At 38.3% G+C, this 72,089-nt stretch overlaps 1 protein-coding gene across 1 annotated transcript; it reads left to right on the top strand.

Moving 5' to 3' along the window:
* Nucleotides 1–29,497: 29,497 nt before the first annotated feature.
* Nucleotides 29,498–61,562, top strand: LOC111152292 (potassium calcium-activated channel subfamily M regulatory beta subunit 2). The gene is made up of 4 exons (XM_022510772.1): nucleotides 29,498–29,622; nucleotides 44,792–44,962; nucleotides 47,365–47,560; nucleotides 61,278–61,562. The coding sequence occupies exons 1-4, from the start codon at nucleotides 29,567–29,569 to the stop codon at nucleotides 61,560–61,562; spliced, it is 708 nt and encodes a 235-aa protein (XP_022366480.1). The 5' UTR covers nucleotides 29,498–29,566.
* Nucleotides 61,563–72,089: the final 10,527 nt, after the last annotated feature.

Below are 72,089 nucleotides of genomic sequence, written 5' to 3'. Positions count from 1 at the left end.
AAGCAGATGGGACTCTTAGAATGGTAATTCAAAACCTCCCTGGACACATGATCTTGAGCTGAACACAAAAAGATCAGAAGGATTTGAGCCAAGTGCTGGGAGCAAAGCATTCTAGGAAGAGAGAACAGTATGTGCAAAGGCCCTGAGGAGAATTACCATGTCCAGTGTGGGTGAATGGAGAAGAATAGGACATAATAATGTCAGTGAGAGCACACAGGGCCCACCAAGAGCTCAAATATCAAGAGTAAAGGAAATCCATTAGCAGATTTAGAGCAAGGAAAGATTCAGTCTAATTTCCCCCTTTAAAATATCTCTCTAACTGCTATAAGGTGTCAACAATAAGGGAGAAATCAAGGAAGTAGAGACATCACAAATGAGGCTACTACTGAAGTGCAGATAGGAGAAATGTTGGGAGCTTAAACCAGGGATGTAATAGTAGTAACAAAGAAAATAAAACTGGTTTGAAAGATATATTGGAGATACAAACAACAAAGTATGGAGATTATCTGGATGTGGGAAATCATGGTGAAGTAGAGAAAGCAATCAAAAGTTACTCTTAAATTTATGACTTGAGAAACTAGAGTCTGGAGTGCAGGAAGTAAGTCTGAAGGTACAAATTTGGGAGTCACTTAGCCATAGATGATATTTAAAGTGATGGAACTTGATGAGGCCATCTAGGAAGCCTAGACAAAGAAGAAAAGTAACTTCAACACTTGGAGAACAGATAGAGACTGAGAAACCACTCAAGGAGACTGAGAAGAAACAATTAGAAAGATGGAAGGAAAAACCAAGACAGTATCATGGAACCCAGAAGGGGAGAGTTGCTCAGGAAATAAGTAGTTGACTATAGTGAATGCAGACAAGAGTTCAGGTAAATTTATAATAAAGGTCTGTCCATTGGTTGTGGCACTTTAGAAATCATTATTGACCTTGACAAGAGGTTTTGGTGAGATATGGGGATTAACATTCTATTGGAATGTATGAAGATTAAATAGAGAATGAGGAAGAGAAGATAGTAGGTGTACCCAACGTATTCAAAATTTTTACTGTAGGGGCGCCTGGGTGGCTCAGTGGGTTAAGCCGCTGCCTTCGGCTCAGGTCATGATCCCAGAGTCCTGGGATCGAGTCCCGCGTCGGGCTCGCTGCTCAGCAGGGAACCTGCTTCCCTTCCTCTCTCTCTGCCTGCCTCTCTGCCTACTTGTGATCTCTCTCTGTCAAATAAATAAATAAAATCTTTAAAAAAAAATTTTACTGTAAAGATAAGCAGAAAAACAAGGAGGTAATGAATGGGAAATGCAGGATCAAGGAAAATTTTTTTAACATGGAATATTCTAGCATCCTGCAAATTGGATGATCATAATCACTAAATCAATAAAGAGGAGTGCAACTGAAGGGAAGAAAACTGTGCAGAAATAGAAGAGAACAGGATCCTAAGTTGAGAATCCTAAAGGAAAGATCTTGGATGGGTACATGGAGAGGGCATCCCATGAAGAAAAACAGGAAAGGTGAAAACTGATACTAGCAGATGTGCAGTAGTTCCCCCCCCCCATCCACAGTTTTATTTCTGCCGTTTCAGTTACCCATTGTCCACCATAGTCCAGAGGTAGATGATCCTCCTCCTGACATATTGTCAGAAAGTCAACAGTAGCCTAAACCTATGTCCCAATGCCTATGTCATTCATCTCACTTCATCTAATCACATGCATTTTACCATTTCACATCATCACAAGAAAAGTGATGTATAGGAAGATATTTTGAGAGAGAGAAAGAGCACATTTACATAACTTTTACTATAGTATTTTGTTATAATTATTATAATTGTTCCATTTTATTAGTTTTTGTTGATAATCTCTTACTGTGACTAATTTATAAGTTAAACTTTATCATAGGCATGAGTGTACAGGTATAGCTCTTTTTATTGCATTTCACAATGCTGTTTTTTTTGTTTTTTTTTGTTTTGTTTTTTTTTTTTACAAATGGAAGGTTCATGGCAACCTTGCATTGAGCAAGTGCATTGGCACCATTTTCCCAACAGCATTTGCTCACTTTGTTTCTCTGCATTGCATTTTGGTAATTCTCACAATATTTCAATTTTTTTTCATTATTATCATATTTCTTATGGTGTTCTGTGATCAGGGATTGTGACTCACTGAGAGCTTGGATGATCATTAGCATTTTTCAGCAATAAAGTACTTTTTAATTAAGGTATTTACTTTTTTAACATAATACTATTACATACTTAATAGACATTATATACAGTATAGTGTAAACATAACTTAATATACAGTATAGTGTAAGGTATTTACTTTTTTAACATAATACTATTGCATACTTAATAGACATTATATACAGTATAGTGTAAACATAACTTTTATGTACACTGGGAAATCAGGAAATTCATTTGACTTGCTTTATTGTGGTATTCATTCTATGGTGGAGGTCTAGAAGCAGACTCGCAATATTTCTGAAGTATGCTTATCTAAGAAAAAACCTAGTATATCTGGGATCAGTACTACCCATGGTTTCAGGCATCCACTCGGGGTGCTCTGACATATCCCCCACAGAAGAGGGGGGACTATCATATAGATCTGTGGTGCTAATGGCAAGGTCATCAGTTAGGGAATAGGAAACTGTGGGATGTTTGACAGGAAAGATGAAGAGATGAATTAATTCTTTCAAAGAGAGAGAGAGAGAACTCACTAGAGAACCGTAGCTGATGGCTGAATGCCATTTGAAATTTACAGTCATTATTTAATGTAAAACCAGTAAGTCAGGCTTTGTGATTTTCTTCAGTTAAAAAAAAAAAAAAGTGTGGCTACCACTGTATGGGAACAGTGAAGATGGGTAGTTGTTTTTACTCAAGGCTGAGGTTTAGTCCAACAAAAACAATGACAGAAAAGTAAGGCAAGGAAGTTAAGAGTGTCTGCAAGGGAGGGATGTAGTGAAAGACCATGAAATCAATTTAGGTAATGATAGAAGTAAAAAGAGGAGGTGATAAGTTAATGGATAATGAGAAGAAGCAGTGGCATTGGGTTAGGGGACTCAATGAGATAAAAATTTGGAGCAGAGAGAATCTTGGAATAAACAAACTTTGAAACAGAATAGGATGTTTAAAATCAAGATTCCTGAGATGATCCAGTTACTGGTGACAATAAAATTTAGGGTGCGACTGTGGGAGTCAGTGTCTGAGGTGGAGAAGAAGGTTAGATTATATCTTTTGATCTTATAAAGCTCATTTTCTTCTAAAGGAATCTTGTTATTTCTTGTAAAAGAATCAAGCCAAAAATGCCACTGTGGAGTGGTGGGACAAATCTTAAATTTGGAAATAGAAAACTGGGTCATGTCCTACTCCCACCATTTTCCAGTGGCATGACTTTGAAAATACCTTAGTGCCTCAGTTTCATCATTTGAAGAATGGGACTGATAATATCTAAGTCAAGACTCACAAAGTTATTATCACTTCTAAACAGACTGACATTTTAAACTAGGAAACCACTTTAGAATGCAAGTGGATTTGGATTATTTTATAGGAAAGGAAACCAAGGCTCAGGGAAATTAAATGATCAAGGTTAGACATTAAATGAAGAAGCTAGAATTAAACTCCCATGATTTGATTCACAGTCCAGTGTTCTGTCATACCATTTGCCATTTTGTCAAACACAAAATCTAACTCCCATTTGTTAAAAACAAATGCTTTTGCATATTTTGATCTTTATGCAAATAAACACATTATAACAAGAAGCATGGTGGTATACTGAGTAATAAACTGATTTTTCATAAATCGTTACCCAAAAAACAGATGTCCTTAATACCCTACCATTACAACATATCACCTCCTGGGGTCAAAGAGTGAGAATCAGAACAACTAATTATTTTGAGCATTGATGGCCAATGTAGACTATCATAAGACTGATGTGAATAAGGAGAGTTTGTCTGGGTTTGTATTACCCAGAGTGATATGCGATAACTGAACCAGTATAAGTAAACAATAATACTTCATGAGACCCTATGAAAACCAATCAATGAGAATAATGAACTAAATTTAGAGCAGCAAGAAAAAGAAATAGTATATTGTTTTTCATGTCTGAAATGAATAATGTAGTACAGCAATCCTGACAGTGTGAGTACATCCAGCTAAAATTGTACCCTCCTGTTCACAAAAATGGTGGTTATGCTCTCTTGTAAAGTAGGCACCAAAGAAATAATCATCCCAGAATGTGAGACTGGACATGGACTCCTGGAGTCCACTCTTTCTTTCCTAAAGTGCACTGTTATGGCTTCTACACCCCACATGTGCTAGAGAAAGAAGCCTGCCACCTGCCAACCACTCTAGCCCTCTCCTTAAGAGAGGACGAGAGAAGAGACTTGTTACAGCCTTGCTCATTTTCTGTTTTATAAAATAAAACCACCTCCCATTTCTTGTTGACTTTTTATTCTACCTTTTATTTATTTTTCTAAAGGGAGCATGAGAGGAGATAAGAAAAGAACGTTTTCTTTAGTAAACATGATTTAGCTTGCCTCCTGCACAACCTGTCACCAACTCTCCTCTTACAGCACCACCTACTTCCTCTTCAGCACATGCCAGTCAGGATTCTAGATCAATTCTGCTAGAATCTGTTTGGCTGTGTGTTTATGTGTGTGTGTATATATGCGAGTATGTGTGTGCATTTGGGGTAGGGGGAGTCTATCCTTTCTGGTTTTGTACAAAGCAAAGCTTTTATTAACCCCTTGTCTGCTCTCCAGTCCCCAGAACTCCTCAAAAATTATATTTTAGACCTTCTCCTTATTTATCATACCCTCAAGCTTATCTCTGCTCCCTTCACATTCAATTAAATGCCCTTTTTCCTACTTCTATTAAGAAGATGGCAATTGTAAAACAAAAACTATCCTGTCTTTCCTACTCCAAATATTCTATTCTATACTCAGCCTTCCTCTTCACCTTCTCCCTGCTTTATTCTTTTTTTTTTTAAAGATTTTTATTTATTTATTTGACAGACAGAGATCACAAGTAGGCAGAGAGGCAGGCTGAGGGGTGGGAGGAAGCAGGATCCCGCTGAGCAGAGAGTCCCGATGCAGGGCTCGATCCCAGGACCCTGGGATCATGACCTGAACCAAAGGCAGAAGCTTTAACCCACTGAGCCACCCAGGCGCTCCATCTCCCTCCTTTATTCTTGATCTAAGACTTTCTTTTTTCTCCAACACACCATCCCTGCAATACAGCTGTGGTTTTTCTTCCTTTCCACATTTACTTCTGTACATCTCCATTCCTCTCTGCCTCTCCAAATTTCACTGAAACATAAAAATTCATCTCCAGTCCCACTTGATATGTAAAATCTTCCCTTACCTCCCCAGAAAGGTATCTCCCTCTTCCAGATTTCTATGAAAAATATCTTTTATGCAAGTGAGTTGGTAATTAATTTCACCACCTTGTGACAACTACACTATTATCTTGAGTTGCTTTATTTTCATATTTTCTTATTTTTGTTATTTTATTTTCATATTTTGTTATCTTATTTCTACCATGTCTCTTCATGTGTTGTAAACAGAAACACAAACCAAAATCTTAAAAAGCAATTATTTATGTATAAGTCTTGAATAAATGCCAAAAGTAGGAACCAATACTTCAAGATATCCTCTTCATCCATCTATAACCCTTGTGAGTAGAACTAGGGATTAGGTTTTATTTTCAGATTTAGGATGAAGCGCCAGTTATGACTGTTGTTCCCCCATTCACCCTCTCCCTCACCTTAACCCACAAAATCTCAGTCTAGACCCACCTGACATCTACAGCCCAATGCCTGAAGTTGTGTACAGGTTTGTGCCTCATTAGTGCTGAGATAGAGAGCTCCTTATCCACGCACACACAACACACACACACACACACACACACACACACACACACACACTCTACATTGGGCCAATCCATTAGACAGGACTTTTGTCCAGACCCAGTCTCCTTTGATCTAATCATTTGCACCACCAGGGGTTGCTGTGTCAATGTTCAATTTGACTGGCTCCTGATAAATCTCTTTTTCCCAGAGATGATCTTCCTCCATTATTCACTCCATGCAGATAAGAATTTAAGTATAGCTCCCCTCAGAACAATTTATTCAAAGATTCTTTCAGCAACACTTTATTAAGCACCTGCTCTCCCTTGGACCTCAGACCTTGATGCCTGAACCATTTTCCTCCCCAGTAGTGCAGCAGTCTCTCTCTTAAAGCCAGTTTCCCCCAATCACTGTACTGTCTTGCTTGAGATTTTTCTGCCTAACCCTATACTTCCTGGACCCTATTTCCATGTGTGGGGTGTGTGTGTGTGTGTGTGTGTGTGTGTGTGTGTGCGTGCTGGGGAGGGTATGGAATGATTCCCACTCAATATCAATCATTTCTCAGACACCAGCAGGATATCCTACAACTCAACTCAATTCTGACACTATCTACCTGGAGACAGCATCAGATTCCAGAGGTTAAGGGTTCAGTCCTACAAGATTGCTGTCTGCCTCCACCATGTCAATCATAAGCTCCAGGTTGTTACTTGTGTTTTTCACCTACTGGCTATAAATCAGAGGTTTCTGAAGCCTTTCCCCCTTGGATTCAATTAATTTGCTAGAGTGGCTAGAATACAGAACTCAAGGAAATATTTTGCTTACTAGTTTACCCATTTATTGTAAAAGGATGTAACTCAGGAACACCAAATGGAAGAGATGCATAGGGCAAAGTGTGGAGAAAGGGCTCAGAGCTCCCATGCCCTCCCCAGATCTCTGTGTGTTCACCAACCCAAAAGCTCTCCTAACCCTGTCCTTGTGGGCTTTGGGGAAGGCTGCATTCCATAGGCAGGATTGATTAAATCATTGGCCATTGGTGATTGATGGAAGCTGCAACCCTCTCCCAACCTCCCCAGAGTTTGGGGATGCAAAACTTCCAACCCTCTAACCCACGTCTAGTCTCCTGGCAAAGAGCCCCCAACCAAAGGTGCTTTCCATAAGTCACCTCCTTAACATAACAAAAGACACCTCTGCTGCTTTCCTTGGGAAATTCCAAGGGTTTTAGGAGCTCTGTGCCAGAAACAGGAAGAAGACCAAATATGTACTTCATATTATAAATCACAATATCAAGCAAGACTAGTCAGAAAACCGAATGAAAAGCACTGTGGGAGGCATGAATTTTAAAAGGTCAGGAAGCATTGGTCTCAGGATCCCTGCTTTGCCATTTCACTTCTCTGGAGGTGCCCTCCCTTTATTGGAGACAGTCAATGAGCATTTACTTTTCAGACTGCAGATCTGCATTTTCTCCTCATTTATCCCACTGACTCGTGTTGTAATTCCCTTCACATAAACAAAGAGAATAATAAAAGAGCCCCATGTCTAGCTTACACAGCAAATAAAAAACTAAACCAGACTCATCAATTCAGTGTTTCTTATTTTCACACATTTCTCTTATTTTTGCACAAGTGAAGCCTGAAAGTGAAGGATGCCCAGTGATGTACTAACATTGAACAGCAACGTGACAGCAAATTGCTAACTTACCCAGAGGGGACTGTCTAATGTTCAAAGTAAAACAAACCCCCAAACACCAACCCCTCCCCAGGAAAGAAACTATTACATTTACAGATCTGGGAACATTAAAGAGCCCAGCAGGATGATACTGAAAGGTAACCTGCCACTCGCAATGCAGACTCCTTCAGTTTTCAAAATGCGCCTTCCTTAATTGACCTCATTGATTTAGCTTTTCATCCCTGATATGTACAGTCTCTAATTTACCTTGAATTCACTGGAACCATTCAATTTTTTTAACCATTATATTCCCATTACATATATACCATGTATATGCATTTTCAAGTCCTCTAAGAGTACAGAATGCTTGTATTGCTTAATGAAAGTACATTTTATCATGTCTTGTGGTTTTGCCCTTTCATGGCCAGTTCTTGCACCAGGTCAGGGTGAAATAGGAAACAGTGCCTTCCTGCTGGAGTGGGATAGACATAGGGTCTGACCCAGTCTGACCCCTGAAAAAGAGTACAGTCAATGCAAGGCATTAGACTCTCCATGCAGCATAAATAACTACAGAGACAAATCCAACCAGCGGGCTGTCTCAAAAGGTGAATAGAGTATAGGAAGTGAAAATCCAGAGTCAGCAATGATATTCAGAAGTCCAAGCAGGAAGACAGGAAGTACAGAAACCCTTGATTTGGTAAAAATGTTGATTCTCTCCAAATTCACCCAAAAAATCAATGCAATTCCAATCCAAATCCTAAGATTTTTAAAACGGAATTTGACAGGCTATATCTAAAATTCATCTGGAAGAATTAATGCTAAAGAATAGCCAAGAAATTTTTGGTAGAAGAAAAAATGATGGACTAGTTCTCTCCTGTATTAAAATGCACTGTGGGGGCACCTGGGTAGCTCAGTGGGTTAAGCCTCTGCCTTCGGTTCAGGTCATGGTCCCAGAGTCCTGGGATCGAGCCCCACATCAGGCTCTCTGCTCTGCAGGGAGCCTGCTTCCTCCTCTTCTTTCTGCCTGTCTCTCTGCCTACTTGTGATCTCTGTCTGTCAAATAAATAAATGAAATCTTTTTAAAAAAATAAAAAAAATAAAATGCACTGTGAAGCTATAGTAATCAAATTTTGTTGATGCCAGAATAAGAAAATTATATCAATGAACCAGAGTACAATTTAGAAACAGATCAATGCATTATAGAGGGATTCAGTCTCTGGTAAAGTTACCCTTTAACTGAAAAAGATATGTTCCAGTAGGTTTCTATAACTCAGTTGGTGGGTTATACATTTATTGTCCAAATCAAGACAATTCAAGAGTAAAAAAGTACCAATGGGATGCTGAAAAAGCAGGCAAAAATTGGACTGTCCTATGCAAATCCAGACCTATGGTTAGATAGCTATAAATAGGGTTGTCCTTACATAATTGTTAATAGCTCTGTGTTTCCTCTCCAAAGTGTTCCAGTTTTGGTACTAAATTCTATGGTTACTCTGGTAATAGGGTCATGGTCACAAGGCAGATAGGTATTCAAGAACCAAGCTCCAGGCTCTGAGAGAGGCTGTAGCAAGAAGAAGGCAGGTCCCCCACTCTCAGACAAAATCAGAGGATAATACTTAGGTTACATCTATAGGAATTTAAGGATAGCAATCAAGGCAGAAATATAGTTTTTTTTTTTTATTTTATTTTTAAATTTTATTTTTTATAAACATATAATATATTTTTATCCCCAGGGATACAGGTCTGTGAATTGCCAGGTTTACACACTTCACAGCACTCACCATAGCACATACCCTCCCCAATGTCCATAATCCCACCCCCCCTTTCCCAAGCCCCTCCCCCCATCAACCCTCAGTTTGTTTTGTGAGATTAAGAGTCACTTATGGTTTGGCTCCCTCCCAATCCCATCTTGTTTCATTTACTCTTCTCCTACCCCCTTAACCCCCCATGTTGCATCTCCTCTCCCTCATATCAGGGAGATCATATGATAGTTGTCTTTCTCTGATTGACTTATTTCGCTAAGCATGATACCCTCTAGTTCCATCCACGTCGTCGCAAATGGCAAGATTTCATTTCTTTTGATGGCTGCATAGTATTCCATTGTGTATATATACCACATCTTCTTTATCCATTCGTCTGTTGATGGACATCTAGGTTCTTTCCATAGTTTGGCTATTGTAGACATTGCTGCTATAAACATTCGGGTGCACGTGCCCCTTTGGATCACTACGTTTGTATCTTTAGGGTAAATACCCAGCAGTGCAATTGCTGGGTCATAGGGTAGTTCTATTTTCAACATTTTGAGGAACCTCCATGCTGTTTTCCAGAGTGGTTGCACCAGCTTGCATTCCCACCAACAGTGTAGGAGGGTTCCCCTTTCTCCGCATCCTCGCCAGCATCTGTCATTTCCTGACTTGTTAATTTTAGCCATTCAAGGCAGAAATATAGTTTTAATGACTGAGAAATATAAGAGACAGGAGCATCAGGGTTATCTTGACACCGAATGCCCAAGTCTGATCAAGAAGGACTGCCTCAAGTCAGTATGGCCAGAAGGTGGAGACCCAAGTATGACATTGGGCAGGGCCAGGCAGGGCCATGCAGGGCCTAGCACAGTTTTCACCTAATTACTTTTATTAATTTACAAGTGTCACAAAATTTCAGTGACATTTTTGAGATAGAATGACCATTATTTTTACCAACATAAAAAAAAAAAAAACCCATCATAAAAAATGGCTCTCGGTATAAAAGCTCCAGAGGTTAAAATAAGATAAAACATGCAAAAACAATCTGAGGGTTTTGAAGGGGCGGGGGATGGGAGGTTGGGGGAACCAGGTGGTGGGTATTGGAGAGGGCACGGATTGCATGGAGCACTGGGTGTGGTGCAAAAACGATGAATACTGTTACGCTGAAAAGAAACTTTAAAAATTAAAAATAAAAAAATAATAAAATAAAAAAAGTTTAAAAATTTTTTAAAAAATGATGCAGAAGGCTGCCAAGAATTCCAGTAGTGTCCACACACATTTTATTATCACTGACCTTATATAAAATAGTCATTGCTATTTTATAAAGCCATGCATTATCTTTTACATGAATTACATGCATTATCTCATTTAACCACAACCACCACTCCAGGTAGGTTTTATTTGCCTCATCTAACAGAGGTGTCTGAGGCTTCCAGGAAAAATACCTCATACTTTTGTTAAGTGTCAGAGTCAGAACCCAATTCTGTTTGGCTCGTAGCTTTTATGTCTTGTTGGTTCCAGGATTACTGCTCCAGTGAATGAATAGAAATGCCTATAAACATCGGGTAAATCCAATAGACACTTACTCTTGGGAAAAACAATTGCACAAAATCTAGTCAGAGATTTTAAACACATACATGCTTATTAAATTATAATTATGTTTGTGGATAATTATCTGTGTTTACCTGGCAACAGCAAAATTGCATATTAATCTCAGAATCATCCTCGCCTCCCCTTTTTCTCACACATCCTACCATCAACTCTAGCAAATCCTGTCAGGCTCTACCTTCACAATATATTCAAGACCCCCACTGCTACCACAGCACTCCAGAAGTCCATCCTCCTCTGCCTTGACTAGTTCTACAACCTCAAAAAATGATTCCTTCCATGCTTCAACCCTTGCCCTCAACAAGTAGGCACAATGACTTCAGGGAAATCTACATTGATCATGCCCTTCCAATGTTCAAAGTCCTGGACTGCCCATGTCACTCTAGGAAAAAGATAGTCCCTGACCTAGCCTCCAGCCCTACGCAGACCTGGCTGCCTGCCTCCTAAGTCTCTAACTCACCTCTGGCCATTGCCACCCAACTGCTCGGCTGCAACCACACTGGCCTTCTTGCTGTTCCTCAAAAACAAGAGGCACATGGTCACCTCAGCATCTTTACCCTTGCTACTCTCCTGCCTTGCATGTGAAATTTCTTACGTCCATACCACTGGCTCAATCCTTTACTTCTTTACCAAGATGTGAGTTTATCAGTGAGGCTTCCCTGACTGCTGTATATAAATGATCAACCCCTCCTCCCGCAGCTCACCCTCCTTACCCTGGGTAACATTCCCCAAGACACTCATCACCAATTGACATGATAAATGTACAGTCCCCCTTATTTTTCATCTCTTTATCCCCATTTGAATATGTTAGGTGAAACCATATGGAATTGCCATTTGAGTAGGTCAAAAATGGCCAAATATCCACCATTTTATATGGTTTAATTTAGTAGCGTTATGAGGGTCGGTTTTATCCTTTGTTAAGTTTCCTGTGCAGGTAACAATGACTTGAGTCATTGTGCTCAATAAATACATGTTGAAAAAGTGACTTGTTTGAGGCAAGTTTTAAAGAACTAGAGCCTGTCAGGTGTCTTACATAACGGGTAGCAATCACTCTCTGTCTTGGCTCGGTTTGGTCCTCCATCACCATCTCCTGAACCCTTTCAGATATTTAGCCCGACCCCAACAACCCCTGGTGGTTTCTTCAGATCTCAAAGCCAGGGGCACCATACTACTTGCCTCCATCACTTCCAAGACTTCAAAGCTCTGAGCTCTGTTGACAGTTTCAGAAGAAGAAAATATCCATTACTTTTTGCTGCTGATATCCCTTACAACTTCCTTTCTCGCAAAGAGAAACCTGGCATAGGCCAGGGCAACTCACAGCCCTAGGCAGGCTTCCAGATCATCCAGTCATGACTGCTCTTTTGATTTCAGAACAGGAAAAGGAGAAAAGACCAAAGGCCTCCCCTTTCTGCTTCCTTTGCTCAAGGCTAAAAGATTCCTGGTATCCAATCTTAACCCTTGCTAAACACATTCTATTTCCTGTTCATTATTCTCTGGCAAGTTACTCCTCTTTTACTGCTTTCTTACTAATCAAAATATGACCTTTATATATTTGCATAACGATTACTGCTTTTTAGCAATAAATGCTTAATAATCTCAGACCAGCTTGTTCCCCTTCTTAAATCCAAGTCCAGAATAATCAAATAGGTTTTACTCCTTAGTTCAGACAAATGTATTTTTAACACAACTGGACACTCTTATACTCAGAACATTATCTTTACTGAAATGTAGTGAGGAGAATGTGAGCGTTAGAAATGACAACATATGCGTGTTCATCACCCTATCCTCCTCACCCTCCCCACTAACCCATACTCCAGACCAATTTTTTCCCTTTGGGACTCTTCCCTTTACCAGGCACATTCCTCTGAAAGTTTACGATACATTATCTTCTCTTACTGAAATGATTGCCAAACTGCATGAGGTAAGGAGTTCTCCATTTGCCAGTCATCATTTATAAACAAAAAGTCATTATAATTTCATTTCAGCCATAGAGCTGAAAATATTTGGTTTGCCCCTCTTCAAAAATATTAACTCAGGGTTTTTTAAGACAGGATTTTCTGCTTCAGTTACAATCCTAGTCTTCAGTGTACACCTTTCTTCAGACTAGATCTTGGAAAGATAGAGGGTAAAAGAAATAAGGATGAGCAAGATAAAAGAAAGAGATCTACAGAGCATTTACTACCTCTCTCTAGTCCATGCAGCCCACTAGCTCTAACAGAATACCACAGATTGAATGGCTTATAAGCAACAGAAATGGATTTCTCACAGTTCTGGAGCCTGGCAAGACCAAGAACAAGGTGACAGCAGGATCCATGTCTGGTGGAAATGCACTTCCTTATTCATAGATGGGTCATGTTGTCACTGTGTTCTCACATGGCAGAGGGTCAAGGGAGCTCTTTGGAGTCACTTTTATAAGGGCAGTAATCCCATTCATGAGGGCTCCACCTTATGAACTAATCAGCTTCCAAAGGCCCCACCTCCTAATATCATCACCTTGGGGGTTAGGAATTATAAACATCCGGTCCATTACAGTGCCATAGGGCCCTCTGTTCCCTAGATCCTTTTGCTTCCATCTCAGTCTTGAGGAATTGGTTAGATCTGAAGGGGTTGAGCAATAAAACACTTAGAGTTCTGTGAGTCATCATTCATATACCAGGATAAGTGCTGGCACATGGGGCCAGAACTGTGTCACAGACACTGGAGAAAGCATGCACAGAGAGGACCCAGCTCTGGACTGGAAAGGACACACATGTAATAGACTTGCCAAGAATTACTTATAGAAGTACAGGAACTTCTTTTTCTCCACTCAAACTTAGAACAACTTTACCATCTTTCTCTTCCCTACTCTCAAAGCAGATAGTAGGGACAACCACTCAAAACTCTACCAACATTTTAGATGTCATTTGAAAACCTAGGGCAGTTTTAAAGGTCAAAATTGTGTCCTCTCTGTCTAACACCTCAGTATTTTCCTTGTCTCTTTGACCTTAATTTTGAGTAGAAGCTCTTCTGTAAGGTAGCAAAAGATTTCAACTTCCAGAGGCTAATAGGCCTCCCAGAACCGTCCTCATACAAATGCAGGTATGAAATTGCTTTCTTATCCAGGCTCACTTTTCTCTATTTCATGTAGTATTCGCAGCCTGATTCCAAAAAATGCATTAAAGTTCATCTTTGATACTCTGGAGCAAGAATTAATATTTGATTCCCACAAGAACAAATGGGCTGGGGCACCTGAGTGGCTCAGTGGGTTAAAGCCTTTGCCTTCGGCTCGGGTCATGATCCCAGGGTCCTGGGATCGAGCCCCACATCAAGCCCCGCATCCGGCTCTCTGCTCAGCAGGGAGCCTGCTTCCCCCACCTCCTCTGCCTGCCTTCTCTGCCTACTTGTGATTTCTGTCTGTCAAATAAATAAAATCTTTAAAAAAAAAATGGACTATTAAAAATGGTCAGCAGTTCAATTAATATTTGTGGTGAATTCACCACGTTCCCTGTTGTGCTTAAGCATTTGATTCCTTTTAAGAATTCTCTTATTTCTGATAACGGCCAAAAACAGAGAATTAATCCCTCACACCCTGTATGGTATCTGACCTGGTACATTTCTAACAAATATTTCATAAATGAATATATTATTAAATGAGAAGCTCACAAAAAAATGTTTAAAAGATAAAAAAAAGAACAGCTTTTTTTAGAGAGGAAATTGAAGAATGACCTAACATTTGTATTCTAGACAAAGCAGACTCTTAACTCTTATCTTCCTGAGACCTAAATTTCCTGGTTTTTTACACTAAAATATTAGATTCTTACAACAAGAATTCATTTTCTTGAGAGAGAACCACTTACAATCATCAGACATGCCATTTATACCAAATGGTCACCCTGTTAGAGTATTCGGGAAACATTTTGAAGTGATGAATATGGCTCTTGTCAAACATCATTCTTTATGTAAAAGTAAATTCATTTACAACTGACAAGGCAATAAAGAAAGGCTTTTGCTTGAGTTTTGACACAGGAAGACATCAAGGGCAGCTCTGAGACTTCATCCTCTGGGGCTCCCAAGAACAAAAGCCAAACTATAGCACACTGACTACATCTGGGCCTCCCATCTGATTTCCTGCACATATCCACTGCCCGCAGCCCTCTCTCCTGGATGTTTTGACTGGCATTTTCTTTATCCTTCCTGATCACCCCTTGCCCTCCACCAAACCCCATCCACCTGACCCCTGCCCCCAAAGCACCACTCCTTTTACTACATTGCCTGCTGTGATAAATGATGCCACCATCTACATAGTTCTCAAAGGAAACCTGAAAATCCTTTTTAAATCTTCTTCCCATCACAATGTCTCCCTTTAATTCACTCACTCACCTTATAACCTTCCAAAAACTGCCTGGATCTCTTCATCCTTTACCATCTCCACTTCCTCTGGATCTTGCCTGGATTATTGTCCTCATTATCATCTAATTCCCTGCTTATCATTTCATCCTGCTCTAATTGATCCTCAATACTAGCTTTATAGTAATGTTTCAAATATGTAAATATGATCATGTGGCTTTAAACTTTGTTCAAATATATGTGAGAGATACCAAAATAAAAAATGCAAAAAGGGATTCCATCATCTTAAATGCAAAGTAGGACTCCATCACCTTCAATATAAGGACCTCTGTATGGCCTTTGCAAGGCAGGTGTGGGATTTCAGGATCTGTTTCTTGACTTAATCCCCTGTATGTATCACAGTCAATCGTAGCAGCCAAAAGTATGAATGTGGTCTCTCAAGATACATACATAGAAGGAGGTGATAGTTTTACCATTCTCAACAGTAATCAGATGACATTAGAAGTACTATATTCAGAAAAATACAATTGTGCCATGTTTAAGGGTGTAGATTTTGAATGTAATCATCTAGAGTTCATTTTATAGCTCTCTACTTACTCGCTCTGTCACTTTGGGCAGGTTATTTAAAGTCTCTGTGCCTCGGGGTGCCTGGGTGGCTCAGTGGGTTAAGCCTCTGCCTTTGGCTCAGGTTGTGATCTCAGGGCCCTGGGATCGAGCCCAGCATCGGGCTCTCTGCTCTGTGGGGAGCCTGCTTCCCCCTCTCTCTCTGCCTACCTCTCTGCCTACTTGTGATCTCTCTCTCTCTGACAAATAAAACTTTAATGTCTCTATGCTTCTGTTTCTTCATCAGTAAGAGAAGAATAATAAAAGTACCTATCTTATAAAGGTTCTGTGGCAACTAAATTCAAAAATATATAGCACTATTAAATAATAAATTTTAGTATCATTCTGCTCATGATACTTAGGAAAGACATTAACCAATGGGGTATGGTCTGAGTAGGGGACTAAAATAAAAAAAGAAATTGAGATCATGTTATGTGAAAAACAGTTGTATAACATTCAGTTTATAATGAAGTATTGTTAGGATATTACAGTTGAATGAAACATCTGGAAAGTAATCCAGCCTGTAGAACCTAGAGCAATAGGGGAACTCTAGGAAGGCATATTCCAACTCAAATTATAGAAACACTTTCCAGCAAATATAAATGTCTGACAATGGGTTGGGAGGGAGGGGGGAGATTGTCTCCAAAGAAAGTAGATTCCTCACCACTGGAGTCTTTTAGAACATTCTCCTCATTTAGAGCATTCCAAAGGATTGAAACATCATACCCAAAGGAGAAGAATGACCTCTAAGGATCTTATGAGTCTCAGATGACGAAGGGCTTACCATGTCAGTTAACAGTGAATAGGTATTTATAGTAATTGATTCTTTTAGGTAAATTCCATAAAGCATAAATATTTATGTCACTAACACTAGTTTATGTTGGTTTGTCATTTGGTTTCCCTCGACAAACTTGTTTATCCAGTGTGAAGTCTAGATCTATGATGTACCACAGCATCTGAAACAATCTCTCTGGTCTAATAATTCATAATGGCCTATTATAGCCAAATGTACTCAAGTGGCAGCTATACTTGGCTACTGCAGCTGCATTTCTTTTTGTTTCTTACAGAATTCCATTCCTTGAAAGAAACAATGACCATCTTTTTCCTCTATAATTTGTTTGGAGTGTTTATTTTCATTCTTTGACGTGTTTTGAAAACAATGTGGCAAACATGAGTTTGAGAAGAGCTTTATTTTCATCTTATTTATCAGTTTATATAAAGTGAGAATCGTTGGGAAAAAGAAATTGGTCATCTTTTGACCTTGACATAACTGAAGCTTTGAGATAAATCTATTAAAAAGAACTACCTGATTGAGTTCCTTCCATATGCCAGTAATAATTCCATTTTAAAAATAAGGAAACAGGGGCGCCTGGGTGGCTCAGTGGGTTAAAGCCTCTGCCTTTGGCTCAGGTCATGATCCTTTGTTCCAGGCTGACACCCTGCCTCCTAGAGCCAAGCTTGTCTCAAATCTTGGAAGGACTGGAGGCCAGTGTGTCATTCTCCATGGCCCTGAACCACATTTCTCTCTTGGGAACACATTAAGGCCAGTCTTTGAATCTGAATATAATCCTTGGTGTTTGTATTTGCACTTCATTCTTTGACTTGGATTTGTCTGCTGACTTTGTTAGCCAGTTAGAACATTCCCTCCTGTAGCTCTAGCACTCTTGACCCCAACTCCTGCCACCAGTTGCTGGACTCTACCTTACCACCACCACCACTTGGCATTCAACTGGGATACCAAGACACACTGCACTGTGATTGGTTATGAAGGCCTCTGCATTAAAACTGTTACATAACTAAGGGCCTATGCTGCAGCCTGACCTGAAGAACTTGGTAATGCCCATGGAGTAAAGTGCATGGGAATGGGTGTCATGAAGGCTTATACTTAGCGAAAGGAAAGTGCAATGATGAATCCCAACAAGTATCAACTCCTCCCAGACTTGGTTTTCATAGCTCTTCCCCCTCTCCAGCTACACAACATCAACCCTCCACTTTGAGAAGTTCCAACCCCCACATACTATGTCACCTCAATGAGCTTATTTGATCACCCTTCCCAGAAATTCTGCCTAATACTCTACCCTTCTTATCCTATCAATTCCCCCTCTTCTAGGAAACCTTCCCTAAATTTCACACGTATCATCCTCCCCTCCTTAAAGTAGAGCACTTAGAGCCTGTGAAATGTTCCTTGGGTTTACCTACAGATAATAAAGAGCCATGGAGGGATGTTAAGCAAGGGAGTAACCTGACTAAAAGCATGCTTAGGAAAACTATTTGAGAGGAACTGGACTGTAATAAAGATTAAAAAAAGAAGAGAACATGACCTTTTCTTTTGCAATCTATAAATCAGAATCCAAATAAAATTCACACATTGTAATTATTAAATAATGTTTTTTAAGTCTCATTTAATCTACAGGTTCCTTCTCTATCCTATCTTAGCAATTATTTATTAAAGACTCCAGGCTGACTGTCCTCAAAGTCTCAATTTCACTGATTCCATCTCCACTATATTTTATAACATGTTCTTCTGTCCTCTTCGTTTTCCACAAATTGTTCATTGGCTCCAAAGTTTTGATCAGATTCAAGTTTGGGATTTTTTGACAAGACTAATTCATAATTGATATTGTGACTGGCTCTCTTTTTTGATGGTAACAGTCACTGATGATCAAAGTCTAGGAACTTTGGCTGCTTAAGAGTTGAGAAAGTATGATAGTTTAATTCTAATATCCCATCCTCTTTAATTAGGTGAAATACTTCTAAAAAGAGAAACTACTATTTGGTTTTCCAGTGCTTTAGTTAATATTGAAAATGAAGGATAAATGATCGAGTCTTTCCCTATACTTACCCATTTTCAAATTAATAAATTTGTTTCCTAGCATCTTCTATTGGTAATCAGTTTCTTTCTAATAATACTGTGAAATCACAAATTAAATATATTTGTTATATTTCCAACCATTTCATTTTTATTCGACTGATAGATTGTTTTTCTTTGCATCTTTAAATCAGTTCCTAAATCTTTTTCAAATGGTCCTGATAGTCTTTGACAATACCTTGCTACTTGGTATGATTCCTCTTGTGTAGCACCTTCCCTAGATCTGGAATTAGTAAGGAAACTTCATCCCTTTTTTAGGGACAAGGCTGACATTTTCACCAGCAATCTTGGCCTACTCTGAACACCAATTACATCCCTGCACCTCACTCCAGCCCTACAGCTCTAAGTGACTTGAGAAGGAAATGAGGGTCTGGCTGGTCCTCATAAAGGGGAGGACAGATAGGTTTAGGCTCAAAGATGGCTGAAGGTCAGAAATATCTGTGACAATTTGGTAATATGGTAATTTGGTAATATGTGACAATATGGTAATAATAACAAAATAATGGTATTACAATCTGAAGTAGCTATTTTGATGTAGCCATATCAAAATATCCTGCTGTAAGCAGCTAACAAGGTAGGAGGCTATTTGACAGCATGATAGACACTGGAATCAAATTGATCTGGATGTGAATCCCAGATCTTCCGTTTAAAAAGTTGTATGAACTTCAGATTGTTTAATCTCTCTATGCCTCAGCTTCCTCTTCCATAAAATAGGGTAGTTGTCAATGTGGTGCATATAAAACACAGGACTTATCACGGGGCAAGTACTCAATAAATGAAAATAATGATTCTTCTTGATGATATATTATTGTTGCAAAAATTGATGTAGTGACAGAGGGTAGGTTTAAAATAGTTTAAAACACTAGCCACAAGCCACAGGTACCTATTGAGCATTTCAAATGTGGTTAGTCTACATTGCCATGTGTTACAAGTATAATATATGTGCTGAATCTTGAAGTCTTAGTTTTTTTCAAAAAGGTATAAATTATTCTATCAATAATTTTTATTCTTATTACATGTTGATAATATATGGGGTATATTTGGTTAAATAAAATTTATTATTATAATTAATCTCTATTGTTTCCTTTTATTCTTTTCATTGTGACTTTTAGAAAACTTAAAATCACATAAATGGTTCATATTATACTTTTATTGGACAGTGGTTCTCTAGAGATAGTAAAAAATTATATACAAAAATTTGGATACTGAGTGGATGAGGCATGAGGGACTGGAAAATCATTCTTTCATTCATCCCTGTATATTTAACATCTTCTAATATGAAACAACTTTTAATCGATGCTTCTTAATGGATTGGTGTCCATTTTTTCAAGAAACCAACCATACCCATTTGCTGTTTTTCTCTATTTGAGAAGAAACAGTTCTTCTGGTTGGACAAGGGAACCAAATCAGTTCCCTTCGGAGGAGAGATTTACATTGATTAGTACCTATCATGTGCCAGACCCTTGACATGTCTTCTCACTTAATACTGAAACAATTTTTGGAGGTATGACAGCCTTTATTTTTACAGATAAGGAAATTGAGATTCAGAGAGGTTAATTAACTTATCCCATGTCACAGAGCAAGGAAGAAATGAAAGTGAGAGGTAAAGGTGTGTCCCATGCGCCTCTTTCCAATTTGGGTGGTCATTAAGGGATAAATGTATGGGTTAAAGAATAACTAGGATTCTAATTTATTTTTTCTTTTTTTTTTTAAGATTTTATTTATTTATTTGACAGACAGAGATAATAAGTAGGCAGAGAGGCAGGCAGAGAGAAAGAGGAGAAGGAGGCTCCCTGCTGAGCAGAGAGCCCGATATGGGGCTTGATCCCAGGACCCTGAGATCATGACCTGAGCCGAAGGCAGAGGCTTTAACCCACTGAGCCATCCAGGTGCCCCAGGATTCTAATTTCTGACCCTCCCTCATCTCCTGGGTTTTTAGTCCCTAATGTGGAACCCAAAAATTATATAGGCTACAAAATGCAGGAGATGGGAGATCTTTAAGCAAACTATCCCAAGGTATTTATATTATAATATCCTCAGTAACTGAATTATCACATTTGGCATTTTTCCAGACAATAGTAAAAACATAGATTTAAAAAGGACTGTATATCTAATTTCATATTTCTCAAGAGTATTCACCATAAAATCCAAGTACTTTAAATGGGTTTTTCTTCAACTTGTAGGCATCAAAAAGGATTCGTGTTTCTGCTGCTGTTTTGTTTTTTTTTTTTTTTTTCCTTGTATCTTTAAGTACAGTTCCTTCCACTGGATCAAAGTGGGATTTGGAATTTAAAAAATATTTTCCTTTGCCTGCTTAGTGCCTTTGCATTGTGAAAAACCACTTTTGTAATTACACACATATGCCTTTTACCTGCAGTCTTAAAAAGTTTAACTATCTAAGTAAACCTAAAACCACCAAGCCTCAGTATTAGCATATGCCCTAGAATATTTCTGATGGCTCCTCCAGCTAATATTCAAGATTTCTTGGAATTCTGCTTCAAATCCCTTCATTAGGATAATGGCCTTAATTTGGCATATTAGGTATATTAGGATATATAAATAAACATTTATTTACATACACATAAATAGCTACACATAAATAATTAGCTGCCAGTAATGTCAGGTTCATTATTTTAATTAATCCTCACAACAGATTTTGAGGATTACATCACATTTCTGCTTCATAGATAAGGAAATTGAGACTCAGAGAAGTTAACCAGCTTGTATTCAATGTACTCGTGATAGCAAAAGGGCAGAAATGGAGCTTGAATTCAAGTTTTCTCTGCTTTCAAAGCTCATGGTTTATATTTCGTTTAGCAATTAAAGATAAGGATAAATCAAAGGAATGGTCCTGTTGGCAAAAAGAAAGAGCTGGGTTACTCAATTTGGGGCTGAGAGTAGCAAGTTCAGCTGGTTTCCTCTAGAGTAGAATTTTACATGTATTATCAGTAGTCAGTTCAGAGAGCCTACTGGGAGAGGCCATAGACAAATTAGGTTCATTCAGTGACCAACACAGCTGGACCTATGAACCACATATTTTTGCCCCCCAAAATATCTCTCTTACCAATCTGCTACAGCATCTAAAATTTCAACTATCATAGCTCCCCCTTGGGATAGAGTGGTGGTTTAACACTTGGTTTAGAAAAGGGCTATATAGGGAGGCAGCCTAGGAAATGAAAGAAATTATGTAGAAGAGTCTGTTGGAATCCTAACATCAAAACAAGATTTTTTCTCTAGATGTCCAGCTCTACAGAAATGCCTGGGTCTACAGAAAACCTTTTCAAGGATCAATGGGGGGCTTTCCTTTTGTCTTCTTCCTAGGCACTTAATCTCTCTTCCTTCCACTTTACTAGATTTCCCATGAGATTTACTGAAGACTTCATTTAAGAAATTAACAGAATGTAAAATAAAAAGAAATTGTATCTTACCAAAGACAAATTAGAAGTCAAGCCATAAGAACAGACCTTGGCTGCCATTTCCAAAGCCAGATGAAATAAAATTTCTCAGATGAAAGGAACCTTAGACTCATCTCTTTCAATTCCCTCATGTTATATATGAGGAATTGGAGGGTGGGAGGCAAAGGGGCTCTCAAAAAAGAGGTTAAGAGAGCATGGGTTTCGGGGTTAGACAGGCTTGGATTGAAAATCAGACATCATCACTTAATAACTCTGTGACTTGAGCCTATTTACTCACTTTTTTGAATATAGCTTTCCTCTTTTGGTAAATATTGAGAGCCCTCATATGGGTTACAGAATTAAATGAAACAATGCATACAAATGCATTATTTATATAGGTCTGGAGAAGAACCTCATATCTTTATGTTTATTATTGGCATTTCAGAGCTCTTCTCTGTAAAAAAAAAAAAACCCTCTTACTATAGTTTGGCATCCTTGATTTTCAACTGAAATTGAAGAATTAAACCACATTCACCACGAAGAGATGGATGGTTTCAGCATAAATATGTCATTTGTACCAATCTGAGGCACACATGAGTTATGAGCAGGTTTTCTTACACCAGCTGTGTATGTGTGATGCCCAACAGAGTGAATGTTTAACAATTAAACTGGTTTTAAATATGTAGCATAGAAGGAATCAAACTGAACATCAGTTGTGATTATCCGCTTGAAAAGCTCATTAAGAAATGAATTATGGAATACTGGACTAATTAAGCCCATGTAGAGATGTGTATTCCATTTCTACATAAGACTTTTTTTAAATGACTCAAGCAGAGTGGTTTGATGTATTGGTACGGCAACTTGGGGGAAAAAACTCTACTATTTCCTCCAAATGAAAAACACTAACATTTACCAAGTGCCTACTCAATGCCATACATTATTTCAAATTATCTGCATGGCGAATCTTTATGATATCTGTTATTACTCTGATTTTCTTGATGAGGAAAATGAGGTTCAGGGAAGTCTAACAATGTATTTAGGTTATATAATTACTGCATTGTAGAGCTGAGATTTCAACCTGAAATGAATTTCAAAGCTTTTTCAACCAAGCCCTGAGATAGTCATTTCTGATGTAGATGTGGTGCAAAACTCAATTCATTACACACGTGCACAACGATCTTATATTAAAGGCCCCCATGCACACTTGTCTGACCAGCCGATCCCCTCAACTTGACCATAACATCTACAAAAGAAGGGCCATATATGTTGTGTTCACCAACATATCCCCAACATCCAGCTCAGTGCCTGTTGTATGTTACATCTCCAGTAATAAGTTTTTGTTAATGGAGAAATGAATACTGAATTAACTAAAAGAACTGCGTTCATCTCCACAGTCATCCTTTCACAGGTAGCAACAGTGAGGAAAACCTGAGTGTTTTGCCTTCTTTCATACAATTACTCAGCTACAGAGTGAAGACTAGAAGCCTGGAGCCTCTGAACTGCTAAGCTCAATGAGCCAAGTCAGCAGCAGGCTGAAGGACAGGTCCATTATTTAACTGGGGCTACGTCCTCCTGAAGCAGAAGTCAAACACATCCTGATTACATCACAGTTGGCCCGCATATGTGAGCGAGGTCGCAGCTAACTCCAACACCCATCTACATCCAGAGGGGTCCATACATTGTCAACCCAGCTGTTGAAAAATAGTCTGTAATAAAAATTCACAGAACCCATTTTCTCTTACTTGATTCTTCTCAGAGGCCATTAGCATTCGGCAGGACACTTCTTTACCTTCACCACTGAGCCTCAAGCAGAGACATTCCCTCAGGCATCAAACTGGGGAAGAAAGCTCTTCCACATTCCTGTTAGAAGGCATTGTCAGGAGATTTTTCAAGAGTCCTCACTAGTCCCCCAAATGCTACTAACATTTAGGGGGCAGATAGAGAAACCGGCACCCAAAAAAGAAATGGAAGGAGCACTTAGAGAGTGGGAAAGAGAAACAAGAGAACATTGTCTGGTGAGTCAAGGTTACAAAGCATTTTTAGAGGTGGGAAATGACAAACAATAATTAGGATCAAATTCAGTAAGCTGAGCAATTTAAATAAGATGTGAAGAGACAAGTAACTATTAGATATGCCCACTGGGAAGTCACAGCACCCCTTAGAAAGAGCAGTTGAGAGTGCAAATGTTGATTTGTTATTCTGACTCCTCCATAGGCTGTGCATTCCTTAGAAGTAAATACAGTGGTTTGGTGCCACCAGCACCCAGTACAGCGCCTGGCACCTACAGGATACTTAATAAATGCCATCAAAAGGATGCCCAAATGAATGAAAATAAGACGTAGTAGTTTATTTTGGGGGAAAAAGAAACATCCGCAAGATATTTAAAACTGCTTTTAAGATGGACCAGTGTTTTCTAAATTCAATCACTAGGTCTAAAATTATCACCATACATTTGGCTTCTCCCACCAAAGGTCCTGAGGCCAAAACAACTCAGTTCCTATGGAGAACATATAATTTGACTTCTGCAAGGATAAAGTCTCACAGATGAGAAGCATTCCTAAATTTCTGTGCTCAGAGTGACCTTTTAAGTTGCTGCTGTGATGTCATTAGTGTTATAATTTTACGCAAGATTAGGCATGTAATTATGTGTTAAATAGTTCTGCTGGCTCCTGCTTGCTGTTTAACAAAGTAGAGTGCATTAAGAGCATCCCAGATGCGTAGCTCAAGGCCACTGACACCAGAAAACTGCATCTGCATGCTCTTGCCCTGCTTCGTACGCCACTCGTCCTTGCACTGTCACCTCAAGGCCTCAGCACGGGTACCAGTGGAGAAGCCACTGCACAGAGTAGTACTCAGAACTGTTACTCTCCCGCTTAAGCTTCTAGAGACAGGAGGAGTCCCTCTAACGGATTCAACTGAAATGAAATCAGAACCTGAGAGTTTGTAACAAGTGTTTCTCACCTTGACTGCCTCAGCGATGCAGAATCCCTGAGCAGCTTTTTTCAAAATTCCAATGCCAGGGCCTCACCCCAGAAGTCCTACTGGCTTGGCTGGAGACCCAGTACTTTTGGAAATTTCCCCCAAATGATTGTAATATGTGGTCAGATTCAGGGACACTCTATTTCTGCTCTTCTTGCTCAGGATAGGTATCAGAACTTAATGTGAATGAGGAAGTACTTCAGATTTGATTATCTTGGCATCTGAGAAAACTGTTTTTCCTCTATTGAGTGCCACTGACCCACAGGAAAAAAAAAAAAATCAATAGTCTCAACGTACAAGTACAAAGCAACTTAATTGGACTTTTTTATAAAAGAATAAAATCCAGTTCATTTGCTATCAAAATAACCAAGGGGAAAAAAAGAAAAAAAACTGATATTCCTACTATGTAGTAGTATGTTCCTACTATGTGCCTTGATCCTACTTTAGGTATTTTGCATCTGTTATTTCATCAGTCCTCCAAGCAACCCAGAAAAACAAATGTTACCATTCCCATTTTTACAGCTGAGGAAACGAAGACACAGAGATGTTCAACTGACTTGTTCAAAGTCACACAGTTGGTAAGTGGTGATGCCAGGAGGCAAACAAATGCGTAGGCCTATCTGGCTTTCCTGGGACCACACTGCCTTTCTAAAGGAAAGCTTACTGGATGATAATTTAGAGAGCAATAGAAACTTTCTGCCCAAGTCAATGAAAAAAGACAGAGGGAGCAGGACAGTGAGGAGAAGGAGTAAGAGGAGGTAGGAGTGGGAAGAGGGAAGGACTCAGGGAAGTGTCAGGAAGGAGCCACAACAGCACCCAGCAACAGTGAGGCCAAAGTCATATCAACAATCACATTTCAAATGGATAATTAGATGGTGGGTCAGCCAACATAACCAGGGTGGCATTGTGTGACGTGCGTTGTGCCATTAAGGTGCATAGGTTTAGCCTTGCCCTGCATGGCTCACAGCCTGCAGGGGAGGTGGATTTGCCTATAAGCAAAGTGGAGCCTGCTTTGCTCTAACAGGGGTCAGATACCAAGAGCAGGCTACCAGTCGGATACTGGGAGCAGAACGGAGGAAGCTGTGAACCTGGGTCAAAGAAAGGCTTCATAGAAGAGGTGACCTCTGAGTCGGCCCTGGAAACAAAGGCTCTCATTCACCGGGTGGGAAAGGGAGGCAGAGAGATCCATTATTAAATCCATTATTTAAGCAAAAACTAAGTCAAGGAGGTCAAGACCCACGAGGGGTGTACTTGAGCAATGGAAAGAGGCCCTTAATAGGTTCTTGACACAGAGAAATTGTTACAGTCTCGCGGACAACCTCTTTCATCCAAGGCTGAGATGGCGTCTCTTGGGGTTGCTGGTTTTTAGAACACATTCGTCTGCAGCCTTATAGTCATGGCTCCTCAGGTTCACTGTGAGTCCCAGGTCACTTTATGATGGGATTGGATCCAGGCTGCCTCCCACTGCTGACAGCCTGTGCCACTGCTAACACAGATCTCTGGTGATGCTAGCATTCCAAATTACAAAACAGCAGAAAGTGCTTTTTTTGTCTCTTTATCACTTTCCTAATCCCAACTCAAATGAGAAGTTTCTTGTCTTATAAAGTGAACGGGGGTTGAGGTAATTATTTAAGAGTTCAGGAGGACTGCATTTGAGCTCAAGAAAACCTCCAAACAGCTTCCATTAACATATCCTGGGTGTTTCTTTGAAGCCTAGAAATTTTTTCAACTTCCACAGAATCTTTATACTGTTGTCCTTAAAGCAGCTACTCCCTTTCATTTTAATTAACAACAAACCTAGCAGGGTTGAAATAAGAGTTTATCTTTATGAAAGAAAACTGGGCTGGGGAAACTCCAAATCCACTTATTGGACCAACCTGAAGAGTCGTTAAGTCCTTTCCAACAAGCTTTAGACAACTAATTAAAATGAATACATCTTTCGTCTCCCCTTCTCCATATCCTCTTAAAACAACAGAGCAGGGGTGCCTGGGTGGCTCAGTGGGTTAAGCCTCTGCCTTCGGCTCAGGTCATGGTCTCAGGGCCCTAGAATCGAGCCCCGCAACAGGCTCTCTGCTCAGCAGGGAGCCTGCTTCCCTTCCTCTCTCTCTCTGTCTGCCTCTCTGCCTACTTGTGATCTCTGTCAAATAACTAAATAAAATCTTTAAAAAAAAAAAAAAACAGAGCAAAGATGCCATGCTAGAATAATGACACATTGTGTGAAATTATCCTAAGTATATTAAAATCATTGCAGCTTCTTTCCCTTGGAATGATTTCAAAGCATTTATAATATGTATGGTGTGTCTATGAAATGCTGGTTAATAACCAGTAGCAAGGCAGGACCTCAGTAATTTATTGCTTTACTTTAACTCAAGAGTGTGTCACTTTTCTGTCTACTCCACATCCCTAGTCCTTCAGGAGCGACCAAGGTGAGCAGAAGATTCCACCAGTGTCAATGTTGAAAGGACTTCCTTGAAGTTTAAGCCAATCCTCATTCTTATGGAGTAGATCGTTCAACTTAGATTCAAATCACTCTATTTCCTGAAGGCTAACTGGCTTTAATAATGGGTTTAATCTCTTATCTTCTTTGCTACGTTGTAAAATCTTCAAAAAGGAACATAACTAACTTAAAATATCTCAGATCCAAGTCATTTACGGAGCTAGCAGATTCGACCTCTAAGTCCTTCTAAAACTGGTAAGAGCATCCATTTAGGTATATCCTTTAATTCTTACCATTTATCCTAGGAGACAGGAGATGGGAAGATGAATTCTTGCATCCATATGGGTTACCAAGCCCCTGCTACCTCCATGGCCTCTGTTCCTTCTATCACCAATGTTGACCTCAGGGTTGCAGAAGGAGATCTGCTCCTAAAGCTAGTCCCAGAAAGGCAGTACACAATGCCTTGAATATGCCTAGATTCATTCTACCATTACTGAATCACAAAATGTTGGAGCTGAGAGCAATCCTAAAGGTTCTCTGTTTCCAACTTTCTAAGTTATGATTAAAAGCAACCAGGCTCTAGCAAAGTTAAGTGACTTTCTTAAGGCCACACAGCTAGGTAGTGACAAAATCAGGTCTCTAGCCAACCACTAACTCTAAGTCCATTGTCCTGAGCCCTTGGTGTTCAGAGATTTCTGCAGACCTTCAACATCAGCATCACCCGAGAGCTGTTAGAAATGCAGAAACTCAGGTACCATCCCAGACTTCACTGAATCAGAATCCACATTGCTATAAGATTCCCCCAGGCAATTCATATGCATATTACAGTTTGAGAATCACTGGACTAAGACATAATATGTCTTTCTACAGAGAGCATGAAAATTGGAGGCAGGCAGACATTGGTTTTGGAGCATGGCTTCACTTTTCTAAATCTGAGCAAATATCTCAATCTCCTGGAAACATCATTTGTAATCTGGAAATAATAGCACCATCCACCTTGCAGCTTTCATAATATAAGCACAACATAAATATATGCATATATATCTCATTATATATGCATAAATAATATATGCAAAATGCCTGACATGTAGTAGCTAATATATAATATAAAAGTTAATATTTCCAGTCTCATGCTTCCCATTAATACAGTGTTCAATCAAAAGGAAAGCCACAAGTGATTGTACATCATGAAGAAATCACTTTCCTTCCTTCCTTTGGTCTATTAGCTCAATCCTATTTTAACTTTCAGATGCGATTATGATTTCTATGATACTATGTTTCATGTTTCTAAATCTCTAGAAAATGATTATTATGTTGAAAATCAATAACAATATCTAACTACTTTTAGTGTCAGGTTTGGAGATGAAAAACTTAACCCACAAGCCAAATCCTAACCAAGAGAACACGACTTTCCCCTAACAGCCTGATTCTAAACCCTAAAATCTAGGCTCCAGGAGCCAGAGAGTATCTGCTTCTGCTTCTGCTTCTGTGACTTCCACAGAGACTCAGCCGCCATGGAACAAATCCACAGCTTCGGCAAGAGCAGAGCATAGACCTGTCAGCATCAAGGAAAACAGTTTGAATAGGAAAGGAGAAATAGAATTTTAGTAACTACATCTGAACCAAAATTTTGGAAAAATACAGTGTACCACAGTGTGAAACCCTTCCAAAACTGGATTTGTGGGGAAGGAATGTGATGCTAAACACATGTCCCCCAACTGTGGCGGCTCTCAACCCTAGCCATGCATCTGGAACACTGAAAAGAAATTTGAAAAATAAATAAAAATTTAAAAAGAAGAAGAAAGAGGAACCTTTTGAAAAGAAAAGAAGAATGAGGAACCTTTTGAAAAATTGAATGCACATTCCTGAGGAAGGGACTGGGCTTCCATGTTTTTAAAGGATTCCCAGTTGATTTTAATGTGCACCCAGGGTTGAACAACAGAAACCTGGCCTGATTTAAGAGTCAGTCCACTGAAGCTATTGGTTGCTGTTGACACAAAGTCCCCAAACTTAAGATAATATGTTTAACCTCAGCGTGTTCCCTTTCTAGGTCTTTCCGCCATTCCTCCAGGACTTCCACCATAAGGAAAGAAGCCCCTGGACCAACATCCTCTAAGATGTTTATATGGACCAGTGGCCGGAGCTCTTCATCTTACAGACATGATGAGAAAAGGTAAACCACGGGGGTTTGGGTGGCTTTTCAGAATCATTTAACCTGACTACTCAGACAGCATGCCAGTACGAAAGCCTGAGGCAACGGAACGTTATGTTTTACAAGTGTTAATGTGGGGTGGGCTGTACACCGAGGGAGTTGGCTTTTGGACACTTTGGCCTTCCCCAGAACCTAGCACACTCTGCAGTTTTGCAAAGGCTGTTCCTTGTCAGAAATGCCCTTCAACCATGCACATCCATACCCACTCATCACTTGACTAGCTCCAGCTCTGCTTTCAAATATCCATTCCATCACAGCCTCCCACCATTGTCTTGACCAGCACAGACTTTGTGGTTTACTCTCCATTGAATTTCCAGCCCCACCACTGTACCCACACACAGTAAATGCTCAGTAAATACTGAACCAAAATGATGAAAACTGCATTTCAAGGACATACAGCAGGGAAAGAAAGCCAAAATTATGCAAGGATGAAAAGAAGATGGACAAGTCCGTGGAGCCCTCAAAGTCCTTAGAAAAGCTTGGGGTAAGGGAGGAATGGAGGAATGAGAAGAAAGATTGAAAGGCAATGGCCAATGTTCATAAAAGACAAATTGACGATTACACAGTCCCACCCCCCTACCTGGGTTTAGGGAATAAATGCATTCATAAAATTCTCTGACCATTTTTAAATATTCATTTTCTCTCCATTTGTTTCATTCTGCTTCTCTCTTTTCTCATTGTCCCTACACTCTTACTTGCATTTGGTGAAGTTTAAAACACCACTGTCTATACCAGCACATTGCAACTTAAGCAAGGCTCCCCTGCCTGCAGATCAGATGGAAACCAGGCTTGATAAATGGTCCTGGGCACAAGGAAGGACCTGAGGGAGGTTTACCAGTTTTCAGAACTGGTACTTTTATTTTTCCTTTTAAAGTCCATATTAGGGGCGCCTGGGTGGCTCAGTGGATTAAGCCGCTGCCTTCGGCTCAGGTCATGGTCTCGGGGTCCTGGGATCAAGCCCCGCATTGGGCTCTCTGCTCGGCAGGGAGCCTGCTTCCTCCTCTCTCTCTGCCTGCCTCTCTGCCTGCTTGTGATCTCTCTCTGTCAAATAAATAAATAAAATCTTAAAGTCCATATCACCCTACAGAGGAAGCCCTTTGAAAATTTCTGAAAGCAAAATTATTCTCCACAATAACTATGTATTACAGCAAAAAGTTTAGAAGCAACTTTAGTATTCATAATAGAAAATCTGTTAAATAAATCATGGAATGTAATATATCACTTAAAAATGATTTGACATAATAGTAACTAAAAACTCAAGTTGAAAAATTATGTACAAACTATGATTGCAGTCACACACACACACACACACACATATATACACACACACATATATATATATGAGATATATATGAAAAAGCCTGGAAGGAAAAACATGCTTATCACTTCTCCATTTTCCAAATTCTTCATAAATGTGTTATACTATCTTAATTATGGGAAAAATAATGATATGGTATTTTAGTAAAATTACAGACCAGAAGGCAACTAGCATTTGAACAAAGTCTTAATGCTCATCACAACACAAGTTGTGTTTTCAATTTCAATTTTCAATTTCAATTTTCAACTGAAAATTCCCTATCTTTGTTCATCCCAAGTTTTCCACATGGTTTTTCTCAATGCTTACTCAATTTATTTTTCATTTGCTTTCAAGCCAAGTAAGTGAATCCTCTTTCAGCAAGATCTTACTATAAGACTAAAACTTGGTATTGTCATTTGAAAATTCCATATTTTGCATGTAATCTCATTTCCCAAGTAAAAGAAAAAAACTCACTGACAGTGATGGTGAAAAATGGCAGAGATTTTGTTGCCCTGTAGCAATATTGTGACTTTCAATGCTTAGCCTGTCTGAAGTTTTGAAGGCTTCATCAGAGCTGATGAGTGTGATTTATTTCACCTTCTATTTATTCTCACTGAATAATTTAATTAAGTATATTTTGAGATACATGTAACTTTTATGAAAAGATTAACACCTAAGAGGCAATTATATTTTACATAAAGTACTCTCTTAATTTATATTTTGAGATACATATAACTTACAAAAAGATTAACACCTAAGAAGCAATTATATTTTATGTAAATTGCTCTCTTAATTTATAAGGTAGATATTATTGTGTCCATTTTACAGATCGGGAAGCTGAGGCTCGGAGATTTTATAAACTTCCCAGGGTCCAGCAACTAGCCAGTGATGGAATCAGAATTTGAACTCAAGGTCCGATTCTCTCCATAGTTTCCATAGGTTCTTTCAAACATGAGACACTTAGAGCAATAGTCAAGGGCCAAGCCTGCAGGGGAGAGATTGTGTTAAATTACAGCTGAAAATTGCATATCAACAGAGATAGTAAACATGTGGATATGATATATTGGCAATGTTTGTGGAGTTAAAGAGAACCAATAATTAGCTTCATATTCTACACCATTAATATTATATGAACTCTTAAATTACTATTTTTTTTATTTTCAAATACGATTTCAACAACTATGAGACTTAAAATAATTAAAATATCGACTATAAGAAATAATTTCAGCAAGCTTTATTTACAGAGTAGAAAGGCCTTTGAAATCAATCTGCATGGTTTTAGCCTTGAAAGTCCAAGACAAATGGAAAAACAGCCAATGAATACAGCAACTGAATCTGCCACTAAGCCAGTTCCTTAGTTTGATGGTTCATCCATCTGTACCTCTCCCTTGACCATACCTTCATCTTCACTGCCTAATTCATAGACTCTTGTAGGACAGAACTCAGATTTTGAAAGTGATTAAGATGCTCTTAGTAGCAGTAATCATGGTGATAATGAAGGTGATGATGCCTGATAATGAGTCTAGATAATTAAGGTCCTCAAGTTAATTATTTGGAAATAAATTGACTAGGTTCTCTGGCAGCACTGCCCAGAACTGCTAGTAATTATTCCACCTTCACTTTCTTAGTGTGCAAACCTGGCCTCTGTGTATCTGGCTTTTCCAGCTGTGCTCCTACAGCAATCCCAGAGACCGGGCAGCCAAAAATCCCCAGCTTCCCTCCACACCACCTCTTCTTGAGACCACAGCCAAACTTGTCAAGATCTTGTCTTCCCTGGGATTTCTCAAAAGATAGAATATCAGGAAGTAGCTTACAGACAGGCAGAGGAAACATGTTGGAAGGAAAAGTCCACCAGAAATTCTGAAACCAAATATCTTATGGCTCAAGGGAAGTTGAAATCAATTTTGCACTTTTTTCATCCGTCGAATTCAACAGCAGTACTTGTTCTGATCATCTGCTATATATATGCACAAAACACTGATTTCTATCCTTATCCTCCATTCCACACACGAGCAGTATGAAGGAATACTTTTTCATCTCTGAACAAACTTGTAAGGTGAGCTTAGTTTAATCCCTAAATTGCAGGCAGCAAAATAAAACAGCATCACCAGTAACTAATTCAGAATTTAAAGAAGAGAGAATTTATCGGCTAAGGACATTACAGCCGAGTTTTTATCAAATATTCTTTGGATGGTTTCTATTAATAGTGACCTGATATAAAGGAATTTTTATCATGTTAACACACAAAGGATGATGATACAATATGCATCTGAATACCCTTCATTAAAGTTAAAAAAATTAAACAATCAGAATTTTTTAAGCCCTTGAGGATACTTCCCTAACAGCACCCTTCTCCCTGTCCCAGCCCCTATCCAGAGATAACCACCTTCCTGAATTTTCTGTTTATCATTCTCTTGCTTTTTCTTCATGCGTTTATCACATTTGAATCTTCAAGCAATATATTGTTTATTTCTGAATGTTTGGCTTATGGATTATTCTGCTCCTGACTTTTTTCAGCAAACATTATGTTTCTATGATCTGTCAGCGCTGATGTGAGTAGCTATAGCTCCTTTTCTCTGCTGTGCAGTATGCGATTATATAAATATAGTACCATTTATTCATCCAGTGTATTGCTAATAGACATTTGCATCACTTCTAGTTCTTTTTGCACCAACAATGCTGCTAGAATCCCTCTTGTCCGAATCTCCTTGTGTACTTTGTACAAATATTTCTTAGGATATGTACCTAATTTAGAAATATTTGATTCAAAAGTCTGCATAGCTTCCACTCTACCAGTTAATGCCATTGCTTCCCAAAGCAGCCGTTAATGTGATTTCATAGTTCTACAACCTCACCTAGGGTTTTCAGATTTTTAATTTTCATTCATTGAGGGGGCACTGTGCTTTCAACTTCCATTTCTCAGATGAGGAGAAGTGAGTTGGGGTAAATCAGAGTAGGAGACAAACCATGAGAGACTATGGACTCTGCGAAACAAACTGAGGGTTTTGAAGGGGAGGTAGATGGGGGATTGGGTGAGCCTGGTGGTGGGTATTGTGGAGGGCTCGTATCGCGTGGAGCACTGGGTGTGGTGCATAAACAGTGAATTTTGAAACACTGAAAAAAAATTTAATTTAATTTTTAAAAAAAAGACAGCCTATTTCCCTTCTTTCCTGTGAAGTGCCTGTTGAGATATGTAGTCACTTTTTCTACTGGATATTTTTGGCTTTTTCTTACTGATTTGTAGGAATTCTTTGTAAAAATTTATATTTATATTAACCCTTTGTCTGCTTATTGTGCACAAATAGCTTCTCCCAGTTTGATACTTGCTTTCACTTTCTTTATGATGCCTTTTCATAAACATATTTTCTTATTTTAATGTGTTCTAAGTTAGCAATTTTTGAACATTTTGAAATCACTTCCTACTCCAAGTTCACAGTCCCTTTAACATTTTGTAGGTTTGCCTTTCAATATTAGATCTTTAATCACCTGAAGTTGATTTTGGGAAGTGGGCATCCAATTCTTTTTTCCTCTGTGGGTAACCAATTGGCCCAGCACCTTTTATTAGAAGAGATATCCTTTCCCCAGTCGTCTCAAAAGCACACATGTATTATATATGAGGTTTCCACATATACATGGATATGCTTCTGAATATCCACTTTGTTTCACTGGTCAACTTTGCCTACCTCAGACAGACACCACACTTGAGTTTACAAACTTTATCATTGTAATAACCTTGCCACCTGATAGAACAAGTCACCCACCTGGTCATTTGTATTCAGGAGTGTATTTGCTATCCTTAGATGTTTGTACTTCTATATAAATCTTAGAGCTAGCTTGTCAAGTTACACCTACCCTGCTTGAAATTTTTATTGAATTTCTTGAAATTTTACTGGAATTTTATGAAATCTGTTAATCATCTTATGGAAAATTTGCATCTTTATGTATCAAGTCTTTCTCTGAATATAATTAGTCTCTACATTGATTTGTCTTCCCCAATGTCTCCCAATAAAGTTTTATAATTTCTCTAAAAAGAATTTGTACATATTTCATTAGATTTATTCCTAAGTACTTCTAAGTACCAATTTTTTAATGTTCAAATTGTATTTTCTACTTTTACAGGCACATGGAAAGGGAAATGATGTATCAACTTTCATTTCAACTATGCTAATTTTTTAAATAATTTTAACAATTTATCTATATACTTTTGTATTTTCTTCATAGTCATATCATTAGTGAATAATATATTTTTCTTTCTTTTTTATCAGTAAATAAACCATTTATTCATTTTTCTTACCATATTATGCTATGCCATATATTAAATAAAACAGATAATAGTGTAACATCTTTGCTTCATTCCTGTTCATAAAGAGGGTCCTTTAAACATTTCACCATTAAGTATCAGGTTTACTATAGTTATTTCCCCTATATTATACATCACATTAAGAATGTTCCTAACTATTTTTTAATTCACTAAGAGTTTTCATCAAGAATGGATGTTAAGTATTATCAAATATGTTTCTCTTCATATGATGGTAACCCTTTAATATATTTATATAATATAAAACATTAATAGATACTCAAATGATGACCAACATTATATTCCTGGGATAGCCCCAAATTGATCATGTTGTGTTTTCACTTTTATGTATTGCTAGATTTAGTAAGCCAACTTGTTTTTTAAATTTTTGCATTTATGTTTATGAATGAAATTGGTCCATAATTCTCCTTTTTGTGTTGTCTGATTTGCTTTTGGGATCAAAATTTGCTAACCTCATAAATAGGTTGGATAGCGTTCCAACTTTTTCTATACTCTGGAATGATTTGTATAATACGGGTAGAACTCACCTATAAAATATCAGAACCTGTACTTCCATTATAAGGATATTTTAAATTTATTATTCTATTTTTTAATATTTTTAGAACTGTTTAGATTTTCTACTTATTTCTGAATCAGTTTCAGTAAGTTATATATTTGTAAGAATATATATGTATTTCAATATTCAAAATACAATAAATTATGTATTTCAGAGTTTTCAAATGTCTTGATATAAAGTTGCTTTAAATATCTTCCATTATTTTTCTAATCCATGCTGTATATTTGTTTTTTTAATTATTAATATCTGTTTGGCCCTTCTCTATTACATTCTTGATCAGTCTTGTCAGAGATTTTTTTCATTAGTCTTTTCAAAAAATTAATTTTGAGTTCATTGTTGCTTTAATATAACTCATCTTCTATTATTTATTATTTCCCTCCTATGTTTTCTTTTACTATATTCTCTGAATCTTTTTATAACTCCCTAAGTCAGATGCCTAGCATATTAACTTTCAGGCCTCTTTATTATCTAATATAAGCATTTAATATTATGCATGTCTAACTAGGTACTGCTTTAGTCACCTCCCATTGGTCACTTTATAGTGTTTTTATTATCATTTAACCCTAAATAGATCCTAATTTATCATGTTTTAGTCTATGACCCATGAGTTCTTTGGAACTTGATTTTTATTCCCATATATAGAGCTATTCTAGTTATTTTTTGTTACTTATTTTTATAACATTATTGCACTAGAGCCAAATAATGTGGTCAATATAAAGGCAATACTTCTCAAAGGTGCTTTAGGTTATAAGGATACCCTAACTTACCTAATGATTCACACAATTTTCCCTTTCCATCTATATTTTTCACTGAGGACTTCAAATATGCTAAGAGATCAGGTAAAAAATAAATAAGAATTAAAAATTAAGATATCACTGGGAAATTGTGTGACCTGATAAGTTGGAGGCAGAACTGAAAAGCAATAACTCTTTCTTTTGTTTCCATAATTTTGATTCATCTTTTGTCTATTATTCATAAAGTAATCTTATAAGACTTCCTGGGAAGTCCTGTTGATTAGTAAGTTCACAATAACGTCAGGTTCATGGACAAAACCTATCATATTAATTATTATATTAAATGTGACTGTCATTTGTTCCCAAACTCAAAGCATATTTCCCCTAATGGAATGTATACTTTAAAAGATTGGAAACAGAATAATAATTCAATTAATCAAAATGGACTGCATAAAAATACATCTCCTAGCTCAAGGGAAAAACATGAAACCTGGAACTAAATAGAAAAAGATACACATATGAAGAAGCCATCTCAAAAACATGGAAGATTTTGGTGGACAAAAGGCAGAACAATGGCTCTTTTAATCAATGCCACTCCCAGCTCTGGCATGTGAGATAGCTGGTTTAGTGTTCCTTGAGCAGAAATATATAGCAACTCTGCTCATTTCAGTTCAACTGGCATCAGGAATCCACTGCCCCACACACTCACCCCCATAGGATCTAACAGAAGACTCTATTCCTTGAAGTCTGGAAATGAGAGCTTGCACTGTTTGGAAAGCTTGAAGTTTTTCTGGAAAGAATATTACATTTGTTGGTGGTAGAGTCCAATGGGCACTGATAGGAAAAAAAGCCAGGAGCCTGTTCTAGCCATGGCTTTCTGATTTATTTCGTTTCAATTGGCCATTTAGCCTCCTTATGCTGGCTACCTCACAAACTAAGCATGTTGTAACCATTTCTAGCCCACATAAAAGGAACATAGTCTGTGACCCTAATAAATGCAAGAGACTGAGACTACAATGATGAATATGGTCTGGCTCTAACTCCTAATCAACTCAGTATTCATTAAGCCAAAAAGACAGAAATACAAATATTCGGTATGTTAAGTATTATGTATGAGTTTCTGAAGCGTCTCCCCCAAATAACTTCAGATATACAGAATTCTTTACTTTTATTCACATCATCCCTACTTCTCTTTTCCACACCCACCAGGCCTTCTCACCCCTCTCACAGCTCTGGACCTATCTTCCTTCCCTCTCTGTGTTCTAGCACTTTTGCTGTCTTTTGTTTCTCTGATGAAAGAGTCTCATTAAAACCCACAGTGTTACTTATTCTGGACACAAATGGTGCTTAGATCTAAATTTTCATCTCCTCCGCCACTCCTTTTTTTCCATTCCTCTTATCAAACACCTGAAACACAGGAAGAGTTTCAGAATCAGCCTCTACCTCCAGACATAAACTTTTTTTTAACGACCAGACACATTAACATGAGTGATCTTTCTAAAATACAAATGTAATTATATCATTTCATTCCTTACATTCTTTTAATGGTTCTTCTAACTTAGAAGACACACAAGATCCTTTTATCTCTGGCCCCCTGCATATCTGACCACCTTGCGGCCTGCCTCCCCCACTCACCAGATCCTAGAATCCAACCAAACTCAACTACTCCTAACCTCTCACATTCTGCCTGGATACTCTCTCTTTCTCAATTGTTTGCTCATCAAACCCTCACTTCAGTCTATTATAGGACCTTTAATCATTACTGTTGAAATCAAGTTACAGCCTTCCTTCATTGGCACACTTCTACACCACTGTCCTGATTATAAAGCATAGCCCTGGGACAGTTTACTATCACTCGTCTGCTGAATGCCCAGTTCAAGGAATACCCAACACAGTGATAGACAATTTGCCTGAAGCCACTCTACCAAAAAATAAAATAAAAAAATAAAAATGGAAATTGCCCATCAATTATTTCCATGAATTTCTCAAATTTAGCTATGTGCCAGAAACTCAATATGATCATTGTAACCCTACATAGTTCTATGGGTTAGCAGGTTGCCAGATTGTGCATTATGCATAGTTCAACTTCAACTTTCTCCCAGCAGAGAATCCCACCATTCCTACCCAGATCCCTCCTGTTGCAATAGCAGAAACAGAGCAGAGACGAATTAAACATTTTGTAAAGTGATGTTACAAGGACAAAAAAAAAAAAAAAAAAACTGTTTCAAATGAAACTTCACAGAATCTTCAAAAAGCTGTTAAAATTCTTGCCCAAAATTAATTACCATAACCTTATGAATTGTTCAAAGAAACAGTGGTTAATTGATAAAGTTGACAAATCTATCAAATTAGTCAGTATGAAATTTGCCATAAGAATCTCAATGATGTTAAAAGATTAGGAAAACAGGGGCGCCTGGGTGGCTCAGTGGGTTGAAGCCTCTGCCTTAGGCTCAGGTCATGATCTCAGGGTCCTGGGATTGAGCCCTGCATCTGGCTCTCTGCTCAGCAGGGAGCCTGCTTCCTCCTCTCTCTTTGCCTGCCTCTCTGCCTACTTGTGATCTCTGTCTGTCAAATAAATAAATAAAATATTAAAAAAAAAAGATTAGGAAAACAGCAAATGACTCTAGGTTTTGAAAAAAAAATCAGTATAAACTGAGATTCTCCCAAATGAAACACTAAATTTTTGTTATATCTATTATCTATATCTAGCTATATCTATTTTATTATATCTGTATCTACTCACATAGTTAAGAAAGATATATCTATGAATGTATTCATAAGAATATATTTATAAAGAGACTCAGTCTCCCTAAGAAGCTTAGCTTTGGGAAGAAAAAAAGTCGAATAGATGTTACAATGCGGCTAAAGAGAATATATTCATGAGAAAAATTTATTTTTTGAATGTGATCTTACAACACCCATAAAAAGGTATTCATATTCATTTACTATACTTAAGACAATACTCCTTAAAATGTCTGTTAAGTGTGTAAATGTAATAAAGTAGGCAAACTATTCATTTAGCAAAGTGATCCTTCAGCAAATTGGCTCTTAGTGAATTAGCTATTTAGTAACTGATCCTTTGGCAAATGGCCCCAGAACATTGACTTGCTTTCCCTTTTCTACTCTCAAATTAGTTGCATTGGTTTCTCACCCAGCCCTCTTAGGATGTCTCAGTCATTTTGTATCCCCAGAACTCACCACCATGTGTTTCATCTTATGAGGACTTTAAAATTTTGAAAAATAAACAAATGAATTAATAAATAACATTTACCCTGCCTTAACTGAATTTTTTTTTCCCCAGCAGGCTAACGACCAGGGAAATCTTCAATTAATAACCTTTACCCTGCCTTAACCTGAGTTTTTTTTTTGCCAGCAGGTTAATGACCAGGGGAACCTGAATTTAAATAGGGAAGACTAAGGAGAAAAATCTTAGACACTTTACTCTTTATAGTCACGTTTGTTATCACATAATCTTATAAATAATTTGTTTATGAACTATAGGCTGAGTCCTAATATAAAACTTTAAGAAGTTACCCAAAGGATGCCTGGGTGGCTCAGTGGGTTAAACCTCTGCTTTCAGCTCAGGTCATGGTTTCAGGATCCTGAGATCAAGCCCCGCACCAGGCTATCTGCTCAGCAGGGAGCCTGCTTCCCCCACTCTCTCTCTGCCTCCTTGTGATCTCTGTCTGTCAAATAAATGAAGAAATCTTTAAAAAAAAAAAAAAAGAAGAAGAAGTTATCCAAATATGGAGTTCAAAATAAAATTATATTGTGCCAACTATTGCTTGGGGAAAAAAGCTTTACTGGACAATTGAAAATCATTTTCTAAGCAAGATATTTTGTTATACTTGGATTTGCCTTGTAGATTTATTATCAGAACTTTGTTTTACTTGGATTTGGCTTATATGTTTATTAATAACTCACATTCACCAAAAAGATGTGGACAGAATGCTCCCTGTACATGTAATAAAGACTGTACATATCTACTATTTGTTGCTGTCACCATCTCTAAACGTAGACTTATATCCACCATATTGATTCATAGTTCACCATGAAGCCAAGACTGCCTCAACAGAGCTCAAACATACTGCTTTTCTGGAACATACCAAGGCTAGATCTGCATCAAACTTATATATCCAAATTCATGCTCTATACCTACTGTTGGACATCCCTCTTATTCAAAACTGAATTTATAGCCATGTCCCAAACTTTTCCTCCTGAGACCTCTACTTCATTGAACCATTCTGGCCTTCATTCCCTTATGTTCCTCCCTACCCCATCTCAGGTAGATTATATTATAGAGAATAAACGCAAAGAACCAAGGGAGATGAAATACAAGCTCTGTTAGCAGTGGCACAGTAACTCCCAAAGTACAAGCTTTCCTAATACAAAGCCTGAAATATAGCACTGAAGACAGTGAAAGGGCCCAGCTAACTAACCACTTAGTCTCAGGCTGTGAACACCTCTTTCCCCAACTGGGGCTTACTACCTGAAGAAAGGAAGGCCAAGGCATACCAGGCCTGAACAAAGATAAGCCCAAAAGGAATTTTTAAAAATTGTGCCATACATGAACAATGATATTCAAACTCACCCAAAAGATAGACCTAGCCCCTTGACTGTCAGGTTCTGGCCCATTTCACCAATCAAATTAGTCACTCCTCCACCTGAGCTCAGGACACTATGCTTGTGAGGGAGAGAAGCTATAAAGGCACCAAAGGCCTCTCCCTTCTCAGCCAGAGTAGAAAATGTACCCTCTTGGAAACCCTGAAAGAGTAAGGACGTAAGAATCCCAATTTTAACACTTTCTACCATTTCTGAAGTGATCCAAGCCAAGTGCTTGGGCATAAAGCTAAACTACATCCCTCTGACTTCCTCATCATCCTCTACATTCTATCAATCACCAAACTCTAAAGTTTTATCTCCACGTATTTCTCCATACATCCCTTTCTCTCCGTCTATCCCACTTCAGTCCTACATCCAGGCCTCATCATCCTCTGCCAGCACTACAGTAAAAATTTCCTGGTTCTTTCTGATCTGTCTTATTCCATTTCTCATCTAATCTCCACACTGCAGCCAGAGTGATCATTCTGAAACTCAGTTCTGATTATGTCACTGACAGCTTTCCTTTAACTACAGGATAAAGGCCAAGCTCTTTAGAATGACTTACAAAACCCTTCATGACCTACCACCTTCCCAAACTCATCTGGCCCATTTCCCTGGCCCCATACTCATCCCAGTAACGTGAAAATGTTTGTAGTTTCTGACAGCCGCCATACAGTTGCAAACCTTCATCCCTTCATTCATGTGATTCCTTCCGTCTGAAATACCCTTGAGTCCCCATCTCATTTGGTTAACTCTGATTTAATCTTGAAGATTCTGGTTAAGGCATTACCTCCAGGAAGCTTTCCCTAACCTTAATGCCTTATTGCGTCCTGTCCGGCTCTCTCAGGCTACAGGAAAAATCACTCCTCTTTGTACTCACTCTGTGAATTGCTCCATCATTAAATTCACTACCTTATGTTGATACTTATTTTCATGTGTGTCTTGGGCAAGGACCCAGTAATTAAAGGCTATCAGCCCTCAAGATAAGTTTGTGGACTTAAACTGAGCTCTTTGTTCTCCCATATCATTCATTCCTTAATTTATCAATGAATTCAATAATAATTTATTGATGAATTTCATGGGTACGGCCCACCCCACTCATCCACTTTCTTTTTGCTGAGTAGTATCCTGATCTCCTAGATACCTTTTGTTCTGTGTGAAAACCAATTATTCTCCTTCTTCTCTACAAATTTCAGAGCATAGGAAGAACATTTGTTAACCGTTTTCAAATTGTGATTTTTTTAAATTGCTCATTTGAATCTTTTTTATATGCTTCTAGTCCTGGTGACATAACTGACTGATTACACTGCATCTTTCATGGGTATGGACTGACATAAGTGATGTGTAGTGACAGCCTAATCCTCTGGAACTGTGAGACGGCTGCTTTCCTTTGCTGGCTTCCATCTGCAGGAAATGCAAATCTCAGAGGCAGCCATCACAATTAAATACATTTTGATAAATAATAGCCTAGAAACATCATATTACAACAGCTCTTTGAAGTCACTCAAAAGACTGACATCTCTTCCTGCCTACTACTGGCTTGAGCAGCTAATGGGCACAGATTTTTTTTTTTCATTCAAGTTAATAAGGAGTCAAGTTTAAAAGGGTTTAATATAAATCTTACATTTTCCAAAGGAAATCTCAAGAAACAAATAGAAAAACTTAGAGGGTGGGTGGTGGCCAGTCTATGGAAATCAAAAGCAGAGCAGAGCAGCTAGTCTGGAGGAATTGGGCTGGGCAGCTGGAGAATAATGGAAGATATGGGCTGTCAGGACTTCTGGCACTGAGGATAATGAGCAGCAGGGAGTGAGAAAAGGGAGGAGTTATGAAGAACACAGCCACAGGAAGATGGCTTCTATTTCACGATGATTCTCCTGCTACAATGGGTCCACTCTTCAAGGAAACAGTAGATTTGTATACACTACCTCATGAAGAGAACTTCAAATAATAATAAGCTAATTGGTTAATTTTACGCTCTAATAATTAGATTAATAAATACCTTAAAACCTTCTGGAAATCTATTAGGTCCATACACGTTCTCACACTTCTACAGGGAATCAAAATATCTAACAACCAGCCCAGAGTGAACTAGCCAACCAGAATGGCATGCACACCATAAGCATCAGGAAGGCCATCTCGGAGCACAAAGGTAAACAGAAGCCCTGAATATACACACAACTGTACAAATAACAGGCATCTCTTCCTTCCCCTGAAACTTCCATTCTGGATTTTACTCTGGTTTCTTTTCCAAGCATAAAGAATGACTAATGATAAAAATTTAAAGGAAAATCTGAAGTTATTCTTTGTGTATATTGGCTTCTTGCCTAAAGCTTAAAAAAGGGTGTAAGAGATTCTTCCTCCATTTTCACCTTTCTAATTGTCTTCCTCTCTATTCCCAGACTCTAAATAAGGTCATCAACTCCCCTACTTCTGGACCCCTGTAATCCAATGCTCCCTTCTCAAAATAGAAACTAAAGGAGTCTGAGCTGCCTCTTCCCCGATCATCTGTTTTACCAAATCCCACAGTTCTCACTTTTCTCTCCAAGCATCCAGCACCCCAGCAACTTCTTTTCTGTCTTCTCCAGATCTTGTTTCAGATACAGTCTTTCACTCCTAAGTTTTCTACACTATTCATTTTTCTGCCATTCTGTTGTTTAGAAATTCTTTGGAAGATTGAGGCAATTTTAGGATATTTTGATGTTCCTATCATAGAGCTGTAGCCCGCCACCCCATTTTCCAATGACAGCTCTTGTTAAATGCTTCAGGTCAGTCATTCCCCCTGGATGATTTACTTAGGTCTCAGTTAATCATTACAATGCAGTTAAACATTATTCCCACTTTGCAGGAAACTGGGAATCAGAAAGACAGGAGTTTGCATTGGTCACACAGGTAGTAAGTGGGGAAATTGCATTTCAAAATCAGGAGCCAGTTTGGTCCAATCTCATGCTTTTTCTTACCCTATGTTTCTGCTCCAAAAAAAAACTAATAAAACTATCCAAAGTTATAGAGTCTGGCCCTGAATGATATTTTTCAGAACTCAATCAAGTGTTTATACCTATTCAAAAAAAGACTGGGTCACCACTCCACATTTTCACATTGCTTATAAATCTCAAGTCAACAGAGCCCTAAGCAACCCTAAGATTGAGAAAAATGTTAACCAAAATAACTTCTGTCTATTACTACTGAAGGGAAATAAGGTATTAAGTTGATAGATTCCTGATGTCTACTGCCATTTATTTGAATTAATGCTCCATTAGGTATTCAGAGAGTATAAAAAGATCAATGATGACCAGCTGGAGGTTAAATGGCAAATCTAAAGCAGTATTTTAAGAGTTGAAGGGAGTGCTTTCTTTAGATTTAAGAGAAGGAAAAAGTATTTCCAATTAGACATGGGCCCCAGGGAAAGAAGAGTGACTGTTTCTGCTCAAGGTTGTTGCGTACACGTGTGTGTTGGGAGACAACTGTCAGTCACATGCTGGGATCTGATTGCATTCAGGTAGGTTTGGAGGGCTCCTCTAGGCCCCTCTGCCCTTAGGAAGGCATGAGCAGAGATTTACCCACTCTTTAGGGGTGTGCTGATTAACCGTGAACTTCATGTAAGACTGTATTATTTTCAACCTCAGAAATATTTACCAAAAAATCAGGGACCACGACCTCCTGGACAAAAGGAAAACTGTCACAGCGCTGAAAGCAGGAGAGGACCGGGCTATTCTCCTGGGACTGGCCATGATGGTCTGCTCCATCATGATGTACTTTCTGCTGGGAATCACACTCCTGCGCTCATACATGCAGAGGTAATACCTTTGGGTGGTTGGGACACGGTCGTTGGTCTTCTCCTTCTTCCTCTCCCTAGCTTATCAGCCCTAAGCTCCTCTTCCTCACCTTCTTTCCCAATAAGTACGTTGTACAGTGCCTGGCACATAGTATTTTTAATAATGTTATCAAATAATAATGATAAAAATAGTTCTGTGTATAGGCTGCCTACTATGTGCAGGGACTTTCCATACATGACTTGCTTAATGCTCATGGATATTTATAATGGAAGTTTGATATGAATATACTCATTATAAAAACAGCCAAACTGAGGCTCAAGAATGTTATAATTTGCTTGATATCACACAAAATAGCATATGGCATAGATAAGATTCAAACCCATATCCCACTCATTCCAGAGTCCCTATTCTTGCCTCTTTACACCTTTGTTCTCCACCATTTTTCCTTTTCTAGCCCACACCCCTCTTCATCATCCCACACACTGGTGGTTCTTAACTACAAATTTACATTTTCTGGGAAACTTTAAAAAATACCGATGCCCAGAACCCTCCACAATCACCCTAGATTTAATGGTCTGTAGTGGGACCCAGTTACCAGCATCTTTTGAAGTTCCCCCTCCCCCACCACCCCATGATCCTAATGTGCTGTCAAGCCTGAGAAAGACTGCTATCCATCAACTTTTAATAATAACAAGTTTGAACCCTTTTCATTTTAATTCTTGCTCTAGGTTTACTGAATAGATAGGGAGGCAATTAAATACTGAAAGACCAAGTGTATTTCCCCCTGAGTAAGCCGCATGATAAATCCCCCACAGCCTCTCTAGCTAACTGTTGTCCATAAATTGGACACTTTGAGCACAGGGGAGCCTGGCATTGCTGTAACTAATGGGGAGAGTCTCACAGTGGTTCAGCTTAAGGAAACGAGGCCCTTCCAAATGAAAATTTGAGATTTCGATCTGAAAGAGAATCAAACCATTTTGTGGCATTCATTTCTCCACCTAAATTAATACTTTCATTTTAGAAGCAAAATATAGCAGACATACAGTAATTTGCTAAAATTAAGGCATCATCTTTCCCATTTGTGGCTGCTCTGCTCTGTGTCTCTGATGCCTTCAGCTGTGCTCCTTCTCAATGAAAGCGCTGATGCCTCAGGCCTGAGTGTGCACTGATTCCAAAACCACTTTCAGATCTTCACATCTGCTAAGAACCATCTAAGACTTTTTTCCCCTTTGTATAAGCAAAATCTGACCATCCATGCCCTAGGAAAATACAATTTGCCACACCAGAGGGGGTAAGGGCTAGGATCCTGCCACTGGCATGAAGCTGGACATGAAAAGGGAAGTCAACACATGTCCACAAAAGGAAGGGGTATTAATCTGCAAAGAAAATGTGCTGTTTTCTGATTATTATGGTAATCAGTTTATACCCAGAAGTAAAACTTTGATTGCTAATGTGTGACTTCTTAATCACAAATATTATCCTTGATTATAAAATTAGAAGCATTTTGGAATGAAAAACTAACCAATGAGCAGCCGGAGGTTTGTTTGTTTTTTTCTTTTTTTAATCTTTCTAATAGAGGTTCCCAGGGCACTAATGTGAACCCATTATCTCCACAAAAGGGCCTCCTTGCCACTGTGTGCAAAGGGAGGCAACACAGTACCATGGAATGAGCTTAGGCCTTAGAGACATACAGGAGTAGGTAGAATCACCATTTCCATTACTTACTAACTGTGTGCCTTTACATGTTTCCTGATTTCTCTGACCCTCATATTTAAAAAAAAAAAAAAAATTTATACCCAACTTACAAAGTTTTGGAAATGTATATAAAGCACCAATTAGGGTAAAGACAGATGCCACAAGTGATTGCTTTTGGTACAATAAAAGGATTGAGTTATATTTTCTCCCTTATTAGAAAGACTATGAAGAAATAAATCACAGTCCTTCTGTCTATCAAGTTAGAAGTCAAACCCCTCCAGCCCTCTACCATCTTCCCTCCCCTTCTCCCTTACACCTTCACTGCATACAAACTGGGCAGACATTGCAAGTGAGGCCTGGCGTGTGGCAGGAAGCTGCTTACAAGGTAGAACTCAGGGTGATTATAGGCTGGGATATAAAAGATGCCTTATGCTACCAGCAAATGTGAGAAGGAAGTAAAAACCTAACTTAAAGCAAGCATTGGACATTAAAGTATGTCTGACAGAAGTCACTGGAAAAGTTTTCAGGTGCCAGACAAAGTTTATCCGTGTTTATATTATAGTTTGCCTAAAGCTGTTCTATTTAAGGCATAAATGCTAACAAATAGATTGTATGATAGATTTGGAAAAGATTCTTCAGGTTAAGGAAACAACAGATGATCCCCTCTGATAGACACATTCCTGGTTCTTAATATCTGGGTCTGTGTTTCCTCTCCCCTCTCTCTGCAGTGTGTGGACTGAAGAGTCTCAATGCACCTTGGTGAATGCGTCCATCACAGAAACCTTTAATTGCTCCTTCAGCTGTGGTCCGGACTGCTGGAAACTCTCTCAGTACCCCTGCCTCCAGGTGTATGTTAACCTGACTTCTTCTGGTGAAAAGCTCCTTCTCTACCACACGGAAGAGACCATGAAAATCAATCAGAAGGTAGGGTGTGGCATAAGCACACTGCATTTTGGTCACCCCCACAGAGCACCCAAGCTCAGCTCATCTCCCTCTGAACTTCCCCTGTGCCAGCATTTCAAAGGAAAATACCATTAGGAAGCAGGCCCTGCTTCACCCATTCACAGAACTATTTGACTCTTGCCTGGGAGACATTTATCTCCTGTGCATGTTGCAGACAAATCATTCCCTCATTTTGTGGTAGTGCAGATTTATCCTTTACTTTCATCTAGAAGAGTAAACACCCTATCATTCATACACAAATAGACTGAGTCTTTCAAAGCAAATGTGCAGCTTAGCCCAAGTCATACAAGCCAAAACCTAACAAACAAGCAAACAAAAATTCATCATATACCTGAGAGCACCAGAGTAAAACTATATTTTCCTTTCCCATAGTCACTGTCACTTAGTTCTGTGGTCTTGGGGATGTAACTTCATCTCTCTGAGCTTCAGCTTCCTTTTCTCCTAACATCTTTGCAAGGTCATTCTGAGGATCAGGACTGTGTATGTAAGGTGTGGAGCAGACCACAGTGCCTGGCACAGGTCATGGTCATAGTGTGTGTGTGTCTGTGTTTCTTTTTTTATATAAGTTATATTCATAGAGGCTGAATTTTCCAGCACTGATATATTCAAATCCACTGGGTGGATGCTCAACTAATGTGTATTGAATGAAAGCTGTACATAACCCTTGCATTTATAAGGTCTGGGATCACCAGTAAGTGCCAACAGAACCTACCTGCCATTATCAGTTTTAAGTTAAATATATTGAGCTTTCGGTTCATGGTAGCAATTTAGATATGCCAAGAGAACCTGACGCTACTCTCCATTAGGACAACTGGCTCTCATTACTAAGATACAACCCTCATGAACCCCACTCTTTCTTGGAAAAATGAATTTCACCACAATTATCAGCACCTAAATGATACATATTATATGTATTGAAAAAATGCCGTGCTTTGGAAATTAGATGATAGAGCATAAGATTTGCTTTGTCATATATTGACACAAAATAAGAAAATCCACTTTACCTTTTGGTCACGATAACTTAAAAGAATCCTTGAAGGTATCTCTGAGGACTGAACGTAATGAATATTTCAGAGACTGTCATTTGAAAATGTCTGCTCTGATTTCCTTTCATTTGTGACAGCCACAAATAATACCAATCCTAACCCTGTTCTGCAAATATATAAAGCTTAACTCTCCCACAAGTGTTTGTTTTTCAAGATCTTCCCTCAAGTCAGATCTTTAAATCAAAGCTGACCTGTAATGGTGAATGCCTATAAAACTCTCAGATCTCCTTGGAACTGGAAATTGACCAAAGTTGAAAAGGCATCCAAAAGTAGAACAAATTTCCATTTACTCATTTTGACATTTTATTACACAGCCTTGTGAATGCATTATTTAGGCTATAAACAGGGAGTGAACCTACCACAGAAAGGCTCAGTTAAAAATTTAGGACCAGTATCTGTTTGCTGTCAGCACGATACTAGGTCATTGTTTGGTTTATTTGCCCCCTGACCTTATTTTTAACTGTGAATTATAACTCACATACAGAAACATGCAAGAAAGGAAAGAGGGTGCAGTGCAAGCATTTATTACAGAGATCACCATGAGGGTAGAGAAATAAAACATTTCCTGCACCACAAAAATACCCCTCATGCCCCTAAAATAACTATAGGCTTTGTATCCTGCCAGATACAACAACTATCCTGACAATACAGCAATTACTTTTTTTTTTTTATTTTTCTTTGCAGTGTTTTCACCTAAGCATATATCCTTAAACATTATTTAATTTTGCCTGGTTTTTAAACATTATGTAAATGGAATTATACAGAGTATTTCCCTTCGTGTCTGGCTTCTTTCACATAACACAGTTGTTAGAGCCATTCCACTTGGTGGTAGCTCATTCATTTTCATTATTGTATCTTATCCCATTATATGAATGTGCCAGTTTATTTATTCATGTTACTTTTGATGGACATTTTGAGTCATGTATAGTTTGGGGCTACTGCAAATAATTCTGCCGTGAATACTCTTGTACAAAGGCTCTTGGTACACAAGCACACACTTCTGTTGGGTAAAACCTGGGAATGAAATCTCTAGATCACAGGGTACACCCATCTGAAAGTTTAGTAGATAACACCAAATGTGTCTCCAAACTCCCACCAACCCTGAAGATACGAGAGTTTTTATTGTTTCAGATCCTTACCAACACTTGGTAACATCTGTAATTGTAATTTTAGCTAATGTAGTGATATTTCCTTGGGATTCTGATGACTAATGTTGCCAACTGCCTTTTCATTTCTTTATTGGCCATCTGGATATCCTCTTTTTTTTTTTAAGATTTTATTTATTTGACAGAGGGAGAAATCACAAGTAGGCAGAACAGTAGGCAGAGAGAGGGGGAAGCAGGCTCCCTGCCGAGCAGAGAGTCCGATGCAGGGCTCGATCCCAGGACCCTGAGATCATTACTTGAGCCAAAGGCAGAGGCTTAACCCACTGAGCCACCCAGGCGCCCCTGGATATCCTCTTTTATACAATCTGTTCCATTCCCTTGTTCATTTTTCTATCAGATTATTTCTTCTTCACGTTCATTGTAGGAATTTTAATATCTAGATATGAACTTCTGTTGGTTTTATGTGTTGCAAATATCTTCTCTCATTCTATGGCCTTTTCACTCCCTTAATGATGTCTTCGAAAGAAAGAACTTTCTAATTTCAATATCGTCAAATTTTGTCAATCTGTTTTTGCTGTTGTGGAGGTGGTGGTGGTTGTTTTGATGTTTGGGTTTTGGAGAGGGTTTTTGTTGTTGGTTTTTTAGGGGAGGTCATCTTTTTGTTTGGTTGGTTGGTTGGTTTGGTTTGTTTTTCTGGTATTTTGTTGTCCTGTTGAAAAGGTCTTTACTTGTCCTGAGTTCACAAAGTCACTCTCCTAAATTATCTTCTAGAAACATAATTATTTCTCCTTCCACATTTAGAATACGATCTCTTCACATTTAGAATACATTTAGAGTGGAATTGATTTTTACACAAGAGTCTGGATTCTGGGTTTCTCTTTTTTTCTCATGTGGACAGCCATTTGCCCAAGTCCACTTATGAAAAGACAACACTTTCTTCAGTGGATTATTTTTATAATCCCATCCATCCCCCTTTTTTTCTTGGAAGTTATCGGTTGCATTACTATTCTTGTAGGGTTTAGCCTAGATATTACAACTTGCAATCTTGACTACTTAAGGACATTAAATAAAACATCTTCACTCCTACTTATTATCTTCCCAACTTCCATATTATTTCCATTTTATTCTATAGACATGCTAAGTTTATGCAGACATTATTACTTGAAGAATACATTCACTGGACATAAAATTCTAACTTGGCTGGTATTTTGTTCCTGCACTCAGAAATATTCCATTGTTTTCTGATGAGCATTATTACTATTTAAAAATTGGCTCTCAAGGGACACCTGGATGGCTCAGTCAGTTAAGCTGCTGCATCCAGCTCAGGTCATGATCCCAGGGTCCTGGAATTGAGTTCCACATGGGGCTCCTTGCTCGGCAGGGAGCCTGCTTCTGTCTCCACCTCTGCCTGCCACTCTGTCTGCTTGTGAGCTCTCTATCTCTCTGATAAATAACTAGATAGATAGATAGATAAATAAATGAAATCTTTAAAAAAAAATTGGTTCTCAGTCTAATTGCTGCTTCTTTGAAGGTAATCTTGGTTTATTTAAAAGATGAGTTGATTTGGTTTTCCACAGTTTAACCGTTATATAGCAGAGTATGCCTTTACCTGTTTGTCTGCTTAGCGTTCCCTGAGCTTCCTTCACTGTTTCTTGATGCTCTTCATCAATTTTGGAAAGTTCTCAGTCAATATTTCGTCAAATATGTCTCTGCCCCAATTCACTTCTGTTTCTCCTTTTTGCACTCCAACTGGCCATATGCTAAGCTTTCTCTTTGTATCTCCTGTGTACTTACTTTCTCTCTTTTTAATCTCTCTGTGCTTCATTCTGCATTCTGACCTATCTTCTAATTTGTAATTCATTCCTCAGCTCTGACAAATCTACTGTTAAACCCACTCATTGCATTCTTAATTTCTCCTATTATATTGTTCATTTTGAGAATATCCATTGGAGTCTGTTTTGCCATTTCTGGTTTTCTGAAATATCCTCATTTTTATCTTTTAAGTCCTTCAACATAAAAAATAAAATTATAGTAGGGGCACCTGGGTAGCTCAGTGGGTTAAAGCCTCTGCCTTCGGCTCAGGTCATGATCCCAGGGTCCTGGGATTGAGCCCCGCATCGGGCTCTCTGCTCAGTGGGGAGCCTGCTTCCCCCTCTCTCTCTGCCTGCCTCTCTGCCTACTTGTGATCTCTGTCTGTCAAATAAATAAATAAAATCTTTTAAAAAATTTTTTAAATAATAAAAAAATAAAATTATAGTTATTTTAAAGTTTATCTTGAGGATTTCAATATCCAGAGCTGCTATGTGCCTATGCTATTTGATTTTCTTCTCCTGCTTTTTTTCATGTCTTGTAATATCTGGTAATTTCTCATCAGGTATCATATTTGATCATTTATAAGAATAATTAAATTTGTAAGAATAATTTTAAGCCTAGGGTGACATCATCATGTCATCTTTTCCAAAACATATTTCCATTTGCTTCTGCCAGGCTCCTGGGTGTATGGGCCATACATGATCACCTCATTCTGACTTCATAAACTTGAGATATACAAGTCTGAACTCAAGTCCCTTTGAGAATATGTCTACTTCAGGTTGCCATTTTTCCTAGGATGCAGTCCTTAGGGTACCAACACAAAGTGAATGGAAGGTCATCAGACCCCCTACCTGATAGGCCTTCAGTGATGGGTCCTGCACCCAGCTCTGCAAGGCTGTCCAAAATGCCATTCAGTATTCTAGACTCTCAGCCCCCTTCTAGAATCAGCATATAGTCTCAAGGAAAAGGTAACACCAAAAGTGGCTCACATTTCTGGCCTGAAGCTCTTCACACCTGGATAGTTGTCCTCTGCCTTTAAGCAGAAATATATGTAATTAGTCAATCAGAGAAAGACTACTATCATATGGTTTCACTCATATGCAGAACATAAGAAACAGGGCCGAGGATCCTAGGGGAAGAAAGGAAAAACTGAATGTGAAGTCATCAGAGAGGGAGAAAAACCATGAGAGACTTTTAACTATAGGAAGCAAACTGAGGGTTGCCAGAGGGGAGGTGGGTGGGAGGATGGGGTAATTGGGTGATGGCCATTAAGGAGGGCACATGATGCAATGAGCATTGGGTGTTATACACAACTGACGGATTGTTGAACGCTACATCTAAAACTAGTGATAGCTATAGGTTGACTAATTGAATTTAAATTTAAAAAAAGAAAAAGAAAAAAGAAATATATATATTGAAACTTCAGTTACCTCTATATCTGAAGGTTATTAAACCATAATTTTCATGCAATGTGAGGAATATTTAGAATATTCCTGGGGAAAACATAAAAACAATCTCTGTGTGGATCTTTCTTTCCTGTTATCCTCTCCCTAGCTCACTAAAAATAATAGTCTTCCCCAGAGTCACCAAGAAATGGGCAGAATTTTACTGACACACGTAAGGCATTACTGACCCTGTTTGATCTGAGAAAACAGGAGGCAAAGAATATCAGTCAAGCTGCATGTATCTTTGTAGAAAATAGCCAAAAGAATTTTATTTTTAAATTTTCACACTCTCTCATATACTTTCTTTCTTAGCCTTTAAACCCAGTGCCCACCTTCTTGTCAACATTACAGTTGGAGCTGCTTAAGCTGATAAGCTGGCATGCTCTTGTAGAGCAATTGGCTGACTGTTCCAGGAAGCTGCAAGTGGGTTCCAGGGCCCCTGCCTCTCAGGGCCATAAGGCCATCAGAGGAATCATGAACAGTGGCTATTATTAATTCGCTATGGTTGTGAAATTCTTCAATGCTGATCTCCTTTTGGGAGTTTAAAACCTATTCTGCCTACCAGGATTCTCTAAACATGACTATCCAGTATGGAAGGGAGGGAGTTGAGGGGATGGGTGAGCCTGGTGGTGGGTATTAAGGAGGGCACGTATTGCATGGAGCACTGGGTGTGGTGCATAAACAATGAATCTTGGAACATGAAAAAAATTAAATTAATTGTTAAAAAAAATGAGAATGGCATTTCTAAAACAAGAAAATATATCCTTGCAAGGGATTCTGAACCCAATTACAGTGTGTGGGGGGCAGGAGGAGGGGGTGTTTCTCACACCATCAAGCAATTCTCCAAAACCAGCTGGGTGTCCTACAATTCTATTCAAATCTGATGCTATCTACCCAAAGATAGCATTAGATTGTATAAATTAAGAGTTCTGTCCCACAAGACTACCCCCACCTGAGTTCAGAGGCCAGTCACAAGCCCTGTTTATCAGAGCTTCCAACAACCCCCTACTTAAGCTCTATTAATTTGCTAGAGTAGCTCACAAACTCAGAGACACATTTTGATTATTAGAGTCCCAGCTTATTTTAAAATGACAGAACTCAGCCAGATGGAAGAGCCATATAGGGCTAAGTAAAAGGAAGGGCACAGAGCCCTCTTCAAGCATGCCACTTTCCCCAAATCTCTCTGCATTCACCAACCTGGAAACTCTACTAACCCTGTCCTTTGGGGTTTTATGGAGGTTACCGTATATAGGCATGATTGATTAAACCATTAGCCTTTGGCAATTGATTCAGTCTCCAGCCCTTCTAACAGGAGGTCAGGGATTAAGACTGAAAGTTCTAACCCTCTAATCACATGGGTGGTTCTCCTGGCAGCCAGCCCCATCCTTAAATGTGGTCCCAAGTAACCTTATTCACCTAACAAAAGACATCTTTATAGCTCTTATCACTTAGGAAATTTCAAGGGTTTTAGGTGCTCTGTTCCAGAAATAGGCACAAAGAACAAATATCACATCCAATCTTTGGTATGTGGGATAGTATCATATTATATTATATTTTATCGATAATCGTCATGGGGAAGATAGCTAATTTTGGAAGAGAGTAAGTTCTATAAATCAGCCAGTTATTTGCAACTTCAAATTCACCACCATTCCTTTCATCACCCATTCGGAAGCCTACTGGGTTGCCTAAATGCAGAAAATATACATATCTAGACCAGGCTTTCTCAACCTCAGCATTACCAGTATTTTGGGTGGGATAATTCTTTGTTCTATGAGGGTGGGCTCTGCCCTGTACAATGTAGGATATCTAGCAGCATCCCTGGGCTCTACCCACTAAATGTCTAGCATCGTCCTCCCTTCAACTGAGACAACTAAAAATGTCTCCAGACAGTGGCCATGGCAGAACCACTGCTCTAGATTTTACTTAGCTTTGAGTTTGGATGCCGTGAGATTCCCAAATCCTGCAAAGCTTGGAAGCACTTAATTCCTCTGCATTGCATTGGTAATGTAAGGGTAAAAGGGAAGAAATGAAAGAGAAGTTGAAAATCTAGATAAGAAATAAAAGGATCAAACATTTATCAAGTGTCTGCTATATACTGTGTCCCCAGAATTCTGGTAAGAACTTCGTAAAAATCATCTCATTTGATCCTGACTAAAACCACATTCCTAAAATTATAGCCATATTTCATCAAGAGTTTGCAGCCTGCCAGGCATTGTATTAAATATTTTACATGAACTTATTTAATTACAGCAGCAACCCCACACACTAGGTATCATTATCATCTCCACTTTTTGCAATAATGTAACTAAGCTCAGAAAATGAAATAATTTTCCCAAAGTCACACATTTACTAACTAATTAGGTCTGAATAAAAATCTAAGTCTCTTCACCTCATCCTGCTATCTCTTAAAGAGAAAAACATTAGAGCGTCTCTTAAGAGGATGAAAAATCTAATTCCATGAAATATTTATCCTCAGATGGCATATTTTAGTGAACAGGTGAGAATCCATCCCATTCCATCATATCCCAATAGCTGCTTAGGATCAAAAGGCCATTGTACATGGAACAGAATTATCTGTGATCCATAAGGAAGTCAGGGTTGTGTATTCAGCATGAGTTTACACAGAATAGATATTAAACAGACAGAAGTGCACCCTCAAAGAGGGGGATGGGGGGGAAACATGCCTGGAAATGTGACATATGAAATCCCCATAATTAGCACTCTAAGTTGAAGGGTATCTATTAGACATTTGCTGAAACTATCTATGGACCAGAGATGCAGAAATACTTTTATGATTGACAAAGTTTAGTCATTGCTCACCAAAACTAAATTCTGGGACAGACCACGGCACCTTTGTGCAGAAGTGAAAGGAAGAGTGTGCCCCAAAGAAGTTTGCTAAGCATCAAGAAGGATAGCATGGAGAAGAAATCCGCTTCTTTGTCATTGCTGAGAAAGAGTGCCATGGCAAAGGGCAATGTCAGACAAGTTATGTGACTTACTCCAGGCCTAATTTGATACATCATGAACCAGAAGGGGGCGGCCTCTGTGGTTTAGCCATCTGGGTATTGACTGATCTCAAGGCTCCAGATGGCTTCCATTTAGTGCTTGCATTTAGTAAGTAGATTTCCTAGGTCCTTTTAACTTCTTCTCTACTCCAAATCAAGCAGAAATATTGTAACAAAGGTGAAAGCTCTGGGAAACGCAGGAAAAAAAAAAAAAAAGCATGTCTCTTGGGAGGTACCTGTGTCTCATACTGAAAGAAATGTTAGTGCATAGCAGAGTGTAAATTGTTTTCCTTTCCACTCCTAAACATTTCAAAATGTACCACTTGACAAAGTCAAGTAGACACTAGAAGTTCAAACTAACAAATCTAAACCAAATTTTGTGGGATTCACTTTGTTAGAAGTGATGATGAGGAACAAGAATCCTCAAAAGGGAAAGAAAGGGACATCTGAATTCGCACTCTCACCTCTTCTGTCCATTACGGTTACCCAAAAAACTGGAAAGTTCAAAATGCATATGTGAACCAGAGTAACCCAAGGCTTCCAACTGCTGATCTCTACACTCTCTGAACACGGGAATCCCATCTTCTTCTCCAGCTCAGAGCACAGACCTTGACACATCACACACCAGACAGGCTTACCAAACATGTGCACAATATTCATTGTCTGAAGATGCTAGAAAGAGTTCCATCTGACTTTAGAACAAGAATATCTCTGTTTCACATGAGCAATATTTTTGTTTTTATCTCATGATCATGATGGGCTTAGGATCCCAAGGCTACTAACGAGTGTTGAGAGCAAATTTGTGGCCCACCTCTGCAAAGGATATATCTTTACTCAAAGCCTTTTTAGCTTCACTCCTGGTCCCATTGTATCACCCCATGATTGTTTTGTAATACCTTCCTGTCTCTTTCTAATGATCTGTCTTGTATTGTTTCTGTTTTTGATAGCTGTGTCTAGCGCGCTGCTTGGCACATTAAAGACACTCAACATTGATTGGATTTCATTAAATTTCTAAACCCTCTCTGAATATAAAACCCTTCTCTTTTTATAAAAGAACAAATGAAGAACAAATTCTTCCCTTGAGATGATGCTGAGAATTAATAGCTCCTTTCCTACCATCATTAAGAAAAGAGGCTGACCCGTGAGGTTATTCAACCAAACCATCCCCATTCCCCTGCCTCCACTTCTCCCCACATCTTTTATTTTTAGGGTGAAGGCCTGTCACTATTTGCTTCACACACGCCTAGCAAAGCATGTCCAAGCAAAGCCCAACAGGTAGTTTCTCAAAACTTTGTCCATCATTTGAATAAAAATAACTCTATTTATGTGTAAGATTCTGGAAGTCAGGCTAAGAAAAGTCTCAGTCACCTTTTCAAAGAATTGAAAAAAATTCAATTTTTTCAAAGAATTGAAAAAAATTCAAAAATTCAAAAATTGCTGCACCGTCATTGCCATGAAAGGGGAACAAGAAAAGTTGCCACAAGCTGGGTTTCTCCAGCTGGGAGAGGAAAGGTCGTACCTATGGCCAGCTCTATGGTTTTCAATACGAAGGAGAATTTAAGGGATTTGGGAGAGCAATAAGGTTTATTAACAAAACTCCAGATTAAGAAAAGAGATGTGAAACTAAATCTTCCATTGAGTAGCTGCCTCAGAGGTTTGCAAGGTTTATATTTTCATATGTTAAAGCACCAAGAGAAGAATGGCCCGAGGTCATAATAAAATATATACATATTATATATATGTACATATAATATATATATATAATATTATATATTTATACTTTACATATAAAATATACTTTGATTAGTACTTAAGTGTCTTGTGTATAGAAAATTAGTACTCATATGTTCCTTTATGTTATCTATCATGCAGAATCTAAAAGTTAAATCTTTTTTATTCCACACCTCCCACTAAAAAAATACGATTTAAAATGCTGGGATTTTTATCTTTTCAGTCTACATTACATTTTCCAAGTAAGCATTGATAGTAAAGTTTCCATTTGTTGAAATGCACTCTGTGTATTCTAAACCAATCACAAAATCATCCACCAAGCATGTGATAAAGTCATGATATCATTAAATCTTCACCCCAAATTCATACCAGCTTCAAGAACATACACATGGCTGTAGTTGGAACCATAGAAAAAGAAGCCTACAATCCTAGTGTAGGATTCAGCCAAATGTCAAATCTCCTGGGACACAAAAGCTAGGAACATAAGAGTCTCGAACAGGACTGCCACTGTGAACACCACATAACTAATAATTTTGCCCTACTTAGAGGTTTCAGAGTTTAGTATATGGCACTTGGTTAAGGCTTTAGGAGATCATATGGACAATGTGATACTCCAATAATAAATATGTAAATGAAAATTTATTGAGGTTTTATGCATATTCATCATTTAATCTTCACACAAACCCTGTCAGGAAGGTTCTGTTAACCCCTTTGTATAGTTAAAGAAGTTGACTCTGAGCAGCCAAGTAAATTGCCTATAGAAACACAGTAACCAGATCTACAGAACACAACTTGGGCTTATTATACTACCTCATGCATTCATAATGACAAAAGAAGGACCCACCAATAATAAAGTAAATGAATGACATATGGTAGAGTCAGTCCGATAATGTACGGAACGTGCTTTATCTGGCCATTCCACATGTGAGACCCCGAAGGCTTGAAACTTTAATAAGCAGTATTAAACCTGTATAGCAACCTTGCTAGACAGTCTCAAAAGTACTTTATATCATTTTACTTGGACGAATCTTACCTAATGACAGAATTATTGTCATTTGACTGATAAACTTTCTTTAAAAAAATGTAAACTCCAGATCAATTCACAAGAGCGTAAGAAAAGAAAAAATTCCATTTTTAATGGAATTCCATTTTTATTGAGATCATTTCAATAACTTAGTACTGTTAGCCACGGAAACTACTACTATAAACTGTTTTGGCACAAAAATATACAGAAGACTGATGCATTTGTAATCTAAATTTGTTCTGTCTCAATTCAACCACAAATGGCTTCTCTGTGATTTTTGAAATGATTTGCTTCAGAAAATATTTTTAAGAACTATAAAGACATGAAGAAGGTTTGAAGGAAAAAAAATAATCAAGTTAGATATCTCCATCCTGCCTTACACCCTTTTGATCCAAAGACATCCAACTGGTGGAAGATTTGTTTCATGGAGTCATAGGCTAATTTTATACTAGGTTGTAACTCACTGAGAAATTCTGCTTTTTTTGGAGATAATTTCAGACCCTTAATGTTGTGCTAGCGCCAGCTCTCTTCTGTACTCGTATTTATGAGTGTACTCACATTTATTCTTAGCTGATTAAATTTGAAGGTGTCAACCAGCCCTGCTATGAGAACATTATTTTAAGCATGCTCAATCCCCATTCTTAACTAAGTAAGAATCTTCCTGCTGTTTAGAGTCAAAGAATCCAATTATTACAGCACTATAAACAAAGCTAGGTGCCTGTGTGCCCACTAATACAGTTAGAGAAAAGAGTAAGCCAAACATACTCCATTAGCAGAACTCATTCCATTTCTTTTATATTTTCTACCCATGAAACCTACAGGTCTCCAGGATCCTACCCCCAAAGCTTCCATCAATGTACCTCAAAGTTCAACAATAGCCCACCTCATTTGTGTCTCCACATACAGTTCTGGGAGTTGTGTACTGCACAACCTTTGGGGTACCAGTCACATGGTAAAAGTCATAGATATGCCAAAAAAAATTTAAAAATCTTGCCATTTGCAATGACGTGGATGGAACTAGAGGGTATTATGCTGAGTGAAATAAGTCTATCAGAGAAAGACAATTATCACATGATCTCTCTGATATGAGGAATTTGAGAGGCAGGGTGGGGGGTCATGGAGGGTAGGGAGGGAAAAAAATGAAACAAGATGGGATTGGGAGGGAGACAAACCATAAGCAATTCTTTATCTCACAAAACAAACTGAGGGTTGCTGGGGGGTGAGAGGGAAGGAAAGAGTGGCTGGGTGATGGACATTGGGGAGGGTATATGCTATGGTGAGTGCTGTGAAATGTGTAAGCCTGATGATTCATAGACCTGTACCCCTGGGGCAAATAATACATTATATATAAATAAATAAATAGTCATAGATGAGAATATTTGTAAGCATGATTTATAAATTGGTAACAGCAGTAAGAAATGTGGGGTTTTTTTTTTCATAATAATTTTTTTAAAAATCAGTTTTGTCACTGCCCATTTACAGATCAAGGAAAAAGGATCACAGAGATTTCATTTCCTTAAAGACTGCTTTTTAAATTAGGGAAAAAATGTATTCAAAAGTATTTGCAATAAGTAATAAAAACTCAAAGTTCTTTCATTTCATTTGTATCTAGAAAAGAGAGGACAGGGGAGGGAAAAAGGACAGGAAGAGGGAGCAGAGGTGAAAATATAAAGTGAGGTGAGGAATCGGGGCAAGGCAGGGAAGGAAAAGAGATACAAAGGAAGAAATTCAAGGACCTAAGTATGTAGGAAGAAAGGAGAGTCATCTAGAAGAGATATAATGAGAAAGATAAGAGAGGTGAAAAGATCAAAGGAAGGATAGTATAAATTTTCAGATGAGTGATGGTTGAAGAGTAAACTCATTTGGTTCTGTTTCATCTTTCCTTGGTTTATGGAAAAAGTTTCTTTGTCATGCTAACTGGGCACAGTCAATTCATCACAGCTCTTTAACTATTCAATATCTCTACAATTTCCAAGATTCTTTTTCATCAACTCACCACAGGTTATAGCTGTTTCCTTGACTACAGTAGCAATGTGACCAAGTGGACTTGGCTGAATAAATTAAGCCAAGCCAAAAAGAGAAGAATAAACTACTTTCCCTGAGAGACCTGGTAGCTTCTGATATTACATGGACTACTATGGATAGACAAGACTGAAAGATTGACACTCTGATTCCATGTTAAAGTATGTTCAATAAGGAATAATTAAAACTCACCTTATTAGCTATGGTCAAAAGAATTCACTGGGGTCATCAAATTCTAATCAACAATTAAACTATATATGGGAGAACTATTTAGGTACATATGGGTCAGACACCTACAAACTTTGGTTTCGTTTTTTTTTACTGTGTGAGGTCTTAGGGTTTCTGGAGACAGGTTTGAATATGAAAAGAATAAATATCATGGTTATTTTACAGATCATTAAGTTCACCTCAATATCCCATCTTTTCCTAGTACCAGATATACACAGAGAAAGTATCTTCTGGTAACAGTTTATCTCATTTTCCACAGTGCTCCTATATACCTAAGTGTGGAAAAAATTTTGAAGAATCCATGTCCCTGGTGAATGTTGTCATGGAAAACTTCAGGAAGTATCAACAATTCTCCTGCTATTCTGACCCAGAAGGAAACCAGAAGAGTGTCATCCTAACCAAACTCTACAGTTCCAATGTGCTGTTCCATTCACTGTTCTGGCCAACATGTATGATGGCTGGGGGCGTGGTAATCGTTGCCATGGTGAAACTCACACAGTACCTCTCCCTGCTCTGTGAGAGGATCCAACGGATCAATAGATAAAAGCAAAATGGATGAGATCATTTTCTTTAAAGCTCAAATACTGTTTTCTTTCATTCTTCACCAAAGAACCTTAAGTTTGTAATGTGCAGTCTGTTATGAGTTCCTTAATATATTCTTATACATAGAGCAATAATGCAAAAGCTGTTCTATATGCAAACATGGTGTCTTTATTATTCAAGAGAAGAAATAACTGTTTTGTGTTGGTTAGTTGTTTTCATAATCTCCTTTTGATGCTGGAACTAGTACTTCCTTCTCTCGTTCTGCCAAAACAGGGCTCAGTTACTCATTTGCCAAGCTTTGTGGAGGAATGTAGATGATATCAACATGATAAAGTTTGTGTTCTCAATTGTCAGATTTCTTGAAGACATTCTGCAATATTTTTCATCATTCATTGTTTACTAAAGCTGCAGCCAAAAATATTTTTTTCTTTTCTTACTCAAAACTGAGCCATGTAGCAAGTGAAGGGACCAGATTTCCTAACTAAAGGATGTTAAGCATTTTCCTTATATTTCTACCATATCACTGTAAAGAAGGGGGGAAATCCAGACAGTTATTTCTCTTTTATTATTTTCTATTCATACCTTTAGAATTTTTAACTGATTTCCAAAAGTAAGGTTTTCATTAACCAATTCTATAATCTCTTCCTGTGGTTTAAATAGAAAATGAACAGAGCCCTTTTCCATTTAAGACCCTGCTACTGTGTGAGGAGATACCACTTAACAAAGAGTTTCATTACCTGTGAATTGACTGAACGCTGAGTAAATGTACCATTGCCACCCAGGAAAGTCTATGTCATTAAGATATTTATATGAAAATCTTTATTTTATTTCAGTTGAACTGTTAGATGGTAAAATGAAGATCATACTTGCTGGTCAAGACCAGTGGCCTGCTTTCAATGCGTAAATCTATTGTGGCAAATTAACATATTGGAATGTTACTCTTTGGGAACTTATGTTTAAATTAATAAGTGTGTAGTCTCTCTTTCTGACAAGTGTTCCCCATTGGGATTTTAAAACTGTGTGCACAGAATTATTTGTCTCCTCTACATGTTTTATTTTTCTATTTATAATTCTCTTTTTTGTTGCTAGATTTTATACAGAGTAGACCTTTTTCCTAACACACACTTAAAATGAATAACAGATCTAAAGGAAGACTTTGTTCATATTTCCCTTTACTTATTGTGTTGGGGGTGGTGGATGTGGATGCAGAATGAGGGACTGGTTTTAAACAAGAACATTCCACCTTTTATTTAATATCAATATCAAAAGGAGAAGACAAACATCTATCTTTCTCATCTACATTTAAGTACCCTTTTATAACATAGCATCAAGGTTTTCTAGATATTGGGAAATTTTACAAAACATATTTGTGGAGTACATGGTGAAACTAATCCAACGAAGTGGAAAGTTTCTTGCAATATTGTAATTCATAGTTCAACTTCCCATAAGCACAAAAATCTTAGCGTGTAATTGGGACTTCAAATGTTTTATTAAAATTTTAAAAAACAAAATCCATTATATCAGCATGATTTGAATACCTCTTACAGTCTAAGCTGACAAGCCCATGGTATTCCAAAATCTTATGAGTCACTACCTCTAAAGGTATTTAAAGAAATTATAAAGAAAGTTCCTTTAACACCCAAACACACACAACTTTCAAACAGTATTTCTAATATTGTTTGAAAATATGATGGAAAACTTGATTCCTACTCTGCTTTAAAAACATAATTCTGATGTGATTTCAGAATGTGATTATGGAGGTGAAAACTTGCCATTTTTAATGTTCCTTGAGCCTCCCTGCAAGTAATCTGAAGATAGGTTTTTTTCGTACTTATAATTAAAAATTCCCAACTGATGTTTCAGATAAGATTTAAGAACTCTCAAAATAATGACACCAAGAAAAACATTAACTAGTGCCTTTCTGAATTCCAATAAAGCAAGAGCCCCTTTAAGTAATTTAAATGTACAATTAAATGCTCATTATTAAAAGAGAATAAAGTGGGTTAATAATGTTTTAAATACATTGCACATGTTAACTAATTTAATCTTTATTTTAACCCTATTGAAGGGAGCACTATTATCTTCCCATTCTATAAAGGAGAATGTTGAAGCCTAGAGATGTTAGGTAACTTCCCTAAGGTTACCCAGAAACCAAGATGGCAGAGAGCTGAGAAAATACCCATCTTGTAGCTGTTCCATTATAGTAACCATTTCTATGACTTTGGGGTATTTTAAAGAACACTGAGGAATGATAAGTTTTAGAAAGTATTATAGGGGTGAAGAGTAAAGAAAAAAGACCACTGAACTAGAAGTCAAAGATGTCATTCAAGACATGGTGACTAGGTAACTTCAGGCTTCTCGATTAGTCTCTTGATTTCTTTAACTATAAGATTAGATTGTGAGGCCAATTGGCAATGTTAACTTTGAATGTTAACATTTGAGTTCCCTTTGAATGTTAACATTTCATCATAGGTATGTGAAAGGAGGAATGGATACCATTCCCCAACCTGCACAGCACAGGTCTGATCCTCAAATAAAATCTACTGGTATTAGTCCGTGGATTAAAAAGCACTCTCCCCACTAATGTTCCCCATAAGCCACATGCCCCTCCTTTAGGGCTCAAAACTTTATTTACACCTGCCTGAAGCAGAGCTCTGAGCCTTCACATTAAGCAACAAAGATGATATTCCTCACAGAGTATCTGTGCTTCCAAGCCACTTTCATTATCCAATTAGCACATCCCATCTAAAACTTTATTGATTCCAAATTCCCTGAGTTACAATTATATTAAAACCCAGAAAATGGTAAATACACCAATGATTGCTTGCAAAAAGCCATAATAAAAATATGATTCTATAGAAAGCTGACTGATTGTAATGATGGTGTAGGCGACCATAAAGTACGTCTGATGTAGGCCATGTAACATTTAGGATTCCAGCATGTTACTCTTTTCTCATTGCTGTAAAGACCAAAAGAGTGATTATGCATGGCATTTATATAACAAATATTATTTTCAATATGTCAAACCATAAACATCTTATCACATTTCAGTGGGAGAAAACATCTCGAGACTGTAATCATTCCATTGACATTAGCAGAGAGATCTGTAAGACAGCAAAATAATATGAGCAACTGATTCCAGTGAGTTAAAACAATAATTTTAATGCAATGATTTGTCATTCACAAGCATAATTAAATTTCCTCCTCTCTCCTAACAAAAGACTGAAGTGAACAATTGTTCAAGAAAGTAAGGGAATTTTTGTCCTGGTGGGGAAAAGGAGGTGATTAAAGTGTGGACACTGTTCCTTCTCTTCCCAAATTCTACTTCTTTCCTTTACCCTTTGTAGAACATTCAGTAAGAACAATCTCACAGTTCTACAGTAACCATTCTAATGTATGTTCCACTTGGGAAGTTTGACTCAAGGAACAAACTTTCAGGACTCTTCTGAAAAACCTGTCAGGGTGACCCACACAACAGAACAGAGCAAACAACTTTTAAGTTGCATCTGTTCCACCCTTGCATATTTGCAGCAACTGTAAGGAATAATACGAAGTATACAACACTGCCTTCTCTCCTAAGAATGAGTTTGCAATCCACTAGATGGGTCAAGACAACACACATGAAGAAAAAATAGAACAGTTTGGTCTCTAACCCATACCAGTGAGCATAATATCTACAGAGAGTTGATAGGAGTCTTACCTGAGATGTATATGTAAAATGCCTAGCACTGTATATAGCATAAATAGATGCTTACAAGTGGCAATTATTACTAACAATAGAAAATTGTAGAAGTAGTATTAATAGTATTAGTAAAACCACTAGTAGTATATAGCCTCTTAGAGCTAGAAGAACTCTAAAATGTCATTTTGCCCAGAATCCACACCAATGCACAAATTCCTTCTACAACATCCTTAGAAGGGATCATCTAGCAATAGGGATAGTTACTACTTGATCCTGCCAGCAGTGGGATAAGTTACCAGTTAATAAGAAAATGCTGGAAAGTTTTCCTGTTTATCAGTTTGAAATCTGCCTCCCTATAATATCTACCTACTAAATTCACACAAAATCAGATCAGTACTCTGTGTCACTAACTCATTCTATTAGTGCTATTTTATTTAAAAAAAAAAAAAAAAACAAAACAGAGGAGGGAATGGGGACAGAGAAATTTTCATTTGTTTAGAATATGAAACCATGGCAAATCACACATTCAACCAGGATTATGACATATATAAAAATTTATAAATGATATCAACTTTAAAAGGTTAATGATAACCTATTAGAACCTAAACATTCATGAATGAATTAAAATGATGAGCTAACTTGACCCTCTGAAGCCCATGTGAATTTTAATCCTCTACCACCTCTCAAGTATGAATGGTAACACCATCTAAAATTCTACATTATGGTTTTATTCAACTCTATGACCCCAGATTAAGTTGTCTAAGTAAGCAGATTACTTAGGAGCATAGATATGTTCCCAACAAAACATTGCAACAATTATGCCATGAGTTCGTCTTGGCTAAGGTACCATTCTCCAGTGCAAGGTCGAGGAACTGGAAGGAAATGTCGATCTATGAACTCCAGTAGTAACTTTTTGAATTAAGTCTTTCATTTAGGTAGGAGGAGAAGTTGTTTTCTCAATATAATCACTAAACTAGAGCCTCCAGAACTGCACTTTAGTCTGATTCTTCCAAAACAAATATAATCCTCAAGCCTTTGCAAGCTATAATATGACTTCTTACCAACAAAGTGTGAGATGCGGACATGGAGAAGGCTCAAGATCCTCTACACAATCTCACCCCCTATTAGCACTATTAGCAGTACCAGAAATTGCTTTACATAGAAATCACAACTTCTCTTCATAAAAATCTCCTATCTCTCTCTCTCTCTCTCTGTGTGTGTGGTGTGTGTGTGTGTGGTGTGCTGCTCTCTTTCTGTCTCTGTCACTCTCTCTCTGCTGTTTTCTGTTGGTTGTATTCCTAATCTTCATACACCAGCAAAAGTGGTCTCATGTTCACAAAAATCCCTTGTGTCTATAATTGCGGAAGGAAAATAGGCCAGCATTTCTCTCAATCCTCAAAAATGCCAACTCTCTCTGTATCACCTGTCATGACAGAGGCAAGGCATGTAATTTGCACCCCCATTGAGTGAGGGGCCAAGTAATTCTCCAAAGGAAAATGGGTGTGTGTTAAAGAAGAGAAGAAGAGGTACTGAGCACGCAAAAACAACAGATGTCCACTATCTGCAACTTGGACAGACTCTTACCAAGTGCTTCTACCAACAGAGATGCTGGCTGAAGGAGAAAAAGCACTGCAGATATAAAGAGAAAAACTCATGGGACTAAGAGGGTAAAGGAGAGAAAGAACTAGTGCTCAGAATTTACTTTGCAATTTTTCTATTAGTTATTAATAAAATCTAAAAGAAAAAAATTTCTGATTTTCATTCAATGGGAGATGTGGGGATATTTTGGTTTCAGCAAAGGACAAGAGGTTCCCTTAGAAACAACTGAGATCACAAGAAGAGGAAAGAGTTGATAGACAACAAACTAATTTAAAACAAGGGAGAGGATCATAAGTCATAAGAAAGGAGAGTGGGAATTATAAAATCTAATTAAAGAAACTATTGCTACTCCATTAGATACTAGAATTTCTCCATGCTTTTCTTGAGACCCTTGTTCTTTGGGCTGATAAATACCTATCTGGACTAGCACAGATTCAGTTGGCACATTTTCTGCTGATTTGGGAATAAATTCATTTAAGGACCCCATGAAGAGACCAAGGCTTGGATTCTTTCTACCACTAACATTTTCACACATTATAACATTTAAGAAAATGATTCTTAACAAGAAGAGAGAGAGTGAGAGAGAAAGATAGAAGAAGGAGGAGGAGGAGGAGGAGAAAGGGAAGAAAAAGAGGAGGAGGAGGAAGAGGAGGAGGAGAAAGGGAAGAAAAAGAGGAGGAGGAGGAAGAGGAAGAAGAGGAAGGGGACAGGGAAGGAGAAGAAGGAGAAAATTATTTCTTCTTGGACCATCCAATGAGAGATCTTGTCACAGAGACATTAACAGGAAACATTACTCACCACCTGCAATCTGACCTACCATCTGCAAAGCCATGGTGACTTCAACATCTAGACATTCATAGAATGCCCTCAACTTAGGTCTATCCAAATTCATCAGTCTCCTCCAGCTGGATAGTCACCAAAGCTTAGCCCTTTTATTTGCTGCATTAAAAATCCAGCAATTTGTGAGGCAGCTGCAAACCCTGAACTTAGGTCCTTCCGGTGGTAAGCAAACACAAGAGCCATCCCTGCATCCTCCTTGACAGGACCGTAGTATCATTTTGGAACAATTTACAGTGTTTGTGTCTAACTGAAAGTATTCAGCTGCTATAACTAACATCTAGTGATACTGGGAAGAAAGGACAGAGTTCAGACCGGGGAACTCATACTGCATGTAAAATATATCCTTCCTTTCAACAGTTGTGGCAGATACAGAATTCAGTGCCAATACTACACTGAGGTCCATCTCTAGAAAGTCATAATCAGCTGAGAAATTTCAGTTTTCCTAGAGAAAGGGAGTGCTCTAAATGCAGTTCAGGCATTTGTCAACAGAATCTCAGGAAACGGGTCCAGCCCAGCCAGTGGAGGCCACTTGCCACAAACTGATTTTGAGCTAACACCATCAAAGATGCTTTCCAATTCTCAGTTTCTTTAAAAATGCCATACTGTGGCTGCATAAGCAACTCTTTAAATGCTAACCACCTTCCAAGTTAGCCTGGCAAACACCCAAGACTGTTTAAGAGATTCTACTTGGTATGTTTGAAAAGCCACATGTCCAAATTATCCAATAGTGGAAATCAGCAAATGTTTCTGCTCTAAAGAACGAGGCATTTTAATAGCCTCAGAAACTGTGAGCATTTACCGTGAAACTCAATTCAAAAAAAAAAAAAAAGCCCATGCAAAACTGGAACAAAGAGGCCCTTCAAAAGACCAGTTTAAGCCTGCAGTTTGCTTTACCTCAGGTATCAGTGTAGTCTGTGGTCCCTGAACAGCACCCATTGGGAAAACTCTATGCCACCTTCCTCTGGTCATTTCCCCCATCTCTACAGTTCTATTGTATGTAAAGCAGTAAGTTGACCCCAGGCCAACCTTGGCACTTGCAGGCATCTTAGCCCTGCTAGAAGGAGGAAGTTTTCATTCAACTGCCTGTAGACCAGTCTGATGTTCTGCCTTTTACTTAGGAAGATGTACACCCCAAGAACTACAGGTGTCCATGACTTGAATCATGGAGTGAACTGGCCCTGCGGTCTCCTTCCCATTGTCACCCCCTACACTTCAGCCATCTAATCAGTGGCCATCCCCGTCTTCCAAATTCTTTCTCACCTCTGGGTCTTGGAGTGTACCCTTTCCTGTGCCTGAGACTCCCTTCACTAATATCCCTTCTATCCACGCAGATAACTTATGTTCATCCTCTAAGACTTAGCTCAAACTTCATCTGTGCCAGTTGGCTATTTCTGAGCTCCCCAGGCCCAGGCCAGGTGCCTGCTTTCTCTGCTTCTACAACACCCTATTGCACCCCTCTATAAGAACACTTATCATCCACATTATTGTCTGATGCTCCTGTAAGATTCCGGAAGGCATGGATTTGTTTCATTCATCTCTGTTTTGTTTTGTTGTTATATTCTTATCATCTGATCCAGTACAACTCCTGGCCCACAAAAGGAATTCAATAAATGTTACTTACATCAGTAAATGAATAATAGAATTGTTACTATAAAGTAGGCAAATTAAGTAGATTTCTCTCTATAGGAAGATCTTCCCAAATGACAAAATACCTGAAAAGCAACCATTAGAGATCTGTTCCTTTTACCATAGATTTTGGTGGCCTGGCAGGAAAATTACAGATGACCCCAGACAATGCTGTCTTTCTCTATCAGTATGTCTTCAGCACCCTAGAACCATTCATGACACCAGAAACCTAAGACTAGGCCTACAGGGAAATAAAGAAGGTAAATTCTGATGAGAGACAACTAGAGTCTTAAACTTATAGACTGAAATAATACCCAAGAAGGGGAAGGTAGTGTAAATAAGTTAGTAACCCACAGGTCTTGTCATCATTCAGACCTGAGTTTGAATCTTAGTTCTGCCACTCACTAGCTGTGAGACTTGGGGACATATTCTTAACTCACTTATGCATCAGTTTCTTCATCTGGAAAACAGGAATAATAATATCCAAATCATAAGACTAAATGAGATATGAGACATGTGAGATAACATACTAAAATGCTTAGCAAAATGTCTGGCACATAATAAATGAAGAATAATAACAATCACTTTATGACAATTAACAATAGAAGACGAAGACTGTTATTATTTTTAGTACTAAGCACTTGGAGTTTTGAGGCCAAGGTACAAAGATGGATGTAGCACGGGCAGTGAAAGATGAGTAAGATGAGCTTCATCGATTCTACAGTTGTTTCTAGGACTGGCCCCAGCCTTTGCTCTACCAAACAAAATCTCATAACTAAGATCAGATCTAGGGAGATCTGAAAGCATCCCTATCAACAGAGGAATGTGGACAGGAAGTCAAGAGATTGATTTGAGATATTCTATCACAGGCTCCCCCCACCCCCAGTTTCTTTGGAGGAAAAACCTCTGAAGGCAAGTTTTGTCCAATGCTCTCACCAAGTGGTAAGAGAAGGGACTCAGTCCCTATCAAATCTCATCTAGCCAGTGCATGAAATCCCAAAAATCTTTTTAAAAATAGAAGCACAAGAGGCTGAGGAAAGGAGCATCTAAGTTGAGGGGCTCCGCAGAACCACCAGTAAAAGAAACAAGGGATCAGGGAGTGATGCAGCAGAAGGGATCAGGGAGTGATGCAGCAGAAGAGTAGAATGGGAATGTATACCCTTGAACCAGAGTCGTTAACACCAAACTTCCATTCGAGAGTGCCAGACGCTGGATCCAAATTCTTGTTTCTTCTCTGAAAAGTCAAGAAAGTGGCAGTGATTAACCATGCACCTTATTCGAGCATGTTGACATTTTTATGCACAGGATTACAGGGCACTTACTCTCACTTGAAAGTAAGAACATAAACAGCAGCTATCAACTCAGAAATGGAAAGGTTGTTTATCCCCTACTTTGTCTCCACTTTCCAGCAAACTGGAAAGAGTAAGAAGAAAATGACCCAATATATGGCTAATATCCTTACACTGGAAACAGTTTTATTCTCCCTAAAAAGGAAAAAAAGAGTTAGAGGTGGAATAGTCTCCACTCTCGCAAAAAAAACTTTGGATAATCAGGAGGTCTGGTGTTGGGAAAAGGAGCACAGTGCTTAAGAATCTACACACATGCACACACATGCTTCTGGGAGGGAAAGTAGCTTACTCATGATTTTTATCAGTCAGGGCTTCTTGACATTTTCTTCCTGAGTGAGTCATTAACATATAGTGGCTCTGTTCTGGCCCATTTTAAAGGGGGATAGAGAGAAGAAGACAGAAGTTTTCTAGAAACTGTCCCTTATAAGTTATAAATTAGTTATAACTTGATTTCTATCACAATTAAAACAAAAGAAACAAATTCTGGTGATTGAAGAAAAAGATCATGATGGTGATGTTTTTCTGCCAAAACCAAAATCAGTAAAATTGACTGGAAATTAGTTAAAACAGCAGAAAGCTGAAAAAACACGACAGAGGGTGCCCTGTCATAATCTGGGATCATTTTTTCTCATCGTCACTTACCATATGCTCAAAGAGGTGGCAAAGCAAATTGTCAACCACAGCAAGAACATGACAAGCCCTCTCCTGCTCTCCACATCCGTGAACTCCTTCTTCAGTCTGTTCAACTGAGTGCGTACTACGGCTGCCCCAGGGATGTTGCAAGGGCTTGACTCACTTATATGTATGTGACATTGTCAGATTTTTTTCCCAAATAGGTAAGAAATGACACAAATACTGCATGCAATAAAATATGTCGCAATGTGCACATAATATACATATAAAACCTCTCCTGCAATGTTTTCCATAGCTCAGTATCATCTCTCTAGCAAATAAGAGAAGGAAATAGGTTTTTTTAAATCTTGGCAAAAAATAGCTGTTTGTGTTCTCTGTATTCAGAGGTAGCTCTATGTCAGGGTCTTTTCCTGACATGATTTACGGTAGTGTTTGGAGAGTGCTTTCCCCAGAGCATAAAAGGAGGAAGAGAAAAACCTCCAGAAGATTCACTATAGGCATTTAAGATGTCCACTGAATAAATGTGAATTATTACAGCCTAAAACTTAATTCTATAGAGCTGGTTGGATGTTTAGCACATGGCCAAAAATAATGAAAAGGGAAGACAACTACGGTGACAGGTGATGCAGGAATGAATGGATTGAGAAAACTGATCAAGCATAAGTCAAGCCTCCAAAAATGCACCTGCAAAGCAAGCATTGCCTTGAAGGATAGGATTTGGTGTGATCTATGTGTGTATCTGACCATTATGTTAAGTGTCTCTCCAATTATCAGCAAACAAGTAAAAACGCAGAAAAGA

The sequence above is a fragment of the Enhydra lutris genome, unplaced genomic scaffold (assembly GCF_002288905.1).
Source record: "Enhydra lutris kenyoni isolate GAN:26980312 unplaced genomic scaffold, ASM228890v2 scaffoldscaffold2, whole genome shotgun sequence".
In the NCBI taxonomy this organism is placed as follows: Eukaryota; Metazoa; Chordata; class Mammalia; order Carnivora; family Mustelidae; genus Enhydra; species Enhydra lutris.
Note: the sequence above shows the minus strand (reverse complement) of the source record. Positions and strands in the feature narration are given on the sequence as shown.

Excerpts from the sequence above, each read along its gene's own strand:
- LOC111152292 (XM_022510772.1), top strand. The coding sequence starts at position 29,567 with ATGTTTATATGGACCAGTGGCCGGAGCTCTTCATCTTACAGACATGAT. Across the intron at positions 29,623-44,791 it reads TACAGACATGATGAGAAAAG|AAATATTTACCAAAAAATCA; the intron begins GTAAACCACGGG and ends TTTCAACCTCAG. Across the intron at positions 47,561-61,277 it reads CCATGAAAATCAATCAGAAG|TGCTCCTATATACCTAAGTG; the intron begins GTAGGGTGTGGC and ends CATTTTCCACAG.